The sequence below is a fragment of the Onychomys torridus genome, chromosome 13 (assembly GCF_903995425.1).
Source record: "Onychomys torridus chromosome 13, mOncTor1.1, whole genome shotgun sequence".
NCBI classification, from domain to species: Eukaryota; Metazoa; Chordata; class Mammalia; order Rodentia; family Cricetidae; genus Onychomys; species Onychomys torridus.
In genome coordinates, this window is record NC_050455.1 from 10,198,582 (window position 1) to 10,270,670 (window position 72,089).

A 72,089-nucleotide genomic window follows, 5' to 3' on the forward strand; every position below is an offset into this window, starting at 1 on the left:
GAATCAGGCTTGTGTAGACACACAAAAGGATACACCCACAAATACTTAGAAATCCATCTGAAGCTACTCTGAGAGAAAGAAAACAATATCTTGCCACAAAAGATAATATTTTAGAAGCAGAATTCTCTCCACGACTTTGAAGAAAATATTTAATTTGTATAAACACAACACAGATTCATGTTTTAATCTTCCGCAATACCCAATTCCACCATGGAGTCTCACATGGCGTGCAGAAGGGCTTAAGTTTCAAACATCACCAGGTTCAGTGGCAGTCATAGTCAGTCCTGAGAGGACAATGTATACATGCACAGAAAGAAAAGGAACAATGACAATTTCCTGTCTAAACAACTTGGAAGTTCTGGAGACAAGGAGAATTTGGAGAGCTGTGGTTGGTAAAGCATCCTCATCTATAAATGACTTCACCTTCAATAAGCGAAGTCTTTTTACATCCAGTGACGCCTCTGTATTTATTTGCAAATGTCGCTCTCTTAACCAGAATGTTTATTTCTTCACACACGTCTTTGCTAATGTCCTAAATTTCGGTTCCAATTGATCTAAAAACTCCAGCCCTTCTTCCTCCTGCCGATCACTGCAACAGCCTACAGAGCCGGCCATGGAGCCTTTGCCTTCGTAGTTATACGAACGAACATAGTCTTCGCAATGCTTGTGTTCCTCATCTTGTCCACACAGATACACCTTCTGTGTGGAGAAAGAGCACAATTTATTATGTCTTTTAAAAGACACCTAAACAGACTAGCATAAAAATGATTCTTGGATTTACCTTTTACTGTTTAATTTTTAATCAGAGTGTGTCCTCTAATGGATTCCTACATATAAAAAATGCACATGATTGGTCTATATTATATTCATTTTTGAATTATAGCAAATAAATAAATGGTCAGAGTGAACACATTTATAAGAACTAAAGCTATGCATATATCACAGAAATAACTTATAACTTCTCATTTGAATGAAGATGTATTTAGTGGAAATTTACCTCAAGGCTTCTTCATATATGTGGAGAAAACCAATGTACTCTGGGGTTCTTGCATTTATACTGTTATATAGTTGTAAGAGTCTAATACATTAATGTTATCTATAACATGTGTAACATATACAACATGTTATGTAGCTATAATTATCTAATACACTTATTTGGCTTACATTAGCCTGAGTAATATGAAACAAACAAGGAAAATACTCAGAATCCTGAGATAGAACCTAAGATTAAAGCTCACTAACATATCTGGATGATTTAGATTGGCAAGATTTTGTAATCACCTGTAGCATTCCAGCACACTGGCAAGATGCCAGCAATTCATGATCTGTTCATTATACTATAGCCAATTTTTCACAGATATTTTTCCCATAATATTAGTGAAGAAGACATCAGTCTTTCAATATCCCAAAGACATTCACACAAACTAGTCCTAAAGGCTCATAGATCATATTTTTTTAATTGAACTTTGAATGAGTATTTCACTCTGAGTTTGCCCCTGACATCAGTGTTGATGCTGGTACAAGAGATAGAAAGGTGTGTTTCAGGTGTATGAGGGGTACTTTAGGATATCCTGGTTTATAAATCATGTTGGGATTTCATAGTGGGCACCTGAAGACCTGAGGACTTACTTCACCGAGCCGGGGTTGAGTGAAACTTTGCCAGTCTGTGTATGTGTATCGGCCATTGTCTGTTGCTCCCAGCACAGCTCCCTTGCTGGACTCCAAGGTGTGGTGGCCACCTCCTTTGTTGGACTCCAAAGTGTAGCCTCCTTTGACCATCTCAAAACTTTGCTGTGTTTTGATTCCTTGGCCACCAAGAGTCCCAACAGATGCGCTTGTGTCACAGATGTTGGATGTCTGTGTGGGGAGTCTAATATTTGCCTCCTAAATATAGAGTTAGAAAATGAATCAATGGCATCGAAACCAACTCTTTCATGCCATAGATAAGTCACATGCTATCTATGTCCCTCACATGTAAAATCAGGATAATGTTAAGAACTGTACCATAAGCATATTGAGTCAAACTCTGCCTGCCCCCAAGAATTCATACACTGAGGTCCTCACTCCAGGATCACTGCAGAATCAATCACATTAAGTTTCAAGGAAGCCATATCAGATTAGGTGAGTATCTGATCTTATATAACCAGTGCTCTTACTAAAAGGGAAATTTGGATTATATGACACAGGAGATAAGACCATGAAAATTAGTGTCTACAAGACAAGGGACAAGAAGAGAACAGAGCTCAGAACATCCGTCCACAGGGCCTTTGGAGGACACGTGGTCCCGTCAATATCTTACCTCTGATTTCTACTTTCCATTGTTTGAGTCACTCAGAGTAACTCAAACACATAAGCCAATATAAGTGGACATTGAAAGACAACATGCAGGGCACTTCAATTTCTGCTTGGTGCAGTAAGGGTCAATAAGTAATACAATTTTCTATTACTGTGGAGTGATCAATTATGTTCACTAGATCACCATGGGATTCAGTGGGATTTTATGTATAACTTACCGTCACTTCCTCTCCTGGTCCTTCAGTATTTGATACAATTAAATTTTGCTGGGCTACATCATCTGGGAAACATTTCTTTACTGTTCTCTTAGTAGTAGTCACACAGAAACATGTAAACAGAATACCTAAAAATTGAGAAAGCCAAGCAAAATAATACTGTTTTGCATTCTGGTAGATATTCAAATAATTTGACAAAAACAAAAAAATCTTAAAAATTAAATAATTTGAAAATAGGATTTTTAAAGCCATCTGTACAATTTTTCAGAAACCTTTACTGTCTCATAAGTAACTTCTGAAGGATTAAACATGACCTCTGAAACTTACCCAAACAGTTTTAATCTGCTGTTATTGCTGTTTCATCTATGACTCAGAACCCCACTTACAGACGAGGTACAAGTTTTTTAAAGGGCACATGTCCCAACAATTACATTTATGCCGACAATTACACATATCATCAATATAAAGAACTGCTGTAAATCTTTCTAGACTACCGTAGCTAAGACAAACTGTCCCCAGTGGTCCATATGTTAATGTCTTGGTCCCTACCTCAGAGTGCCATTAAGAGGCAGTGGAATCTTCAAAGGGTGGGCCTTAATGAGAAGAAGTTGCATCATTGGGGACATGCCTTTAAAGGGAAGAGTGGAACCCTAACCTCTTCTTGTTCTCTTTTTGGTTTCTAGCTGCCATTAAGGTAAGTAGCTTTGCTTGGCCATGTGCTGCTGGTCACAGGCACAACACAACAGAGCCTGTTGGTCACAGGCCAAGAGCTCTGAAACTGAAGTAAACCTTTTCTCTGTGTAAGTTGTTCTTTCCAGGATTTTTGTTAAAATGATGGAAAATGAACACATAAGTACTACATAACACTTGAATCAATATACTTTGGATAATAATACTTACACAGTAGCAGTGCAGAGCCTAGGACCATGGAGAGAATGGCCCATTTCCCAAGGACTACATTTGGTTTAGCATCCCTCTCCTCCCTAGCACTCATTCTACATTCTTCTGGAATTGTACAGTCACACACTCTCACTGATAACATATGTTTTGCAGAGAAACCATGTCTGTCTTGTATTTGGATTGGCACAGAATAGTAGTTAATATTGAGATTGTGCCGTTGACGAAGAATGGCACGTTTACCTAAAGGAAAAAGGACAAATAAAGTATATATTAATATGACATTCCAACAGCAACAGTATTCCTACTTGATGTTCCTTCAAGGAATTAATCGGCAATCAAAACTCTAACGATCCATTTTTCTTTCATAAAAATGATTTTGATGCTTCAGAAAACTAAGAAAAGGGTTGACATTACTTTACATTAAAAATAGACTGATCTCCAGGCTGGGAGTGGTGATACATGCCTTTAATCCCAGCACTCAGGAGGCAGAGGCAAGTGAATCTCTGAGTTCAAGGCTAACATGGTTTACATAGTTAGTTCTAGGAGAACCAGGGCTATGTAGAAAGCCACTGTCTCAAAAAAACTTTTAAAAATAAAGAAAGGATGAAAATAGACTGATCTATATATAAAATATTATTCAGATGATTAAAATTGATTTTTTAAAACTTTCTTAAAAGATATTCATAACAAAAGTCTAAGTATAACACACATAATATAGATAGATGATAATTGATACATAGACACATACAGGTATAGGAGATAATTGTTAATTTATAGGTATTAGGTAGATAATTGATTAACAAATAGATGATAGATATATAGATAAATGATAACTATATGTAGATAGGTATATGATAGATGACAGATAGAAGATAGATATTAAAGACTTATTATTTTTCCAAGATCAATAACTTCCTACAGTATGTATGGATTTATTATGACTAACCAAGGTGGAGGCAAAGGCCTTCAGCAATCATGAACCAGGCTTGCTCACACGATTTAGAATAAGCACTCACCATCCTGTGGTTCTAGAGTCCAATGCTTGCTGGCAGAATTATCCAGGAAGAACTGAAAAGGTGGACCATTGTCAGGCCCATCTAGATCGACAGGTTCCAAAACAGCATAATCCTTCTCCTGCTGACAAATGGTTAGGTCTTTGTCAATCTGTGGTGGGTGGTCATTAAAATCTTCCAGAAGAACTACCAGTGTTCCTGTGCAAGATCGGCCAACTAGGATAAATAAAATATAAGTTACTCCCATAACAAAGCAAACTGAGTCACTTAAGTCTTTAAAACATTTATCATTTAATGGTTTTTTTTCCCCTATAAGATTCTCAGTTTGAAGCATCCTGATAAAAACAGAATGAAAGATGCTTGACATTACTTGGAAGTTTGTTAGTCAAAACCAGAGTTGAAAATAAACTCTTAGAAGATTTTTTCCAAGACACCAAAGGTTTATTTTCCAGTTTCTGGAAATGGCAGAATATCATGAAGAGACAGCACCATACATTTATCTAGTTCAACAACTTACTTTAAATTATCTGTTTATAAGTGTCAGTGAGTGGGGATTATCAGTCGCAGAGCTAATAAGTACGAGGGGCAGATAAAAATATAAATTCTTAGCATTTCTAGAAAGAGCCTCTGAAAAGTTGGCAGTTCTCATGACTATGCTTTCCATATCTGTAAGCTCACTATATTACAAATCAGCCCCTGAATGAATAGAGTTCTTTATTATTAGAAAGAGTTCACATTGTTTCTTCTCAAGCTGTGATGTGTCCATTAACTCCCAACATTGTGTGTGTTACTTTTGGAGTCAAATAAAATACTTACTACTTTGATATGATAGCCACTCAATAATAACTTTAAGACTTTCTTAAGAAGCTAAAAGTAAAGAGCAGATATTTTATAAAAAAAAGTTTGAGCTCAATTGTTCCAAGAACACCTCAAAGTTACAAAGTTCTCAGTAGTGAATTTCACAATCTAGACCTGGAGGTTTATGAGCCTCTCAATCTGTAGAGGAATAGCAAATCTAGATATTTGCATTATTTGGGACTCATTGGGAAAAGTACTTGTCACTCTTGCAGAGGACCACAGTTTAGATCACAGCATACATGTCAGGTAACATGGACAAGCAGGTCACTCTTCAGTGACAGGGTTCTAATCAGGAGCACCAGAGGATGAGAAGTTGAAGAAGATAGGAAACCTGGAATCAGAAGTTATTGCGTAGGCTGTTTTATGCTAAGCAAGTTTACTAAGAAGTGCAGTGTCTTATATACAGTTTTTAGGGGGAAAACTGGACAAATTTAGCAGAAATATCATAAAGCAATGCTGTCCAAGGCAAGCATAGACTATCTCACAAGTGTCAGAGAGCAAGCACTCAGAGACCTCAAGACTGGTAACTCAGTCTCTTCAGGTGGAAAAGCCAAGTTTTCAGGAACTGAGAATTTAACTCCTTTGACACCCTGGTTCCAGCCTTACCCTCCATCTTGCCAAGTCTGTCCCTGGGCAAGAACACATATCTAGGTTCCCTTTGTCTTTTCATTAGGGTCTCTGAGAAAGCCTTGGATCAGCATAGCTCTTAACAGTCAGACCTCTCACAACTGCCTGTAACTCTAGTCCCAGGGAATTAAATGCCTTCTTCTAGCTTTCTAAAGACAGTGCATGCATATGCACAAACACATAGATAAATTTTCAAAATCGGCATCAAACATAATGTACCAAATTCTTGTCTTGATGCTTGATAAAGGAAAAGTTTATCAATGGGAAAAAAATGAGCTCATACCAATCTAGACAAAAAAGAATACAAATGAGAAAGAGAGAAGGCATATTTTCAGTGTAACAATGCAGCATATGTGATAATTAGAGTATTAATTCCAGTGTATACAAATGTTTACATTGCATTACTAAGACTCAAGCATGGACTAATGGGAACAATCAAAAAGCTGTCATTGCTGTTCACTTGAATAACTTAAGGAACATGAGTTTGGGGGCCAGGCTTGGAGGGAGCACTGTTGTTCTCATGTTCTAGGAGTAAGGAGTGTAAGACATGTCTTCTAGACTGACAGCAGAGAAATTAGCCTGACAGGCAAGAATGAGGCACATGAGAAATACAAGGAATGAACTGGATTCTGAAAAATCACTAGGACTTTCTAAATTGTCATCTAGAAATACCTTTGAGCATCAAAACAAAATGTTCATTATATATTACTCATGCATACATACATAGAGACTAAAACTCAAAAAAAACAATGTTCTTTATATTGCCATATGATTTTCTCATTTAAAGTGTGTAGCATCCTCATCTTTTCTAGAGCACATCTAAGTTATGTATGACTCTGGGACATTGTTTGCTTGAGCTTTGCTCTTTTGTGCTAACCCCATCATATGTACACTCAATATCTTTTAGCACGAAACAACAAAGTTACTTTCTTATGTTTTTCTCTCTGAAATTTCCCCCTCTCTAAATTATATCCATTCTTCTTTCATCTAGTGCCAGCATTTCTATAATCTTTTCCTCTTTGTGCTGCAATATGAATGCTTCTGAACTATCTCTCCATGCATAAAGACATCTAAACATTCCCTATTGGTAAAATATTCATACCATAGACTTTCTTCTGAGAATACAAAGCAGTAAAACTTTCATTATTAGAAATACCAAATCCTCATCATATGACTCCTAGTTTCCATGGTCTTGTGCTTGGAATTTAATATATAATCAACATCTAAAATTAATTAGTAGAGAGAGAGCCCTGTTCCCATCATAATTCCATGTGTAAGCCATTTAGATTTCATTTTTACTTATAGAAATGGCAAACATTTTGAAGAAAGAATAACAAATCACCCAGAATTATAAAGTATATTATATTAATATGTTTCTCAGCTAATGCTCTCCCCATTATTCTGTAGGGTTTTTGAACTTCCAGCAAAATAACTATATAATAAGCATGTATGTTTGAGTTGTGGAGCAAAGGTAAAGAAAATATGCAGATAGTTTTCTCGGTAACAACATTCACCTTCAGAGGCAGTTCAGGCTTTGAAACCTAGATATCTTTAGCTGGGAAGAGGGTTCTTTAATGCTTCTGGTCCTCTCCCTGAAGAGGATGTGGTATTTTTATCCAAAGGCAGGATGACTGAGAGGTGAGAAAAGCCTAGACTGGGGAGAGTGTGCATGAGTCGGCTTGCCCCCGTCTGCATAAACAGCAAGCAGCTGGCAAATTAATGACTTAAACTTTTGTCTTTCTTTCAGTAGATATAACTCTTGTTTGAAAACCTGAGCAAAAGGGCCAGAGAGATGTACTGCTCTTCCAGAGGATCTGGCTCACAACCGCCTGTAACTCCAGTTCTTTGGGGAGCCAACACCTATAGCTTCTTTGGCCACCTGCACTCACATGCACATATCTACACACACACACACACACACACACACACACACACACACACACACACACTTTAGTATAAAAAATTGTAAAAACATTATAGCCAAAATAAGGACGTAATACCTGGGGAATCATTGTATGTTAATAACTTAAGCAAATTCAAGATGTGTAGAAATAGCCTATGTTACTGTCTTGAAGTATGTTTTACATACTCAGCTTGGGTATCTAAAAACAGCAGAGACCTTCTTGGGTTAATCAGAGAGGCAAAAGAATTAGCTCTGTCTGAAAAGCCCATGATCATTCTCATTCTCCTTTGTCTTACATGGGGAAGTACATAATCAAAGTGTAACTTTTGTTTCCTTATTTCTGTGATAATAGATTTATATAATACATGGCATAGTAGCAAATATTTATTTAACCATGCTTCCAGTAGGGTTCATTTTCAGAGCTTCAAGATCGCTACTTGATGGTTGACTGTACTTGAAGCAGACTCTCTATAGAGTAGATTCTAGAACTAACCTTTTGTTACTGTTGTTGTTTAACTGAAAACAGGTTTTTTTTTTTCATACAGTATATTCTGATTACTATTTCTTCCACAACTCCTCCCAGGTCCTTCCCATTTTCCCACCCTCCCAAATCCATACCCTTTTTTTTCCCTCTCATTAGAAAACAGTGATATAATAATAATAATAATAATAATAATAATAATAATAATAATATAAAATATTACAAACCAAAATAGGACAAAATAAATAGGAAAAAAAATGAGCCAAAGAAAAAGCACAAGAAATACATATAGACTCAGAAACACACACATTTGCCCACACACAAATCTCATAAAAATACAAAACCAGAAACTAGGTATATAATATATAGGCAAAGACCTGTAAGGTAAATGTCCTGGCTAGTTTGTGTGTCAACTTGACACAAGTAGACTCATCAAAGAGGAGGGGGCTTCAATGGAGAAAATGCTGTAAGATCCTGCTGTAAGCAAGCCTGTAGGGCATTTTCTCAATTAGTGATCAATGGGGAGGCTTCAGCTCTTTGTGGGTGGTGCCACCCCTGGGCTGGCAGTCCTGGGTTCTACAAGAAAGCAGGCTGAGCAAGCCATGAGGAGCAAACCAGTAAGCAGTACCTCTCCATGGCCTCTGCATCAGTCCCTCCCTCCAAGTTCCTGGAGGCACCATGCTTTTGATCATGGTGTTTCATCACAGCAATAATGACCCTAACCAAAAAAAAAAAAAAAAAAAACTTCAAAAATACCAATTTGTTTTGTGTTGGCCACCTACTGCTGAGCATGGGGACTACTCTTAAGTGTGGTTTATGTTTGGGTAGGAGCTCCACCTCAACCCCTGGCACCCTGGTACCCCTATACCCAAAGTCTGGAATGTTTGGAAGGAGTCTAGTGGAAGATCCACCTCAGCTCCCTTCCCCATCTCTTTCCCTAAACCCGTCCCCTCAAAGCCCTCCAATCACAGCTCCTCCCCAGAGAGGCTCAGGAGGACTCCCACAGGGGATATAAGCTGTATCCAGAAAACAGACTCACGTGATTCTTCTGGTCTCATCCCCGCCTCCTCTCTGTGGTGGGAATCACCCCAGAGTGCTTTACCCATTAAACCTGGGCTTTTCCTGATTCAGTCTGATTTGGTTTGTTGCGAGGGTGGAGAGGCCTTCAGCAGGCCTAAAGCTTACCAGTTTGTATTGCACCATGAGACTCCATTAAAGAAAGTTGTTTTTTCCTATGTGGGTGATTATAGAACTAATCTTGACAATCACCAACTCCAGCAAAGGCGTGAGCCAACATTGAGTTATTTCTTTAACAGATGCTCAGAATAAACCTATCATGAGCTGGACTGTTTTAGGAGGGTTGAGCCATTTCAGCATGTTCAAGGCATCATAATCTAAATGAAAGAGGAAGCAGCCCAGAAATCCCTCAGCAGAAATGAATAGCCCAGTACTCAAAATTAGACTTTGGTCATTACTCTCAGATGGCTTGCTTGAGGGGTGGATAGAGAACTAAATGGGTGAGCTGAGTTAAATGGGCAGTCACACTGAAAACCTTGTCTACAGTGCAGAAACAATATCAAGTAAACAATGACTGAACTAAAATTTGACCTAGACACAAACACCTCTTACCCCACACTTTCTTAGACGCACTTTCTATACTCACGCTTTATTTTTAGAAAATGTCACTCACCTGCATCCATTGCCACTACTGAAATATTATACTGATTGTTCTTCACGAACTTTGACTCTCTGTCTAATACTTTGAGGGTTTTCAGGTCTCCGGTGCTTTCGTTGATTTCAAACCAATTATCTTCATCTCCTTCCTTCTGGTACCTGGGTTTCAGAAGGCAAACAGCAAATGACCAAAGCGGAGACACACTGGCCATGCCCAAATTTGAAATAAGTTCATGCCCCAGTGAAAATGAAGGAGCTTTTAGGAAAGTGCATTACCTTATGCCTTCCGAACTGCTTGTTTCTGGGTCTGTGGCTTTGTAGCCCAGAAGCTCTTGGCCAGCTGGCAGTCCATCTTTGCTCTGAATGATTTTGACTGGTGGCTGGCACTCGGGGCCTTCATCACTGTCTTTAATTTTCACAGTGACAGTCGTGGTGCACATTGTAGGGGCTTGTCCACTGGCAGCTTTAGTGAACTGGGCTTCATTCAGGACACCGATTTGTAGAATGACTTGGCGATTGACTTCATAGTTCAACGGCTGTTTAATAAATATGCATTGACAGTCAATGTATTGTCACAAAAACACACTAATGATTCCAAGTTTTAATAGGAAGGGATGCCATTCTTAGTTTTAAAATGTTACTCAAAGTTGGTGCTAATGAAAGGGTCAATTATTAGCTTCTTAAATGGTTAAAATGGGCAATTTTTAAGATTCAACCACTTTCTTTCCTACTTTTGTTTTGGAAGATCCTATCTTCACTTTTTATTGTAACTTTAAGCACTAATGGGAATGCAGCATGATTGTTTCTTATCTAAGGAAGACTTCCTGAAACAAGTTAAATTTAAAGGAAAAAAAGAGAAGGAAAGAAGTACAGAAGACCAGCAAAAGAGAAGAGAAAGACTATTCAGTATAATTCTATGAGAATCTTACCAAAAACTAACTTCTTCCGAAAGCTTTTAACTCCCTCTGAGAAATTAAAGAGGAAAGATGCAAGAGGAAGACATGGAAATAGTGAATCAGAGGTCAGCCGGGGAGCATGCACAGCCGGGGAGCATGCACAGCCGGGGAGCATGCACAGCCGGGGAGCGTGCACAGCCGGGGAGCGTGCACAGCCGGGGAGCGTGCACAGCCGGGGAGCGTGCACACTCAGTGCAGTCCACCAAGGCAAGCGTTAGGTTCAACATCTCTCTGCCTTAGTTATCCTCATCTACAGAGGAATGAAGTTTGTGTCTGATATAAGTTTCTTCTAAGACATAGTAAAATAATAGAAAAGTGTCTATATCAACCAGTGTAAATCATTTTAAGATCATACTGCCCTATTGTGATATCCAGGAAGTATTCGTCTTTAATTTATATATTATACATCAACTTCATGTATATAATGTCTTTTTGTCAAAGTCTCCATTGTCTTCTCTTATCCCCTTTCCCCACCACAAAATCCCTTCTTCTTCCCAAGTCCTCCCTGGGCTTAGCCATGGGTGGATGCAGTGGCTGCGTTGCCGAGGGGTGACCCCCTCCCTGTGTGTCCTTTAACCACCTGCGCCTCTGAAAGGGCCTCATAGGAGGTGGTAATTTTTATACCAATGCTGAAGCATGGGTTTGAATCCTTAAACACTATCTTTATGATATTACATACCTTGACCACACACAAAACTCCTTCATTTGTATTTGGATCTGTTGTGATTTTGAAGTTCCCATTTTCATTTCCTTGGAGAATCGTGTATACTGCCTTTGAGTGAGGAGTATTGGGCAAATCTTGGTCTTGTACCATCATTCTTAAAATTTCAACATCAATTCTGTTTTCTTCTACTTCTGTAGTATACTGGGGGGAAATGTCTTTATAAGTATACATCTGCAGCTTTAACAAAGTGGATTTTATTTAAAATTATATTTAAAGAATGTAATATGGAGGTCATAGATGCTCAAAATTTGGAAAAGAATTTATGTTTCATGCCTGGCTACTTCTTTCTTCCTAATTCTCTTTTTAAATCTCTTCCACTCACCAAAAGTGACTCATCTCTTTTTTTTTTAAACATATTTATTTATTAAATTTCTTTTCATTTTACATACCAACCCCAGTTCCCCCTCACTCCCCTTCTCCTGCCTCCTCACCTCCCTCCCACTCTACCCCCATCCACTCCTCAGAGTGGGTATGGCCTCCCATGGTAGTCTACAAAGTCTGGCATACCAAGTTGAAGGAGAGCCTAGCCCCTCCCCATTGTATCAAGGCTGAGCAAGGGATCCCACCACAGGGAATGGGCTCCAAAAAGCCAGTTCATGCACCTGGGATAAGTCCTGGTCCTGATGCCAGGGACCCCACAAACAGATCAAGCCACACAACTGTCACCCACATTCAGTGGGCCTAGTTTGGTCCCATGCAGGTTTCCAGGCTGTCAGTCTAGAGTCAGTGAGCTCCAGCTAGTACCGGTCAGCTGTCTCTGTGGCTTTCCCCATCATGATCTTGACCCCCCTCTTCTTCTTCTTCTTCTTCTTCTTTTTTTTTTGAATGCCGAATGCTGTTTATTGAAAGGGAGGAGTGACTCATCTCTTAACCTTACATTATTGAGGTGATTTTCTGTCTCTCTGACCCTCAGATTTATCTATTCTCTGACCCTATATGACATTTACATTTTGTTTTCCTCTTTAGATATAGCAAACACCAATTAAATTACACTAACATATTAATCTTATAGATAATGAGAACATATATGGTGTTTTTTTGCTTCACAATATTGTGGACTGACCCTGGTGTCTCTAGTATGCAAGGCCAGAGCTCTAAACCTGAGCGATGGCTGCAGCTCAGAACTACCAGTTTTCACAATAATCTTGTTTCTACTGACTTTGATTCACAAGCAAAGATTTTTAAGAAAAAGTTTTCTCTGTTTTATTTGAGAACTTAAATCATAGACATCACTCTTTGAAATTAATGATTATTTAATTAATTAAAATATTAAATCAAAACCACAAATTTAAAAATTAACAATAAAAGACTAAAAAGATAAGTCATAATTTGCAAGAGACGTAGGGTGAATTCATAGTGAGACGAAAAGAATTGGATCTGGATTTAAATCTTACTTCTCCTGATTTATGCTCTTAATGAGTGAGATCTTTGACAGTGAACTGTCCATCACTGTGTTAGGTTTCTTATTCTCACTAAAACTCTGGTGTAGATTGTGAAAAAATGAAAAGTTGCCCATTGAAAGTCAGAAAAACAACCACTCCTTGGAAATTTCATCGTATATTATGCCTCGCATAATTTACTAGCTAAGGCACAACACAAGATGAGCTGGGGATAGGACTTCACTCTGACCCCAGCACAGGATAAAAGGCCAATCCTTCCCTTCTTCAGAACTTTCAGTACACAGGACACTGGAAAGAAAGCCTCTTCTTCAACATATAAATGAATTTAAGTCCAAGGATCCCAAAACTGGAGCAACGTTACTAACCAAGAAAACATTGAACACATGACCCAAATAAGAGGGGAGGAAATCTTCACCGGCCAAGAGCAAGGCCGCTTCCTCCCATCCAAAGCCTGTAGCACCTTGGCTAGCCTTCTTACACAAACCATGTGTTTCTCACTGTACTGTTTTAAAATGATTATTATTTAAAACAAAATGTTCTCAGGGAGCTGCCAAATTCTAGATTTTTTAATATGAAGGAACCTAGATAAACAATACACAGGTCCACTCACGGAAGTTTGGGTGAAATACGGTGAGTTGTCATTCTCGTCCTCCAGTGAGATTGTGATTGTTCCTGTGGTGAAGAGACCGAAGGGCTGCCCCCCCCATGTCTCGAACTTCCATCACTAGCTTGTAAGTGTCACATTTCTGTAAACAAAGGAAGGGAGGGAGGAGGGAGGAAGGAAGGGAAGGAGGGAAGGGGGAGGAAGGAAGGGAGGGAGGAAGGAAGGAAGGGAGGGAGGGAGAGAGGGGGGAGGCAGGAAGGAAGGGAGGGGGGAGGGAGGGAGGAAGGAAGGAAGGAAGAAAAGGAATGTTACTGAAAAACATATTTATTTCCCCTCACAGTTATCATACATACTGCTTGTGCTGTGATTGTATTACAAATATGTTTTAAAAAATTTAATATATCTGTATTCACATAGCTGCCTTCCCATCCCTGAATATTATTTAATAAAAATGTTATACTTACAAATACAAAACAAGAAATTGAGCAAATAGTACAGCTAATTCCAACTGTCACTTTGTCTGGACTTTGAATCACCTAGGAGACACACCCCTGCAAGTGTCTGAAAGGGCATGTCCAGAGGTTTGACTGAGGAAGAAGACACCATCCTGTGTGCTAAGGGACAGAACCATCCTTTGTGCTAAGATCCTAGACTTATATAAGGGGAAATGGAGATAGACAACTGACTGCAGCATTCAGCTCTCTTTGGTTCCTGACTGTGAAGTGTGACCAGCAATCTCACACCATGCCTTCCTGACATGGTGAACTGAACTCTCAGGGCTGAGCACAAATAAAACCTTCCTTCCCTGAGTTACTCTTGTCAAGGATTTTGTCACAACAAAAGAAAAGGAACCAACTACCCAGATGTTTACATGTCAAATTTAAACTTATCCATTCATACTTGACAAAACCAAAGGCAAACCCAGATACTCCTTAGCTGAGAAATGAGTAAATAGACTGGTGTATTCAGATAATGGAAGAATAGGTTGACTGTAAAGTAATGAGCTATTGAGTCATGTCATGAAAAGACACGAGGGAAGAGCAGATTGCTAGGAGAAGGCAGCCAGTCTGGAAAGGCTTCATATTGTATGGCTCAGACCATGACATTCTGAGAAAGGTGAAGATATGAAGAATCTCTCTCCCTCTCCTTCACCCTCTCTCTATATGAATGTATAGATATAGATATAGATGATATATCAGTGATTCCAGGGGTTCAGGAGAGGGGAGTGTAGCTATAGACAATAGACCTGTAGCAGTGGGCCTGTGCAGCATGGGAAATGGAAGCAAATGGGAATCCATTGACTCTCTGCTCTATTTACCAGCAACTCTAAAACTGCTTTAATAAAACACTTATTGATTTCTCTAAATGACATACATTATAATGAAATTACTGTTTCAAAATCAGAAATGAAATAAATTAGAGCAATATTATCAGGAACTCACATCAGCACACTGAGAACACATCAAACCTGTCTTTACCTTGTACTATCTCAGCATCTCTGCAGAGGCAAAAAATGTCTCCAGAGAATCCCTGGGGACAGCCTGGGAAGAATGCTTAGGGAGTAGGCACACTGGCTGTACTATAATCATCCTGGCAGTAATTACTGGCTTAAACACAGTGACTGACAAATTAATGCACTGATCCATTACCTCTCTATCCAGCAAAGGTGAGGTGGTAGTGATCACACCTGTGTCTGGGTGTATGGCAAAGTGCTTTGGGTGATCTGGGATTTGCTGTAGAATTTTGTATCGCAGACGAGTATGTAGGGTTCCTGGTTCATCATTGTCTATGGCAGTCACTTGTCCCACTGAAGTTCCTGTTTAGATAAAGCCAGTACTGTCAAAAATTTAAATCATAATATCATTGACCTATAAACAAAAACACAGGCATCACTGCAATAGATTGTCAACACACACACACACACACACACACACACACACACACACACACACACACACACACCAGTGATGTTTACAGATAATCTGAATATGGTACAAATGTTCATGCAAACTTACCCAAGCACTTCTTATTGGAATTTCAGCTAAGTGTATACTGTGAAAAGCGTGGCTTGTATTTTACACATAAGAAAATGAGACCTTTGGTAACGATGACTCCCAAACTCTTTTTCCCATCAACAATTGGCAGTTAACAGCAGTTCATGAACTGCTTTTAAACTTCTCTCTTGCAGTACAACTTAGTACAATGTTTTTGTATAGCAAAGACTACATTTTATGTTTTAATAAGAGTGTTGAATTATTCATAGATGAAAGCAGTTGTTAATATGTGAGAAAACTGAATGCAATATAGTAGTCCTTTGTTCAGAGGATATTCATAGACTGAACATGAGAGCTTTCCAGTCACTTCTGAGAGAGCAGCATCAAATCTACACATGAACCCAGCAACAGATCTGAGAGAGCAGCATCAAATCTACACATGAACCCAGCAACAGATCTGAGAGAGCAGCATCAAATCTACACATGAACCCAGCAACAGATCTGAGAGAGCAGCATCAAATCTACACATGAACCCAGCAACAGATCTGAGAGAGCAGCATCAAATCTACACATGAACCCAGCAACAGAATGCAGAGAGCCATAATTAAGACATCTTAGAAGTGTTTTAAACACTGGCCAGTTTTCTTACATTCTTCCAGAGGCGTAGGGCACAGTCTTGACTTTGTGTATTCTCTGAATTCAGGATAGATTCCTTCTCCTAGAATTCTCCCAGGGGAATGAAAACTCAGCAATTCTTTCTGCACTATAATATTTCTATGATATCAAAAATTAACCTTAGGGAGAACTGAATCAGATACAGTTTACCAGAATTATAGTCATGATATGAAAAGAAAAAGATATGAACTTACTTCAACTATAAGATCAAATTTAAGAAAACTTGCTCAGACCATTCTGACCCTTAATAGGAAAACCATTTCTAACAAGGATGAGTATAACCCAAAGTACCAAAACAACATGAAGTGAAATTATAAAATTAAACTTTTATTGAGACAGTGTCTCTCTATGTAGCCAAGACTGGCCTTATGAAGTCAGGACTGGCCTTGAGTAGAGACATCACTGACCTCTATTTTCTGAGCGCTGGATTTTAAGGTATGTGCCACCATGCCTTGCAGTATTTAAGCGCAAATGATCTTCTTATTATGTCACTATAAAATCTCAGGCCAGCAAGATGGCACAGTGGGTAAAGGGGCTTGTTGCTGAGCCTGGTGATCTGAGTTCAAGACCTCAAATCCACTGTGCAAGGAGGAAACTCATCCTTGACAGCCTCATGCACACACACACACACACACACACACACAAACACAAATATACAAACACACATACACAGACACACGCATGCACACACACATTCTTGCACATACATAGGCACACACACACATACACAAATAAATTATAAATGTTTTTTAATGTGTACTCACCAGATCGGCAATTTTCAGGCACACTGAAAACTGTCAGTTTGGTTTCAAAATATGGGGCATTGTCATTGTCGTCCTCAACCTTGAACAGCAAGGGCAGAGGGTAGTCCGGGGCATAGCCATCAGCAGTGGTTGCATAGCCATACACCTGGATGGAAGAAAACATCATCAGCTGGTTCTTATGTGACAAATCCTGCACAAAAGGAGGTCCAGAGTAGGGCAAAGAGTGTTGTTTACAAACATCATGCACAGGCATGTGTAGCTAAGAAATGATGCAATGTATAGAACGCATAGTCAGTGTGTGCACACACCATGGAGTGTCAGCCACCTTGCAGAGTTCTTTCTCATTATTCTCCCACCAAAGTCCCATGCACTCCCATTACCAAGAGCTCCAAGTGCTCTCAGAATTAATCATGTGTCTTTGACTTGTTAGAACATAGGTAGACCCATTGCAGTTAAGTTTATAACAACTATCAAAACTTACAAATGTTTCAATTTTAATATACACACCTCCTTATCACAATTATATTTGGGTGATATCTCTACCTGTATTTCCTATCACTAATACGCTTCCAATAAAATGCTAATAAAAACATATTCCTGCCGGGCAGTGGTGGCACACTTCTGTAATCCCAGCACTTGGGAGGCAGAGGCAGGTGGATTTCTGTGAGTTCGAGGCCAGCCTGGTCTACTGAGATAGTCCAGGACAGGCTCCAAAGCTACAGAGAAACCCTGTCTCAAAAAAAAAAAACAAAAAAAAACAACAAAAAAAAACCCCCAAAACAAACAAACAAACAAAACAAAAACCAAAACGAACAAACAAAAAAAACATATTCCTATCCTAAACTACATGACAATAGAATAATCTTAATACCAGCTTCCAGGATTTAATGTTTTTTTTCTCTCTAATTCTACACAGTTATTTTTGTTCTCTCTTTATGTGGTTGGTGCACAGTGGATGTTCAGTAAGTAGTTATTGAATTAAACAGTCTACTATCCTAACTAACACTCCCATCCCCATCACCACCATTGCCATCATCACCATCATCACCATCATCACCATCACCTCCATCACCATCACCACCACCATAACCATTGTGGTGCTATGAATGAGAATGGTTCCCATTGATTCATATATTGAGTGTTTGGTGCCAGTTTGTGAATTGTAAGAAAGGATGAGTATGTGTGATCTTGTTAGAGGGGGTTTGTCACTGGAGTGGGCTTCAAGGTTACAAAAACCCATTCCAAACCTAGTCTAACTCCCTCTGCCTGCAACTTTCAGATCAGATGTGTGCTCTCAGCTATTGCTCCAGTGACACACTTGCCGGCCTGTGGCTACACTCCCTGCCATGATGACTATGGACTAACCCTCTGAAACTGTAAGCAAGCCCCCAACTAAATGCTTTTTATATGTTACCTTGCTCATGTTGTATCTTCCCATCAATATTAACCCTAACTAAGAAACTGTCATCACCACCATAACGATCATGGCATATCACCACCATCACCAACATCATCATACATAACCACCACCATCATCACACTACACCTTTACCGCCATATTTAAAACATTCAAACGTCACACTATCCAGCCTTCCAACATTTCCCCTCTTCTCCCCCTAGGTTATATGAATTTTTTCTCAAAATGCTGGTCTTAAATTTAAGACTAGATGAAAGCATAAAATTATCTATTAGATTACAAATGCCCTCAAATATGAAGCTGGAGAGTCACAGGTATTTCCCTGCAACACCTAACACAGTTACACAGTGCCTTATATTTGACAAGTTTTTAATTAAAAAAAAACTTTCTTTTCTAGTAAGTCATTTTCTCTTTTATAAAGACAAGTTACTCCTAATGCTTAAGCCTTCCATATTAATTATTCTATCTTATCACAGAGGCATCACAGCATCTCCCTACCTTTTGTGTATGGTGACTTCTGCCTGTTTACTCTACCATTGGAGATCATGTTTCCTACATGTAGGAAACACTAGTAGCTTTAAATAATAACATCTCGTCCATTGATATTTTATTGCATATAAGGATGCTTTTACACCCACTTGTTTGGACTCAATGATCTTGCATCATATGCTATATTGGTTTTAGTTTTCACTATTAATGAGTCTAGAAAATTGCTCCAAGGAATCCTAATTGAAATTGTTTCAAACAAGATGGTTAAAACTAGGAAAGCTATTGGTTCACAGTTCACATGTTTCTACTAGTTCAGCTAATTGTCTCCGTACTTTTTTCCAGTCATGGTCTCAATATCTATCTCTTGCTCATATGATCCCTCCTCTCTCTCTCTCTCATCAATTGGACTCCTGGAGCTCTGCCTGGGACTTGGCCATGGATCTCTGCATCTGCTTCCATCAGTCACTGGATGAGGGTTCTATCATGACAGTTAGGGTGTTCAGCCATCCAATCACCAGAGTAGGTCAGCTCAGGCACTCTCTTGACCATTGCCAGTAGTTTATAATAGAGTCATCTTTGTGGATTCCTGGGGACCTCTCTAGCACTCTGCTTCTTCCTATTCCCATGGAGACTTCATTTATCATGGTATTGCTTTCCTTGTTCTCTCACTCTGCTCCTGATCCAGCTAGGACCTCCTGCTCCCCTAAGCTCTCTTCCCCCCCACCCCGACCCTTGCCCTCCATTACCCCTGCTGAGACCCAGGATGCCCATGTAGATCTCATCTATTTCTCCATTGCTGGGCGATCCCTGTGTTTTTCCTAGGGTCCTCTTTACTAGCTAGCCTCCCTGGAGCTGTGAGTTGCAGGCTGGTTATCCTTACTTTACATCTAGTATCCACTTATGAGTGGTAGCTGAGGAGCCCCCATGGTACTTGAGTAGGCCCTCTGGATAAGTGAGACAGTTGTTTAGCTTGAACTGTTTAGGAGACCCCCAGGCAGTGAGACTGGGACCTGTCCCTAGTGAATGAGCCGGCTTTTTAGAACCTAGTGCCTATGCTGAGACACTTTGCTCAGCCTTGGTGCAGGGAGGAGGGCCTGGACCTGCCTCAATTGAATGTACCAGGCTCTGCTGACTCCCCAGGGGAGAACTTACCTTGGAGGAGGTAGGAATGGGGGGTGGGTTGGGAAGGAAGGCTGGGGGTGGGAAGAAGAAGGACAGGGAAATCTGTGGTTGATATGTAAAATGAATAGAAAAATCTCTCAAAAAAAAAAAAAAGAAAGAAAAAAAAAAAAACCTAGGAAAGCATCTAACATTGAAGCCTGGCCTCAATCTCTCAGAGATTCTGTTTATACTTAAATAAATAATTATTAACAACTAGATATAGGTATTCTCTTAATTATTCTTTATAGATGCACTTAAAAACCTCAAGTAATGCTATTATGTACTATCTAGATGCCATTGTTATATAATAAAAGCAATATGATGCATTAACATTAGTATGATGATAATAGTAATATTAGTCATATTTAACTGAATTGAGGATACTATTTCAGTGTCATAGATCTGTTATTTTTTCAGCCTTTCCCTTTTCAATTTTCGTCTGGAGGAATATATTTCCTTCAGCCCTTCTGCGTTTTCCTTTGTTGAAATGTCTATCATCTTGTGAACGTTCAAACAGCTTCATCCAGGATTTGGACCTGAAGTCTGGCCTCACAGAGAGAGTAGCTAGTGTAGACTCAGCAAGGAAGGAGAAGAGCAGGGATGAGACTGAGGAGGCCTGGAAGGGCCATCAGCAACATGCAAAGAGAGACAATGGGCAGAACTGCACGTCTGGGAACAAGATCAGCATCACTACACAGGACACTCCTGGTTGAAAAGGGAAGAAGAGGCCAGGGTTTTGTGGATTTTTTTTAAAGGTGCAAATCTCCAACAGCTAGAGCAGAAAAAGCTTTGCAATTGTCTTTGTGGAATAATTTGAAATGGGTAAAGAAGTCTCCCATCTTATAAAAAAAAAAAAATACCTAGAAAGCTCTCCTCTTATTTGATAAACTGTCAAAAATGCTCTGTCATGAATCCCTAAAAGATTAGGTAAATTTAATGATTTAAAAAAAAAAAAAAAAAAAAGGCTTGCTAAACTGCAATAATGGAATGACCTGGCTGGAAAATCTGAGCTTCCTTCATAGACATTTCTCTTGGTTAAACTCTGTCAGCAAAGAATATGGTTATCCCTTACAGCTGAGAATTGTAAGAATTTAACTAATGTCTGTCATTAATCATCCTCCTAAGCTAAGGGGGATCTCTTATATACCAGTTAAAGATTAGACAGCTAAACAGATGTTTGGATTTGTCTTTAGGTAGAAGAATAAAATAGGTTGGTAGGTAAATTCTAGATGCCTAGGAAGATAAAATGCTATTATTCAGGGGTTAAATCTCTGAGGAATGGGGAGACAAGGGAGTAGCGTCACACTAAGCAAGGTCTAATGGTAGACCCGACTGACTTAGACACACATCTGGAATCCCTTGGGTGACAGAGCCCAGCTCATACAACTAGATCAGACTTTCTGGGCATGGGCCCAAGTATCAGTTTTGTTTATCTTGTTGTTTAGATCTCATGTGCTTTACAACATAAAAACATGGTGACAATAACTGAAGTACTTTATTATAGAGAACTTTGAACCCAAAGAAAATCTGTTATTTCTCCATAGTTTATAGATGAACGTCTGTTCTTGAGATATGTCATTGGATTTCTACTCACCCTCTCACCCTCTTCTTACATGCTCCCCAGATTGTACCCACTGCTATTTTTTCAGCCTAGCACCAATGGAACTTTGAAGTTTATATTGAATATTAGTAATATTCTACATACTAAGTGAATTATTAGATGCTTAATATTTGTAAAAAAAAAACAATGTTTACAATATTAATACATGAGTAACACACACCTAATGTTAAATAAATATTTCAGTGATCTTACCAAAAATTGGTCATACTGCTCACGGTCAATGCTTCGGGTACAATAGATGTCCCCAGTGTCCTTCTCTATGAAGAACAAATTGAAAGGCTCTTTGTCCACTCCTGGTCCACTGATAGAGTAAAAGATGGTGTAATTCTGGGCAGCATCAGACTGGATCTATAACAAGAAGAGACAATTTGGAGACAGAACATCTTGATCACTATCTTCATCTCACCTCTTGTGAGAGTTTACTTTCCATCACTTTCTCTCTTTTGTTCCTTCCTCCAGAAGCTCCCATTTTTTTCAAAATCTTATCTCCATCCTTCCACGTGTGAAGCCAGACTCTGTCCCTTGCTTGATCCCTAATGTCTGTGCAGTTCTGAGGCCCGTGGAGCAGTGTGTCTTCATGTCTGTTCTGTTCCTACACACAGTGCAGGACACCTTTCCGTGATTTCAAATCATTTCACACTGAAAACTGTATAATCACAGGGGAAGCAATACAACTTCTTACATGACTAATTCTACCGACCTCAGATTGTTGCAAGGCTGCCCTATGCTTGCATTTCAGCTGTGTGGCAGCAAGGCAGCTCACTTACTAAACCACAAAAGTGACCAGTTTTTAGGGGATAACTGTTCATTTAAGCCAGCGTTGAGTTGTGCCAAACTGGTGTGTTTGCTCTCTGCCGAGGAGAGCTTGGATATCCGGCATAGGGTTGGAGAATTGACTCAAGAGCACAGGTGCTTGTTACCAAGCCTGGCCACCTGAGTTCAAATCTGGGCACCCAGATCGTGGAAGGAGAAAACCAACTGTTCCTAGCCATCTGTGGACCCATGCATAGGTATTTCTATGGCACATGCCTGCCCTCTACCCCAAATAAATAAATAAAATGTTTAAAAAATAATATTTGGGTGAAGAAAGTCTATAGAGTTTCTCTATGTTCCTCATTATAGTGAATAGATGACACCCAGTAATATTAATAACTTAAATTCCCCATTCAATATATTGTACACTATTTATTTATGTACCTTATTGGGGATAGAATTTAGGACCTTGTGCATGCTTGGCAAACAGATGACCACTGAGCCACTTCTCCAGCCCATTAGAGTTGCACCTTAGCTGTGTGGCTTGGTCCTCTTGTGGGACTCCTAGCAAGTGGGAACAGGGACTCTCTCTGATTCTTTTTCTGGCTTTCGAGACCCTGTTCCTCATACTGGGTTGCCTTGCTCAGCCTTAATACAAGGGGAGGTATTTAGTCTTGCTGCAACTTGATATACCAGGTTTGGCTTGTATCCATGAGAGGCCTGCCCTTTCCTCAACAGAAACTAAGGAGTAAGTAAATGGGGGGAAACAGAAGGGAGGTTGTGGGGGTAGGGCTGGGAGAAGAGGAGGGAGGGGAACTATGGTTGGAATGTAAAATAAACAAATAAATAAATAAATAAAATCTCTAACACATATGAAATTTTAACAAAAAACCATGTGACAGACCTGCTGAACGTGTTGTGGAAATGGACCTAATGAGTTCTCCATCAGCGAACATGGAATAGGAGCCCATCTTCTTTTACTGCGCGTGTGTACTGGATCTTTGGTATGTCTCTTCCTAAAAACCTACATTTGATGAGCAATGAAATACAGCTTTACTTAGCATTATTAAAACTGTGACTTTCTGTGTACTCCATGATGGAGAAAATAAGTAAGAGTGATACATAACAATATCGTGAATAATCCCTACAGAATTTGTACTATGTTTTTTCCAATACACACACACACACACACACACACACACACACACACACACACCTCTTACTATATCGTATTTCCTAGTTCTATCAGTTTCCTGATGTGACTAGTTAGCAATCACAATTTGGCTGGTCATTGATATAAACATCTTTGAGAAGCTAGAGACTTCCTTTGCCCCTACCCCCCACATAATCAATTAACAAATACTTAAGAACTGGCTTCATTTTATGAAGCATGGTGCAGGTGAAATCCATGTAAACCCTGTCTATAAGTATTTATGTTCCACCAGACAAAACGTGAACAGCATTTATTCAAGCAGCTTTCATGCAATTTGGATAAAAAAAATAATGCTTTATAAGCATGAATCATATTTTTAAATGCAAGGAAAAGTAGTCTTTGCAATCAAAAGAGGTTTAGTTCAGAAATCTGTTTATAAATTTAATCAGTAGTTTTTATGAGACTCAGTCATTATGCTGAGTTTACTTAACATGAGATGCAAAGTGTGGCATGTCCAGGACTCATTACCCTTACCTACAAGGTGGTGGGTTGAAGACACCCATACCCCTCTTGGCCAGGCCACACGTCCATTCTAAAGACAGGGGCGCTATGGAGTTTTCTACTATGCGAATGGGTCCCCTGATGATGCCACAAGCCTCACTGGAAGGAAGCCCCAGGGTGGAGTGGCCCTGCTTGCCCTGCTTCATTGTTCTCTGAGACCCACCCCAGCCTTTTTCTTGTTCTTCAGGTTGGCTGCTCTTCCCACCACACCTCCAAGTTTATCTGAAACCTGTGATATTCCGAAGTAGCTCACTGGCCATGGTCTTCTTCCCCAATACTAACTGGGTAAATGGTTGATACGCCACTCTTTTTTAACATTCCAGTCCTCACTTATGAGAAGGTTGAGTGCAAAAGACAAAGGAATCAAGGAAGGCTTTAGGCTTGTGGATGCAATGGGAACCCTTTTAGGACATCCTGCCCTAACCTGCTTTACCTTTTTTTCTCTTGCTGACAACTCAATTTCTATTTCCTTTTGCTCCTGCCTCTGACTGTCTGAGAGGAAGATGGAGAACCTCTTCTTCTCAGAAGACAAAATCAGGTCATGTGTTGTATAAATTGTGCCGTCTTCTAGAATTCTGAAGGCTGGGTCACTGGACAGGATCAGGCTGGGTGATTTGAGGCACTCCTCCAGATTCACTGCAGGGAGGGCATTTCACAGCAATGTCAGGTTAAACCAGAAAGGGAACGAGTCTTACAAGGAATGACAACTGTCAATTGACATGAGGGGAGCAGAAAGAGGGTAGGACACTGAACACCTGCTGTTCTAAAACGTGGGGACTGTGAAAATTAAACTAGTTGGGTTTTGGTCCCCCTCTGCCTTTCCCTTCCCTCCCTCCCTCCTTCCTTCCCTCCCTCCCTCCCTCCCTCTCCCCTCTGCCTTTTCCTTTCCTCCCTCCCTCCCTCCCTCCCTCTTTCCTTCCTTTTGTCTTTTCTTTTGTCCTTCTCCCCCTCTCCCTCCCCTCCTTCCTTCCCTCCCTCCCTCCCTCTCCCCTCTGCCTTTTCCTTTCCTCCCTCTTCCCCTCCCTCCCTCCCTCCTTCTCTCCCTCCCTCCCTCCCTCTCCCCTCTGCCTTTTCCTTCCCTCCCTCCCTCCCTCCCTTCCTTCCTCTTTCCTTCTTGGCAGTCAGTGCTGAAGATACAACCCAGAACCTCATTCAGGAAAGTCAAGCCTCTACCGACTGAGCTGCAATCTTCCCCTCCCATTACTTTCATCACGAATTAATTTAAGAAGTAAACTATTCTGCAGGTTTATTGGTTTTGGTTTGCTTCTACTTTCCCTAGTATCCAAGGGTTTGTGTACACAGGTCCTTGACTTGCAGTGGTTCAACTTCATGGAAGTGTGAAAGTGATATACATGCAACTGACTTTGAGCCTGGGGCTTTAATACTGACCTTTTTTCAAGCTAGGAATATATGGTAAAAGCCTCCCTCCTAATGCTAGACAGGGTTATGAACTGCTCGTAGTGATCCTTGAATAGGGAGATGGTAAGGGACCAAGGTGGAAACTGTACAATGGACCATGTTGCTAAGATATGACGTTTGGTAGGTTAGGTATACTGAATGCATCTTCCCCTTACTTTTAACTTATAATAGGTTTAAGAGGATGTGGTGAATCCATCATAAATCAAGAGCTATCTGGAGGGAGGGAGGTTAATATGTATGTATTTATATGTTTATAGATAACATATATAAACATGTATATACATCTACATGTATAAATACATATAATGCACTATATACATATATACATATAATGCACTATGAAGCAGAAATTTATATGATATGTTTACATATAATTATAAATATATAAATTTCTGTTTCATAATACATGTTTGACTTACATAGTTTTAAACTGCATTTATTATAAGATGGTGTTAGTAGATTTTGAGATTAAGTTAAAATTTATTTGGCAATAAGATAAAAGTTAAGTTGTAATAGGTGAGAAACCTAGTCTGTTCTTCCCACTAATGATGCAAATAATCTTCATGTAAAATCTATTTGAGGTTTGAAAATCTCGGTGCTTAATGCATATTGATGATTGTGGTAGTAAAATCCACTGACATTATATTTGACTTTTACAAGTTATTCTGTGAAATAGAGCATATAAGTTCTCAATAAATATGTATTCATTGCTACCCACCACAAGCGCAGATTTTATATGGAGCATTTCAGCTTTGAGATTTGTTTCATGTCTTATCAGCCAAGAAACTTGACCCTGGGATTCTGGCAGCAGCAGAATTGACATGATTTAAGATACACTGCTAGTGCTGATGCTTGGCTTTGTTTAAACTAAAATAATTTTCTTCCTTCCCTAAGGTTTGCTAATTTTCTAGCAAGAAAGATTAAACAAATTTGATAATTTGACCACCTTCCACCATGAATAGAAAGGGAGCTACTTTCTAGTGTAGGGCAAGGTTTAAAACTAAGTAGCAATTACATAACTTTCATCCCAAAGTTTCCAAGAGCAGCCCCCCGAACTAATTGCAGTAAGTTACAATTCCCAGGACAGAGTCTCACCTTTGCCTACAGGTGTTTCAGCCTTAAGATGAGAGGGAATTTGAAGAGAAATTTTTTGACAGGCATCGCAAAATAATACCAGAACCTAAAAAACAAAACAAAACAAAAAAAAAAAACAAAAAAAAAAAAACAAATTCAAACATCATATTTTTCTTTACATTGCAATTTGGTCTGGTTGATAAAATTACTACCAATTTTAGAAACAAATGAAACTTTTTAATCCTCTACTTTTTCAGATTCATTTAGAAAGTGATTGGCACAGTCTTTGGGAACTCTAGTATCAATTTAAAAGTTAAGTGAACAGTTCTTAGGACTACAACATTATTATACACTTGCAGCAAAATGTATTATGATCCATTGAATTTATTGTATTGTCTCCAAGACTCTCCACAAACTTCACAGACCTTTGGCCTGGAAAAGTACTGAATTCTAGAATTCTATAAGCATTTATGTACTAACTCTCTCCAACCTTTTTTTTTTTTTTTTTTTTTAAACTACTTGAGGTTACTATTGAGGAAGTGAGAAATATTTAAAGTGTTTTTGAGGTTCATAAAAATAATACTTAGAACCAACCCACTGTCATTAAATCACTTTTTGGACTGTCTTAGAATAGATAAATAAATCTTCAAAGTATGTTTTCAAACCACCTAGCTAAATGTTTTAAACTAACAGAATTTTCTGAATTTCAATTATATTCAAGGCACAGCAATTGTTATAAAAATCTAGGAAGTCCAAAGCAGACAGAAAACTATTTTTAAAAAAGTAAAAGTTAGCAGGGCAATGGTGGTGCATGCCTTTAATCCCAGCACTCGGGAGGCAGAGCCAGGTGGATCTCTGTGACTTCCAGGCCAGCCTGGGCTACCAAATGAGTTCCAGAAAAGGCACAAAGCTACACAGAGAAATTCTGTCTCGAAAAACAAAACAAAACAAAACAAAGTAAAAGTTATGAGCTCATAGAATTCTATTAATTCAAAACAATTTTATTTCTTTTGTATCACGTTATATTTATTTGATTTTTTTCTCTATTTATTAAAAATAATCCTATGCTTATTTTTTAAAAAAGGACCACAACAAGATTTCTCAGAATCACACAGGTTAGTTTGTGGTCAGTTTTTCTCAAAGACCAAGTTCTAAAGTCATGGGATATGCTATTTGTGTGAGAATGAGCAAAATGGTTAATGTTCATATTAAGGACGTTGTATCCTTCTAACTCAACTCAGATGTATCATAGCGGCTTAAAACAGACTGTAAATTTGTTTTACAAATCTGTTAGGCATAGAATGTGGCAAGCTGCCATTTTATAGGTCACATTTGCATACAGCTGCAATTTAAATAACCACTTATGAAAACAAGGGGCATTCTTACTCATTTGTCTTTTTAGAAATATCTCATCCCTAATGCCGAGAATCGCACTAGTCTGTGCCTAAAGCCTTGCTGAAGATGAAGTTCAGGCAGGTAATTGTCTACATGCATAGTGTGGGAAAAGCCCATCATAATTAGAAATAGATGCATATACATATATATATGCATATACCTGTGTATGCATAAATGTGTATACATATATTTTATAGAATACATCCAGATTTCCAAAACTATCCTCATTTCAGTTCCTCCCTTTCTTAAGACCCTCGCCTCAGGAATTCACCTTCGGTAGACAGAAACATTGGAAGTTTCCAGGACGTCAGTAGTCCCTCTGCCTCCAAGTGAAAATTGGGGTCTAAATGACTTGGAAGGAGTTGTGACCTTTCCAGTCAGTATAGGATTCAAGGATGAAAAGGCAAAGGATGAATCAAGGGATAAAGGGCTGTGTGGGGACCAGAACCAAAAGCAAGAAGAAACTGAGTTTAGCCACATTTTACTTAACAGATACTAACTCCAGGTGGTCTCTGCGTGCTCTTCTCCCAGATAGTCACAAAATGAGAAGTAGACCATCAATCCTGCACTATTAATATGAAGAAAATGTTTGTGCTCATTCATGAAAACCCCAAAATTCTGAAAAGATAATTTACAACTGAAGAATTTTTGGTAAAATAAAAACTAAATTAAAAAGCAGGGGTCACAATGCAGAATTTCCAAATGGAGATCTGAGAAACTTTCCCCATCAAAGGCACATATAGCATCCTGAAAACAGTTCACAGTGGTCACAACCCAAGGTGGATGGCAACTTCCTGGCAATTCCAGTGACAGCCCCACTCCTCCTGCTGAGTTAAGCTGCAGCCTCACGTGGCCAGGTCTACCCTTCTTTAAAGGCTTCCTGAGTGAACTAAGAACATCTTGAGTAAGTCATAGCTTCACCCAGAATCCTTTTCTCTTTTTTCTGCTCAGTGGACTAGGATGTTAAATGCATGAGCTTTGAAAATGCCTACTATCTAAAGCAAATCTCAGAAACTTCTGGGCCAAATTCCAAAAAGTTATTTCACCACTCCTTAGGGGGGGAAAAAAACCACCATAGAAAGCTGAATGAGGGATTCCCTTGAAAGACATTGCCACGCAGGCACTGGAGCTTGGAGAGTAAGCAATCCCTCCCCGTTCTGGATCGATCACAAGCCCCTCAGCTCTTCTCTAAATTGCTCTCAAATCAGCTTTTCTTTTCCTCCCTCTATCCTTGCTGCCTTCCTTCCTGCCAAGACTCACTTTCAAGCCCCAGCTGGCCCAAGGAAGCAGGTGAAAGCATGCCTAGTTCCCTAATCCTTTGGATGTTACTCACCAGGAGAGAGAAAAGGAGCTGCTTAGAGAAGGTGCTCCCTGGGGCAGCGAGGGCCACAGCCATCAGAAGAGGTCCCAATGGCCAGGGACGGTGGGCAGCTAATGGGGTGGCCTGGAGCGCACAGGGAGGCTAAGCAGATGCTGCCACTTGTCAAGAGGCTCTGCAGCCAAGTTGGCACAGTTGAGGAGGCTTTGGAAGAGAGTCAGGAGACAAGTGATAAGAAACAGGAGGAGGAGCGACAGATGGCCTCCTTCCCTGGCCAGTCTTCTTCCTTCCAGTCCAACTCCCTGTGAATGTAGAGAGGTTTCCTACAAGTCGGGAGAGGAAGGCACAAAACACCCCATGCCCAGCCACTGGCTCCTCCTCAAAGCAGCTTTCAAAATTTCTCCTGCCACTTAACACATAGTCAGAAGCAGAAGACAACACCCTCCATCCTCAGCCCTCCTCCCTTTACCCCCAGGTAGAGGCTGTGATTCCTCCTGGTTATTATGTCCTCCCACAGCCTCCCCTCCTTCCTGGCCTTATTAACCTGCCTTGCCCCCCGGGTGCAAACAGGAATTTTGCATAAACCCCATGCAAAAAAAAAAAAGAAAGAAAGAAAAAGGTGATGCCTGGTTTGATGCATTGGCAAACCAGAGGACGTATGCTTGTGCAATCACTTCCATCTGGAGTTATCTCCCCATCAAAGCATTCAGGTATAGCCAGTGCCATAAAGCACTACAGCTTTGCCAGAGAGATGACATTCCAGCTGATGCCACGGGTACATTGTGTTTACCCCCTATTATTTTCTGTCTCCTAGGAGTCAGTCCTCTAGACATCACAAGGAATATCCCAAAGTATACCAACCTCATAAAAACAAAATAATAATAATAATAATAATAATAATAATAATAATAATAATAATAAAGCAACAAGGATGTAGTTTTGTTATTGTTTTCTTTTTCTTACACTGGATGTATTGTTACCCCCTCCCCCTGCAGGACAACTACAACCTACTAGACTAATCACATTAAAAATCATTCCATTTACCCTAATTGTGTATTACAAGTAATACAGAAGCTGACCTAGACTACTGGTGTAATGATGCCATAGTACACGGGCTTTGTAAACAACAATGACTCTCTCAATGGAGACTTTAACCTCTTTTCTTTTGTTTTAATTCAAGTTGTTCCATATCAGTTGCGCCCTATGACATTGATAGAAGTTGGGGGAAGATGAAAAATATTGCCAGGTATTAAGTGTTAGATACATGAATGAAACTAAATTCTAATTTTCTGAATTATTGTGATGAATCAAGAGCCATAGCAGACATTTAAGTCAGTGTTCCCAATAGACCAACAAAAGCTTCTTTTAGCAAATGACAGAACCTTGGGAAAGTAAACCTTATCCCTGCGTTCATGAACAAATGTGTGAAAGTGGGCTGGAGATAAAGTGTAGACCATGGGTTCAGTCCCCAGAACCACATGAACCAGATACAGTGGTGCAAGCCTGTAAGCTCAGCACTCAGGAGGTGGAGGTGGGGAGTCAGACATCCATGGTCATCTCTGGCTGTTTGGAAGTTGAAGGGCAGCCTGGGATACAGGAGACTTTGTCTCAAAACACAAAGTGAAAAAGCAGACAGTGGAACCTGTCTGCCTGTCACTAAAGTACTACTTCTTATTTTATCTCTTAATTTGTGAGGCTACCTAAAGGTGCGCCAACAGATGTACTCATGGAACAACTACTGAAAGATTCACATGCCAGGCTTTGGGCTCTGTGAAGAGGGACGCCATTCAAGGAGAAAAAGAACACTGGAAAGTTCATGAATCCAAAAGTAAGTACATACTTTGGAGACCGCATAAACGTTTGAAGGATAAGAAAAGAACACTAGAGCAAATATTAAAGATCTTAGCACTTGAGAGCAAAGTAAATAACAAATCCTCAGTGCATAGTTCAGAGACTAAGGAGAAGAATTAATTGTGTTATATACATATTGCATAATCTCTCATTTACCACAAATTTACAGTCATAAAGAGGAAGCCTGACATGTAAGGCCTCACATGGTGCATGTGTTTCTTTAATCATTAGCTTAAGGTACATCAAAAAGGCATCTCTATACTAAATAGTGTGTTTTAAGGAGATACGGCAACACATTTCAGAGAAATTGATTATATGTGGCCAGTTTATAGGAAGAGGTAATCAAGACAAAAATTCATGACCTTAAAACAGTTACTTTTTAAAACAACACTAAGGTGTCCTCATTTATTCTAAAAGACTAGACGTGTAGGAACACTGTACTGATAAAGTTATAAGAAACTACATTGGACAAAATGCACATAAATGGAAGGAACCAAATTCTGGAGTAAAGAAAAAAATGGGCTGCAATCTTATGGGGAAAATGTATAAACAAAAGAAAAAAGAAGTCTTAGCAGTTGAAAGCAACATCCTGAGTCTTTTGAGCTTAGTATACTACAAAAACAAACAAAAACCCCAAAACAAACAAATAAAAAAATTCATTTTCTGCCATTTCCTCTGATTAGTATTTTCTCTGATGACACTTTCAAAGTTGAATATTTAAAACCTATTTTTAATTATAACCTTCCTGTCAATTGTTCATTTTCTGTATTAAGCAGCACATTATTAAATGCTGACTTTGAACATGAGAATATGTTCTCACTGCCTAGAGAGAAAAGCCTTTGCATTCCACTGAACTTGGAAACTATCTGGGTAAAAGGATATTAAATTGAGAAGTAAATTATTTGTGAAAAATTACTAGGAATGATTTCTTAAGGGTTCTTACAGAGATTACTAGTTAATTTTACATAAACTGACCACTCCCAATTATTATCAAAACTGTTGTCAAGCCTAAGAAAAGAAACATCAGCACCCATCTAAGGGCAATTTAGGGCTCTCTCAATTTAGCACACACACTTAATTCAAGGTGGCTTAAGAGAAACATGACCTCCTTAATGAAAATGCATCACAACTGATTTAACTGAGCATTTAAGTCATTCCTAACATTTACTCATTATAAGAACCATATTTATACATCGAGCTATTTCTTGAGCTAGAGGTACTTTATGTTTGTAATGTTTTAAATTAACCCCTGTAAGTTAATCATTTTCAGAATTTGATGTTGGAGTATTTGATAGGCTAAGACACTCATAATTCTAAATTATGCACTCTCTTGGTGAATTTCAATTAAAAATGACACTTAAAATCTTTAATAGTCATAGTTATTATAGTCATTAGAAAGGAATATTTTCCTCCACAGTTCTATTTCTATTCTCATTAATAAGGTATATGAGGTCCTTACATTTACAGATACAATAATAATATGCACAATGTAATGTATAGAATAGATATATGATGGAAAAAGAAAAACATGTAGTAATCTGGGAATATTTTTAGAAGAAGCTCTATTAAGAGCACACTTCTCCACTTTACAGTTGTGTTAACTACAGTTTCTTTTGTGCAAATGGATTAAGAGCGATTACTATTAAACAAAAGAAACTACACTCATTAAAGCATACACCCTCTATGAAACAGCCTCAATTAGCCACTGGCCTCCAATTATCATTATGCTACGATTCTTCTGCAATCCATTGGTGGTAGACAGCCCTCCTGCATTGGCATAGATCAGAGAACATGAGTCTAAAAACTGCTGAGGTTGGGAACGCCCATATTCCATTCTCAGAGTCCGGATTCAGGTTGGAATGAGCTCAATATGTTGCAAGTCACCAGATAGAGCTAGTCCACAGTGTGTCTAGAACTGATAAATAATCATTTATTGTGTCTAAAATGCTACTAGAAAATGTGGAGAAACTATGCGTGAGGGTGAGTACAGTATTGGCAAATAGAAAAGGAGACTATGTATGACAGAATACAAGGAGTATGTAGTCACATGCATATACAGGCACAGAATTGCAGTGTTTCAGAAGTTCAAAGTAGACTGGGATACTCAGGAGACCAGACTATCATCCCTTGTTAAAGAAATGAAAACCAAGTGTAGCATGCAAGTGTAAAATAAGGCCCTTGAGTTCAGATGAACCTAAAGGACACCAGAACAAGGAGAGGCAGTGGCAAGGGAGACTGTTCTCTGAGTAAAATGTTTAACACACAGAGTCAGAACATAAGTTCCTCAGCACCCATATTAAAAAAAAAAAAAAAGGAAAAAAGCCAGGCATGATGGTATGTGCCTGAAATGCTAACAGTGCAGATGTAGGGAAACAGAAGGAGGATCCCTAGGGCTTGCTGGTTAGCTAGTTTCAACAAATAGATGAGCTGAAGTTCAATGAAAGACCCTAATCTCGCCAAATAAGATGGAAATTAGTTGAGGATAATACCTAGCATCAATCTCTGTCCTCCACAGGTAAGTACACATAAGACACACATGCACACACGCAAACACACACACACACACACACACACACACACACACACACACACACACACACACACACACACACACACACACACACGCATGCAAAGAGAAACAAATCAATCTTGTCTTCCTCACTGTAAATGTTAAGAAAGATAAAAGTATGTCCTTTAATGGAGACTGACATCTAGTTTGGAATGCATCTACATTGCATGAGGAATGGAGAACTCTAGAAAGAGCGGAAGCTGGGAAGATGTATGAACAGGGAAGGGGTCAAAATGGGCTGAAGAGAAAACTGGTCAATGCAGGACCAACTTTTCTTGACCACAGATAGCATCTCTGCTCTATGTCTCTGGAGCCGCTCTAGTCTTTTCGGATGTAGACACAGCTTCTAGTCAGAGTGTAATGACAGAAACAGATGAGGAAAAGGCTGAAACTCGGTGTGGGGTGGGGAACTTTAATACACAAAGCCCATGTGAAGGGAGATGGTAGCCCAGCATGGTAGGGAAGGAAAACGATGCTATTCCACTCACTCCATCACAGGAAGAAACTCATGAGATCACTTCAGAGATATGAAGCCCTTAGAGGAAGCCAGAAGAGGAGCCTGCAGTGCAGTCTGGCACCAGTCAGTGTTTTCAGACATTAGTTAAAACACAGAAGCAGAAAGACACCCAAGAATTTACACCACATGAATCAAAACATCCTGAGTAGGGACTTTTCTCTAATTGTCTCTTACATGTTGATTGTTAAACATTAACCAACATAACATTGATGATTCATTTCATGCGCTTTGCAATAATCTTCTATCTTCAACAGTGACCTTACACACACACACACACACACACACACACACACACACACACACACACCACACAAATATCACACCTAACACTCTCACTCTTCTCTTTCTAACAGAATTAACAGAATAAACACATGCATTGAGTGCAAGTAAAAAAGTCAGTGGATCAGAGATGGTATAGATAGCTAAGTGCAAAGCAGCTGTTAGCACAAAGCAAAGACTAGAGTGAGAAAGAAAAACAGAGAATGAGACCCCACATTCTGTCATCCTAAGACACGTTACTGAGCTGTTTTGCTTAACTTGGTGTTATTCATTTGCTTTTGTCTGTTGGCTAAGTGTGAAATGCCTTCTACAGCTAGACCAGTCACTACATATTTACTATCTTAAAAGAGAAATATATGTTCCTAGACTTGCATGTTGATTCTAGAGTGCAAATGTTTGTGAATAGATTTATGAATTAGGATACCATACATGTGAGTCAGAGAACGGGAACCAGCTTTCAGCATAGATAGACTTCTTTAGGATAATCTGAAAAGGACTCACACCATGCAAGTAGTCAGAGCGCCTCTCTTCTAGATTAGGGGCCTTACTGGACTAGAAAGAGGGAAAGGAGAGGCCCTCTGTGGGTAGGATGGTGGCTAGAGTCTTCTTTTCAAGACAAGGTTGGTTTTGTTCTGTCAGTGGTGTCTCTAAAGAGTTTAGGATGTGGTGCGGAGCATTGTGTTGTTCTCAAGTATGTAGGAAGGGTTACAGAGCTTTGCGCACTTGGAACCTGGTGTCTGGTTTAAGATGGCAACACAGTTCTTCTACCAATATGCAGATATTTAGACTATGACAAGGTGGAAGAAGTTTCACTTCCCTGCCAGACTCACCTGCACTCAGCAGCTGCAGTTGAATCTCAATTTGACAGAAAACTGTATAAAAAGAAGCATCCTTGAGCAGAGTTCCCTTGGGTGGATGCCTTGAAGAGGCTAGTCAGCAGAATGGACCTCCCTGCCCTTCCCAGTTACCTCCCAAATGGGAACAAGGATGAGGTGACCCAGAGGCAAGACTCAAAGAATAAGAAGCAAACTCACTTGATTGCCTGCCACTCTGTATACGGTGCCCTCAGACTCCAAGAATGCCATGCTCATTTGAATGGAAGATGCTGATTCAGAATGAATGAGGAAGTGTCCAAAGATGAAAAAGAAAGCAATGGTACTCCCACAAAATACACCTTGTAGGTGGCTTTATTGTGGAAAGTGATTGAGTACACACAAATTTTACCACAACTTAAGTCATTATTTGTATGTCCTGTGTAGACAGGACTCTATGTGGACAAAACATGCATGCACATCACTAATTTACTTAGAATGTTCTTAAGGGAACCAATGGACAAACTATGAATATGCAAGAGCACACGTAGATAAAGCAGAAAAATGAAAATTTAATTGAGTTTGAGAAAGTTTTGTCGTTCAGAACAAAGCAGACCAGGCCATTTTGTTCCTTTTGTATGGGATAGCCTCAGCCAGTGTTTCCCAGAGACAGAATCAGAGAGGTTTGGGTTGTTGAAAGTATAGATTTCCTTGATCCGTCACAGACTTACTGAGTCAGATTCTTAAAACAGTAGGCAAAGAATGTGAATTCTTTTGTATGTAATGTGTGTGTTCATCTTTGTGTGTGTGTGTGTGTGTGTGTGTGTGTGTGTGTGTGTGTGCAAGTGTGCATGCGTGTGTGTGCTCCTGCATGTAGAGGCCAGAATGTCTTCTTTAATCACTTTTCCACCTTATGATTTTATACAGTCTCTCACTGAACCTGGAGCTGCTTCCACCAGGCTAGCTGTCCAGCAAGACCTAAGGATCTTTGTGTCTCCACCTCCTTAGCACTGGAATTACAGGCATGTTTTGTAGTGCCCAGATTCTTATGCCATAGGTCTAAACTCAGGTCAATGTGCTTGTGTGGCACCAAGGTAGTGTCCATGAGTAACCTGCGTCAGATATAAATATTTCAATTAGTTGTAGAGACCTTCCAAAGTTATTAATTAAAAAACTCATTTAGGTACCTATTTCTTCCCAATTGAAACATACCATCCTGGAGGAAGCTGAGAAACTAAAAAGACTTGGGAAGTTAACAAAACCTATAAGGCATGGTTTATAGTCAAGTCAAGGTAGTTGAAGACTTTGACATGGAAGAACTCCATCAAGGGAGGGTTCTGATGGACTGGGAGGATGCTAAATCTAAGAAGGGGATGGAGAAACAGGATGGAATTAAGTGATTGGCAAATGGAAGCTATGCTACATAAGGAGAACTTCTCTTAAGATGACTGAGAAACACAGAGAGATGGAGGAAGGAAAAAATTAAAACAAGTTTGGCAGAGACACCACAGAAATATAAACCTGAGGAGCATCTGGATAGGAATAAAGAAATCATGTGTCCTAAACAAGTTTCAAGAAGCTGTTAACAGAGTCTAGGGATAAAGCTCAGAGCTGAGTGCTCACCTGCCATGCAGGAAGTCTGGGATTGAATCCCAACACCAGAAAGTACCACTACATGCCTCTAATCCCAGGACTCGGGAGGTGAACACAGGAGGATCAGAAGTGCAAGCTCAAAGCTGACCTAGGCTACATAAGACCTTTACTCCAGAAAAAGAAGCCATGCTAGCCACTGCGCTTGTCCAGATTGCTGGCTCCAATGGAGAAGTGGACACCAGCTAGCAAACTGGAAAAGTAATGCATTGACATAATTTCAGGCATGTCACAGTAGGAAAGCTGATAAGCTAGGTTCATAAAACTGGAGGTGGCCAGGGAGATTTCACCCTAAGAAAGTAGAAAGGATGATCTGCCACCAAGACCACTTGTCCACTAGCAACATCACACAGGACATTTGACACTGCCACCCCAAATCCAGGCTCATAGCTTGGAGTTCCAATAGCAATTTGTTCAAAACTATTGACTGACTACTGGTCCAGGATGCCAGAAGGTGGGAAGAGAAGCTCTCTGCATTTTGCTCTGCCTCCCACAAGGCCTCTCAAGGAGTATGTCTTCTACATGAAGAAGACCAGCTGTTTTTTATGCAGCCGTCAGAATCAAAGCCATGTTCTAAGCACTTTACAAGCACTAGTTTAATCAACATAGCCACCCCACGTGAAGAATTCCTTCTAATTTAATATAGATTAATGAAAACGTCAAGAAAGAAACGACTTGTTAGAGTTAACACTGACGGAAGGATCAGAGCAGAAGTTCAAACTGAAGCAGCCAGCTTGGGGAGGTCTTTAGAGGCAAGATTGTCACAATTGGCACATGTAAGTAAGAACAGGATAGATGCTTTGATGCAGTACTGCTAGGAGACCAGAGGAGGCAGGGAACAGAACAGCTATTGAATTCTTAAACTTGGATAACAGGACATGGGGAAGACTGATGTAGAAGCGATGGGCCTGTATAGAAGCAAGACAACGAAGATGGTTTGGGGTCCTCAAAGTCTTGATTTCAGATTTTCTCAGAATAATAGCTTCACTTCTAATAAGATAATGTAGAAGGCAGTGAATATGGTGAGTCTTTGCCACAACTACTGTGTGAAAAAACAGAAGTTCCTCTACATAGGGACCATAAAAAGCAGAAGCTCCAATACTTTCTGTATGAGTAATTATGTCTAGAATTACTCAATAACCCAATTGAAATGAAGAGATGGTAAATGGATATTTGAGGTTTCTTGGTTATATTCAGAAACCAAGGGTCAAAGGTAAAGAGTTGGTGAACTAGACTAAAATCATCACCCTTACCACAAATACCACCCTAATTATAATGGCTATCATTTATTATTTGACTTCTATGCATCAAACACATTGTTAAATTCTTTACATGTATTATCTCAATTCATGCTCATAACAAGTTCATGAAATGGGTCCTGTTATTATCACATTTTATAGGAAGTAAATTTAGACCCATAGACTTGAAATAACTTCTAGTCAGAGAGCTGGTAAGTGGTGAAATGAATCTGATCCTCCTGATACCAGCTAGGGCTCAACTGGGATGAAATGTTGAGATCAGGGTTGGGGAGATGATTCAGTGAGTAAGAGCACTTGCCAAGCATGAGGACTTGAGTGTGAATCCCCAGAATCCATGTTAAAACAAAATTATGTTTGTCTGCAACCTCAGCATTTGAGAGGAAAGACAGGCAGATCCAATGTGTTATCATGTGGTAATGGAGATCAAAACACTAGACAGTAGCTATCAACTGACCTACACCCCCAAGGCAGTTTTCTAGTCTCAGGGACATCTACAATTCTCCCCAAACTGAGCTATAGAACACAGTAATTTGGTTCAAAGTTTCTAACTCCATGGATGCTTGCACAAACAATTGACTTAGACATTTCCATCTTCCAATTCAAGAACAAGCTATGACACCAACCAATAATTTTACCAAAACTAGTAAATGTGCATAATCTTCTGTATATGGATACTGTGCATTTTTTATTTTGGTCATTTTATGTTCATTCTATTTTGTAGTAAGTATTTGCAAACTAAATACATTTGAATTTGTCCCTATGTGAAGGAAGTCAGTGGGGTGAATGGAAGATGACTTTTAGCCATAGTGTTATATCATATTTTGTTCTGATGGGAAGCTTTGTCTCCTAGAAGGAAGATTCCTTTTTTTTGTTTGTTTGTTTGTTTGTTTTTTTGTTTCATACAAAAGCACCTAGATACCATTATGTATGTATTATACATATATATACATATGTGTGTGTGTGTGTGTGTGTGTGTGTGTGTGTGTGTGTGTGTGTTACTGTGTTCCACAGCTTAGACTAGGAAGAACAGTAAAGATGTCTCTTAGACCAGAACACTTCCCTGGGAATGTATATCAGTCAACAGAGTACTTGCCTAGAATTTTGATCCCCACCACCACATATATGATGTGTGTGTGTGTGTGTGTGTGTGTGTGTGTGTGTGTGTGTGTGTGTGACAGGGAGGTGTTGAGTTGGAAATATTTTTATTTTTCAGTATATTGATTTTTAAGAATTTCTTTTCCTTTTCCTTTATTTTGCAGTCATTTTGAATTGAGTTTTCTTCCTGAAAACTGATGACATTTGCTTGGGACAAAGGTCTACCATAAAACAGAAAAATATGATGCAGTGTTAATGTTGACCCATCAAGATTAAGTACTTATGATTAACAATACCTTGAGAATATTGTTAAGAATTTTGTAAAGAAGACAAAAACAATATCGAGATCAACTAAGCTTGTGTGCAGAAATAAGACCTAGAGTCATCTGAGTATAAATATTTGAATAAAATAAATCATAAAGCTATGTTTAATGAAGTTCCCTTTGTGAAAAGCATTCTCTTGTTTGCTGATTTGACGTTCAGCAAAGTGATGATTTAAATGTCAGTTGCAAATAAAAGGTTTCTTTTTCTGTGTTCTTTTTCAATTCCTTCCAATTTTCTGTCTTCTCTTTCGCTTGAGGTCTTTTTCATCTCCCACAATACTGTTAAGCGACAGTGAAATGAAAACTGTCTCACTTGTCTTTATTTTAATCTTAATGCCCATGCTTCACCTTTAAGTATTTCCTTACTGGACATGCTCTAAATGGAGTTGTTTTTCAATGACATCATGACCCACTAACAGGCAAAAGCCTGGAAAAGAGCAAACCATGGGCTTCATGAGGATGATAGCCTTGGTCACTGATCATATTCCCTTAACAGGCTCCCTGTATACACAAAGGATGTATATTGATCTGGTTTCGACTTGAAGCCCTTTCCACTCAAGGTTCAACTTTCCTGCCCTCAAACACAAATAGGTCATTGTCTTCTCCCCACCCCCAAGTCAGCAAAGGCTTATGGTGCCAAGAGTGTCATGGGCATCTGACATCTGGGATTGCTTCTTCTCACACTGATTATGCCGTCCTGGGTCTTCTCACTTGTGAGATCTTGAACTAAAGAATTAGTGTGACTTTGTCTTTGTTTTCTTATCCATCTCAAGGCATAATAATAGTCTCCACCTGGTGTTCTTTGTGGAACATAGGATAATATGTGCAAATTATATGGTTACTGTGTGACTTAAAGTACATGGGCACTACATGTGGTTGGCTAAGCAGGGAAGAAGGGAGGTGGCCTTCCCATCTGCAGGACCACCAGAAAGCAGCTTTCCATTCTGCTTCCAATCTTTCCTTAACCCATCAGATATTAGCACCTGGAATTCCAGAGTCAGTCTGCAGTCTCTCTCTCTCTCTCTCTCTCTCTCTCTCTCTCTCTCTCTCTCTCTCTGTGTGTGTGTGTGTGTGTGTGTGTGTGTGTGTGTGTGTGTGTGTATGTGTGTGTATAATGATTCTTTGACGCTGTAGTGGTTTTAATGAGAAATTTCCATTGGCTCATGTGTTTGAATACTATACTTGATCTTCATTTGGTGGTCTGTTTGGGGAGGTCATGGAACTTTTAGAGTTTTGTTGGTGGTTGAATCACTGGGGTTGGGATTTGGGAGTTTAGCCCCATTTCCAGGCTTCTGTTTCCTGTCTGTAGCTGAGATGTGGTCTCTAGCCTTTCTCCTCCTGCAACTGCCTGCCCGCCCGGCCACTGCACCATGATAGACTCTTATTTCTCTGAATCTCTAAACCAAACTAAACACTTTCGTCTACAAGTTGCTTTGGTCACTGAATGTTATTACACAAACAGTAAAGGAACAAATGCAGGCACTTTCATACATGTATTTAGTGTGTTTCTATCATTTCACCCCATTATGCGCTTTCTCTTTCCCCCCACATCCTGCTGAAGTCCTACTTCTCAACAAGTTCCCCTCTTACTTATTTTGTTCTTATGTTTGTTCGTTTGCTTGATTGTTTTATGACCTACTGAGTTCAATTAAAGTTTCTTATAGGAGCATGGGTAGGGGCTTATTTACTTGAGCAAGGACAACTTACTAGTAGCTACAATACTGAATAAAGTGATTCTTCTTCCCCTGGCAACAATATATGGGGAAGGAATGGCCTAACAATGGCTCCCCACAGAGAGTGGGGCATTATGAACCACTGCCCCATCCATGATGGACTGTTGACTGGCCCCATCTTATTCAAGCCTTGTGCTGACAACAACAGTTGCTGTGAGTTCATGAGTTCACCAGCCATATCATATCCACAGACAGCATTTCCCAACATTCCTCCTCAACCTCCAGCTCTTCAAATCTTTCCACTCCCTCTGCTGTGAAACCCTCTGAGTTTTGGAGGGGTGACATAGATGCCCTGTTTAAAGCTGAGCACTCAACACTCACATATTCTCAGCACTGTGGCCATCTCAGCATTAACCATCTCCCACTACAAACAGAAACTTCTCTGACCAAGGCTGACATCAGCACTAATTTACAGTTATAAACACAAATATTTATGAGGCAGTTTGACAACATGTCCATTTAACAAAACAATAGTAGTACGCTCCCCTGGGGCCTACACTCCCTTGAGCCAAGGGCTTTTGATGGGGTTTACAGCACTGGACACAAATTCCCTAGTGTGAGCAGGCCTCAAATCCATCAGAAAGGTTGGCTGAGCATGTGCCATTCATCCCACTCTTGCACCAGTGAGCACCTCCAGCCTGGCAGGTAGGTATTGCCAACACGGGGTCTACCACTGGTTAAGGTCATTGATGACTTTTCCCCATGAGCCTGCATAGCATCCCCCAGTAGTATGAGAGCTACACAGCCGGGAGGAAGCTTCTGGTTCAGTGCCATGTTTATTTCTCTGTGTCCCACAACAACAGTGTGTGCTATCTTCAACAACGGGGTCTCACCATCTGGGTGGGGTGAGATACGGTTATAGCTAATGGAAAGAGGTGAGCAGGTTACCCATACTTAGTTTCCTTGTCTATTTCTACCCTTGTTTCTTCAAATCCTCCTTCTACGTCACCAATAAGCTTATCAAGGCCTTTCCCTAAACAAAGGTATTCACTCTTAATGCAAAGTTTTATTTGAAAAATGCAAAGATAATCTCAGTGCCAAGGAGAAAAGGCACTGGCACCACCGCAGAGGCCCCGAGGAGACAATCAGATAAGTATGAAGTTATTTACCTTTGGAACTGATAAAGTGTTGTTAATGATAAGATAGTGCATTTCTCTTTAGACGTTTTAGGAAGTATGCTGGGTGGGGTGGCTCAGCCTGTGATCCCAGCAAGCAAGAGACAAAGGCAAGAGGCACATCTCAAGTTCAAAGCTAGTTTTGGTCTTCATAATGAGTTCCAAGCCAGCCAGAGCTATGTAACAAGACCTTGTCTGAATGAATGAAACACAGTGTTATTAGGAGTAGCTGGAAAATTGTGTGCATAAGAATCTTCTGAATTCACTTTTCTATGTGGATAAATAAGGCTCAGCTTCACTTACAAATAACATGTTTGTGCTGTCACACTTCTCTCAAGATTTCTTTAACTTCATTATGCAATTTTATTATTTTTTTATTTTTGAGACTGTATTTTAATTACATTTCTCCTTTCCCTTTCCTCCCCTCAAGCCCTCCCATAAACCCCTCCCTGCTCTCTTTCAAATTCATTTTTTCATCAATTGTTATTGCATGCACATATATATTTGTGTATGCATATATATTCCTAAATGCAGCCTGTTGAGCCCCTAAAACACCACTTGTATATATATTTTCAGTGCTGACCATTTGGCACTAGACAACCAATTTTCCTCAGTTGCCTATGATTCCTTGTGTAGGTTTGAGGCCCTGTGGGCTTTTCCTTGGGTTTGATGGTGGCTTCTTCATTCAGCTCACATTTGGGTGGTCATGTCAATGTTTTTACAAGTGTAGCTTCTGATGTTACTAGGAGACACAATATTACAGGAAAGCCCCTGATTGTCTGGCTCTTACAGGCTTTCTGCCTCTCTTCCACAGTGTGCCCATGGGAGTGTTTTGTAGGTGTGTCCTTTGGGACTGGTGTGTTGATAGGCTGAGATTTTTCTGTAGTACATTTATATCTTTATCTCTCTGTAAAGAAGCTAATAGTTCCTAAAGATTAAAGAAGAAAATACTCTTCATTTTCCTAAATCCAAGAGTAAAATTCCTTACATCAAGTAGTTTAGGCCAGAGAAATGCCCCAGTGGTCTAAACACAACAGATAATATGTAACATTTACATGGTTTTAACAGGTTCTTTCTGTGCCCCAGATGTTTGGCACCTGTTAATTTATCCACCCCTCACAACTTGGGGAACTGTGAGGAGTAGATATATTAGCAGACTTAGGATAGATGCTGTTATTACCCATCTTAAAGACAATAAACCTAGGGCATAAAGTGACTCTTAGAGGATACACAGCCAGTCAATGATATAGGAGGCATTTGAATCCAGGCAGTGTGACTTAGTCACTGGACTAAACTTCCTTCTCTCAAATGAGAGAGGAAATATATTCCAAGAATATTCTAAAGTAATTGAAGTTTCACTCTGGGAAATGGACTTTTGTAGGATCACAATAGACAGCATTCTGAAGAGACAAGGAGAAGTAGGGTCTAACCTGAAGGGTGAAGCTAGGGTGTACGTGGCTGAGCTGGAGAAATGAGGCAGGATAACAAGCAAATAAAACTTCCCAGCCTTTGTTTCACAGGTTTCCCAACACCATAGACAGAGTGATGAGAAACAGCCTACACTGCTACCTTATGGCGCTGCATTTGACTCCCTAGCCCAGGTTCTAGTGTGTGATGATTTGGAGCAATTCTCTGAGTAGCATCTAGATTAAACACATTGGGAAACAACCAGTTACTCTCAGTAAACCAGAAATTCTGGATCTCAAGCCAGACAAAAAGAGCCATCCTCAGATGGGAAAGTGCCAGATCAAGGAAACTTCAGTTTGGTGAGCAGCAGCATTGATGCAAGCTGAAGCTTTTGCAACCAACCCTTCTTCAGGAAGTTCAGCTGTGGCTCCCGAGAGGTGGCAGTTCTCCTTGGACTCTATGTATCAGGTCGCAGTCATTTCTCGCGACCCCCCACACCAACCAGCTGAGGACCTAACTAAACCCAGACCCTTGTGCTTGCTAGGCAAATGCTCTACCACTGAGCTAAATCCCCAACACATCTGGTTACACTCATAAACAAGGGCTTGTGGACCATTTCCCCTTTGATGTGGAAAATAGGCTGGAAAACCCAGTCTCATTTCCTACTGATAAGAACAAAAGTTACCCATAAAAAGCATCAGTATAACTAACCACACCCCCACTGAACTCATATGCAGAGTTTAACAGCATAAAAAGTCCTTTTGTCTGCTGTTATATTGCCTTCTATTAGTATTTCAAGGTTATCTAAAGTGTCTTTCTCAACATAAGAAATATTAATGCAAACATCTCACAATGCAGCCTTCTGACCAAGTAATTAACTTAAAATACACTTTGCAGTTTGAAATACTTTTCTCACACCAAACCATAAAAAAAATTCATGGCATAAATATCTGTTGCTAAGTTAAGTGGTATGTTATGATTCTGTAACTTATCATGTCAACAAACCCCTTCAGAGCATCCAGAACACAATGGAATCTGAGAAATGGTTCTCAAATCTCTAAGCTGATAAGAATTAAAGAAAATAGACTACTTAAAATAATCAATTCATTCTGTCCCTTTGCATTCTATAATTGAAATATATAAAAATTACATGTATAATAAAGCCAACACTGAATTCCTTGTTCTTCTGTTTAACACATGAGAACATTAGAATTTCTTCTAGGCTTATGAATTTTAAAGGGCTCCAGCACATTAATATTATGAAATCTGGGGTCCTTGGGAAATGCTGACAAATTTAGAGTCTTCTGTGTGGTGTCGGCCTCATCCAGCGTGTGTCTTTGAACAAGCCTCTGCCTGTGTCAGTGATTACTCCATGTCAGAACCTGATTCATGCTGTCTTTGCGGATAGAACAAGTTTCAGTTTCTCCTTAAGTCATCTTCACAAAAAAGTAATCCTCACTCTGGATTGAGAAATCATTGACTGATATAGTACAATGAGCATCATTACGAGAAACCTGAGCCAATGGAGGTTTGAAGTCATTCTCCTCTCGATGTTAATGTTGACTCTAGTATCACTCATAGACAGGATCTCAGGGTCTATTTGTTATAATGGTACTTTACACTATCAAGTCATCTCTCGCCAGGGACCTCAAAGGGATTCTACAGTCATTTTGCCTTTTCCGGAGATATGAAGGCATAGCAATCTCAGGGGACTCAAGAGAGTTTAAATAACACTCCTGGCCTATGAGAGACTAAGGGAATGTCCCATCAAAGGGAGCCCCACCCTATAAGCAGAGGCAGTATGACTGAACTACATCTTTACTTCTGATCTAGGGCTGTTGGAGAAATGATTTCTTTCTTGGAATTCTGTGCAGAACCCCAGTGAGTTTGTCATCCCTTAGGAAAATCGAAATTTTTTTTCCGCAGAAATTGTAAGATGACATTTCCCCCGCACTACAGAGACACAGGCTCTGAGAGTGGGGACTGGGATACAATGACGCTCCAGTCTCTAAGTGAGTCTGCTCTTAGCAAGAACTCCATGGTGCCCTTAAATGATGGTGACCAGAAGTCCAGGTTTACACAGATAGCGTTAGTATATACTTTTTGTTGACACATAATTATGATATTGGCCTTGACATTCCCAAAAGTATTCTAGATTGGGTACAAGTTTACAGATTAATGTAACTGCACAGTTCCACATCTAAAGACTCATCTTTAAAAGAGAAGAACTAGCAAACAACAGTATATGGTGGGCAATGGCCAGCTGTGCTTACCCTGTCCAAGAATCCAGTAAGAATGCAAAAAATGGTACCCACTGCACAACTTTCTGAAGTGGTTCAGTGCAGTGATACATGAGGATAGATCCATCTCTGCACCCCACAAGAAGCCTGAGAAATGTTCCAGAACTTAAAATCTCTATCCATTCATTTCTTCCCCTTTGATCACACTGAAAGAAAATTTTAGAATGAATTGCTCTAAATAATGTAGGACTATCAAAGTTTCATGCTCACCTTCCCGAGTTCTCAACAGCATGAAGGCTTTCCAACAATTTCAGAGTGCTTCAAAAACCCCAGTTCTCCTCCTCCCTACTCTCCTGGTTGAATGAACATCCTTGCATCTGCAGACAGCAGGCACTTAACCAGAGAGGGCCAATACTTTCTGTTCAGATTCATCTCAGTTAAACACAATGAATATTCTAACTAAACAGCCTACAAGGGAATGAGGAGCCTCAAAAGACAGACTTCCCTGCCACTCTTCAGGCTAAATACTGCCAAATTAATCATTTAATCAGTATATTTAATCTTAATGTTTTAATTTAATTTTTATTATAATATTTTTATTCATTCTTGGAAAATTTTGTACATGCATACAATGTATTTTCATCATTTCACAATCTGCCCCCTAACTCCTCTTGGACCCACTTGCTACCCTCTAGACCCCTCTCAACTTCATGTCCTCTTTTTTTTTCCTAATATCCCAGTAAGTTCATTTAGTACTGCATGTATTTGAATGGATATGGGGCCATCCACTGAAGAACAGTCCATCTACAAGGTCACACCCTTAAAGAAAACTGGCTCTCCTTTCCTGGCAGCCATAGACTGTGAAAAGCGCCTCGGTTAGGGCGAGACTCATGAGCCCCTTCCTCATCAGCCTATTCTTACATAGGAATTTCCACTTCAAGGAGCACCCAGGACCAGGAATCTTCATTTTGTTCTGCCTGATACATCATTCATTTCAGTACTTCAAAATTCCTATGTTTCTCATGAAAGTCAATCTGGTCTACCTTTTCCTTTTCTAAACTTCTAGTCAAAATCAGTGAAAAGTATAAATAAATCTTGTGTTTGCTGATGAGGCTGTGTGTGTTAACATAAAGCTACCATTCCCCATGTTCATTTTAGCCATCCCACAATCCCTCTGTCAAATGCCAAGCATAGCATACTGTGTGTGCTCAGTATTTGGTGACTACAAATGCAAACACATTCCTGTAGATTTTCCCATGCCAGTCACAAGCAGAAATTGGCACTCTGGTCAGCAGCAGCTCTGGCCACACAACATATTATTCATGTCTTCATATGATGCAAGAAACAGGACCTCAGCAAACTCAAAGAAAAATGGATTGGGTCTACAAAATGACTCAAACTTTTGGATTACAGACACAGGAACTGAAAAAGACTGTGTCAACCAGACTAATCCAAATAAAAACACACTGTGTGTCAGCATCACCATGCTCATCCCAAGTTTCACTTGACCAATCACCAAAACCTACAAATGTGCTATAACTGCTGCCAACACCTGAGGCTTATGTGGACATTTTTACTGTCTGAAAGGTAGAAAACATTTGTTCTGTGTGATAGGGATGCAATTCAGTTGTTAGAGTGCTTATCAGGGATACAAAGCCCTGCCTTCCTTTCCCAGCAGAGGATAAAGCAGTACACCACATACCTGTAATCCCAGCCTTCAAGAAGCAGAGGCAAGAGGATTTAAAGTTCAAGGTCACCCTTGGCTACATAATGAGTATGAGACCAGCCTGGACTACATGAGACTCTATCTCAGAAAGAAAATGCTTAACATGGCTACATCAAAGATAATTATATCCCCAATTACTGGCATTTTGAATGTCAAGTACAGTATTCATTTACTCGATTGAGTTGTACAAAATGACAACCACAAACTACAGAATGGTGACATCGCTGGGACCTGCTCTCTCATTTCTCCTCTTGGCTGAATCCAACTGTCAAAGATGCTTTTGATGCTGTGTGACCATCCTCTTGTCTTTTCAAACTATCCAGCAACAGAAACTTCTGGGGGAACTGCCAATAACAAAATTGCCAGAGCCATCTCTCCCTCTTCCCAGCATTATGTGAGAAAAGTAGAGATTGTGGGTTTTCCCTAGGTAGGATGTGAAACACAGGGCATTTTGAATGTTTATTTATACACAAGTTATAGAAACACAGTCCATACTGCTAGAGTTGAAAATAGAAACTTACATCACAGAACATAGAACTAGGAAAGAGAAAAGAGTCCCATGGGAAAACAGAATAAGGACTCCACCATTGACTGGAGCTACTGTGCCTCTTTGTCCCAGTCACTCCTACAACAGAACAATCTGTGCCTTCACCAGTAGAGAAATGAATATTCTTAAACTGTTATTTAAATCAATCTTATGAAGACTTTGGATTGTTTTGAGCCACTCACAACTTGATGAGGATGTTATAATTAAAATACCATCTTAAAAGCATGGAGGTAAAAAGAAGGAGAACTGGTCAGCAAGGGGAGGGCAGTGCTGGTCAAGGAGATGAAGAGGGTTAAGGAGAGAACATACACGCCATCATTAGTGAATGTTCCTGGGGTCCAAGGTTTTCTCCTCTGGTCTAACTGGGATGTCACAAAGTGACCCAGGGGCTGATGAGTTGGCTCAATAGGTAAGAGTGCTTCCTGTGTAAGCATGAGAACCAGAGTTTGGCTCCCAACACCTAAGTAAAAAGCCTGGTGCACTCAAGAACCAGAGGCAGGTGGATCTCTGTGGGTTCAAGACCAGCCTGGTCTACAGAATGAGTTCCAGGACAGCAGAGCTATACACAGCAAACTATGTCTCAATAAACAAAAACAAACAAACAAACAAAAAATCCTGGTGCGACTACATGTTCCTGTAGCCACAGTGATGGTGGCAGGGACAGAAACAGGAGGGTCCCTGGGACCTGAAGGACACCATTCTAGTAGTAGTTTCAGTGGGAAACCCTGCCTCAAAAGCATAAAGTGGAGAGTCAGACAGCAGAACACCCGACACACTACTCTAGCCTCCATGTGCAGACTCATGTGCACCATACATGCATGCAACATACACATATACCACACTCACACATCTAAGTGACACAGTCAGAAATATCTTTCTTGGTGTTTTTATTATGGAGCTCACCGAACTAATGAGCTAAGACACAATTACGATGAGAAAAGAAATGGTCTTGGATTGTTGGGGTTAACAAAATCCTACATGAAATGTTCCCTCTACAATTCAATCTTGGCCTGTGATTCTGCCTGGCACAAGGCAATTGGTAGCATTTGATCAAACCCAAATGCTGTGGTCTCTGTCCTTTTACATTATTCCTGGATACAAAACAACATGAGATCCTTATAACTATAAAAATAAGAGTGGCCTTCAATGGTTTCTGTTGGGTATTCATTCAGAACTTAAAACACTAGGTCACCATTTTTAATGTTCTAGCAGCCATTTTGTACAGGGTACCAGCTGTAAAGACTTACACAAGTCAATGGCCAAGACAGGTATGGCAGCATAACCTATGGTCATGGCACTTGGGAGGCAGAGGCATGAGGATCACTAGGTAGATGTCAATCTGGACTACATAATGAGGCCCTGCCCCCCAAAAAAATATTTTCATGATTCATGCCTTTTAATATCAGAAGTTCATGTCTTTCTTACATATTCAATAATGAAGTTATGAAAACAGAAAACCTGGAAAAAAGCAGCATGAAATTCAAACTGTTTCCCCAGTATAGCTGTGATTTTGTTCTCTGTGTAACTGGACATACTAGCTATTTCAGCTGGATACTTTGGTCTATTTCCTATCCAACCATCTGGAAAGCAAACAAGTGTATGCTTCAACACCTAGTTTTCTCAAACACTAGTCTAAACACACACATCAAAAGCATTTAGAGAACTTGTTTAATACTTTAGTGGTTGGTCCAACCAGGATATCTGTGTTAGTGGTTTGTTTTGTTAATTTCTTTTTAAATTTCTAAATGATTTCCATGGACAGTCATGACAGGAGAGCATGACGTTGACCCAAATTCCTAATCTTTCAACAAATTTAACTGATAATAAGCATCTCATGCAACCCTAAAATAACTGTTATTAAAAATCAGAAAATAAGTAGAGAGGTTCAAGTTTTGTTTTTACTGTTGCATAATGGATGAAAACTCCATCCTAGATGGTAGGAATGGTCTTCATGTTCATCTATAAATAAGACTTTGAGATGAATTTCAAAGTTCCTTTGAAGTAATACTTGGTGGCACATACCTGTAATCCCATCCCAACACTCTGAAGGTAGATGTATGAGGATCAATTCAAAGTCATCCTTTGCCACATAGCAATTTTAAGGCCAGCATGGGCTACATTGAAACCCTGTCTCAATAGATAGATAGATAGATAGATAGATAGATAGATAGACAAACATTTTCTTAATTCTGTGGGTGCACCTTATGTGATCCTAAAAATGTGATGTGAAAAAGAAATATAGGGGCTGAAGAGATGGCTCAGAAGTTAAGAGCACTAGCTGATCTTCCAGAGAACCTGGGCTCAATTCCCCGCACCCATATGGCAGCTCACAAGTGTCTGTAACTCCAGTTCCAGGGGATCCAGCACCTTCACACAGACATGCAGGCAGGCAAAACACCAATGCACATAAAATAAATAAATAAATCTTTAACAAAAATTAAATACAAGCAAATACTTTTATAATTTTCATCAAAAGCAAATAGGCTGTATAAAATATATATTGCTGAAATTTTTTCTGATGAATTAAAAAGCCACAAATAAAAGTGCTTAGTTTTCTCAACTGAATCAGCCTTTCCTCAAGCATGATTTAACTCCTGCTCTTGTCAGTGCTTTTACAGTTTCCTTGTCAATCCTCAGAGAGCATGGTGACATGTCCAAAAGGTAGTTTACAAAGTGCTGAGGTCTGGCAAAGTGTGGGGAACAGGGTGGGTGGAGTGAGCCTTTTTTCCTAGTGAGATGTCCCACCTGTCTGATGAGGACGCTGTGACTCATTGTATTTGGCACATGTTCAATTGAAACACATCTTGCTTTTCTCCCATTGGTCTGTCACATACTATCCTGGGAAAAGATAAAATTTACCAGCTGTAAATGAGGATATCCCTTCTCAGGAGCCTCATTCTGGAAGCACATTATAAGCCCATAGACCAGTGTGTCTCAACCTGGGGGTCATGGCCGTTTGCGGGGGTGGGGGGGGGGTTGGGAGGGGTTCAAACTTTCACAGAGGTTGCCTAAGATCATTTGCATATCAGGTATTTACATTAAAATTCATATCAGTATCAAAATTAGAGTTATGAAGTAGCAACAAAAATAATTTTATGTTTGGGGGTCACCACAATATGAAGAACTATGTTAAAGGGTAGCAGCATTAGGAAGGTTGAGAACCACTGGTTTAGACTCATACTGGTTAGACTGTCTTCACATGACAAATCACTTATCAAACTTTTGAAATTGTCTTTGTTTTACTGTCTCCTGTCATTTGAATGATCTGTAGAAATACTATACTCCCATTTCTATTCTATTTAATATCATTATACAGATATTGAACCCATAATGGAAAAAAAAAAAGAGGCTAAGAGCCTTATTTAGGATAAATGGCTTCATATAAGTAAACTCCACAAGTATTGTTGACATTATGATACTTGAGTGAAAATCAGTTACCTGCATGCAGGCCATTTGGGAACAATTAGATTACTAGCTGCAAATCCAACTTTTAACCTCAGCAATAAGCTGACAATCACAGTAGCAAGAAAAATGTTCTGATAATGTTCCTTCCCACCCATGGATCCTGCTGTGCAGATCATGATTTCTTCTCATGACTTCAGATCAACCTCAGGACGACCACTCCCTCTGTCCTTTACGTTTTCCTCTTAAGATGCAGCTGTTTTCCTGTCCTGAAGCATCCAGAAATCTTACAGCAACTTTTGACTTGTATAAAGCAGATAAAACTTGATTTTTCTTCCCAGATTCCTGCTGACTTCTGAGCTTCTCTTAGCAATGCCTGACTTCATTATGAAGCTTGCAAAGGGGTGCAGCTCCAGAGCTCCCATGTCACAGAAACAGAACACCTTTACCTAATAAAAAATATTCTTTGAGAATATTTAGATCCACCTTACTGCATGGAACCAATAATCCTGCCCCAATAAAAACATGCATATTTATATTGAAAAAAATCAAGTTGAAAAAAGAAATGCTTATAAAAAAACTTTCAAAATCAAAACTTTTGCACTGAATGATAGCTAAAATGTCTGACATTTCATAAATTACAAGATTTGGGTGTGATGTGAATATTTATGTGGGAAATCCTTTCTGTGGTTCTAGCCTGCAGTTAGTGCTCATTTTCTAGAGAGGAAAGCTGTGTTCAAGCTGTCCTAGTTACTTGGAAGTCTCTTCCAGGTGCCCTGCTGGCAGTGGTTTCTGGGCACCCATCCATGTGAAATTCTCAACTCTGCCACCCAGCCCCACACTTATTCCTTGTCAAGACTTGTCCCATTAGCCCTCTAAGTTCAGACCAAACCCAGGCGAAAGTCTTGATTGCGGCCTAGGATAATCAGGAAAAACTTGATCAGCATTTGCAACTTAGCTGAGTGGTGGTTTCATCATAGTTAAGTGTGGGATTTCACATGCATGCCTAGCTTCCTGGAGGTTGCTATCCATACCCAAACCCTTCATGTTCATTCTACACCACATGCTTCAAGCTTGACTCTGTCTGTCAGCTTCAGGAAGTCAAGTTGACAGCTCTGCTCACAGTATCCCTGATCCATGATTTCACAGAGAAACTTTTCTTTGTTGAATCTAGTGAAGACACCTCCCAGTATAAGGCTGGCCATGATTGAAATGCAAAACAGAAAGCAAGCAAAGCTCTGTTGAAATGATTACATTCGTGACTCTCACTGCTGAAGAAATGCCTGGGCCTTCTCCCTTTAGGGGTTCAGAGTGTGAAGAATAAGCAGTAAGTGGCTCTCAAGGGAAGAGAGGTCCCTAGACAGACACACAGAGACATACAAGTATACATTTTTAAACATAAAACTGGAAACAGAAATGTGAATTTTATATCATCTGTATTGCAGAGTTATTTTGTTCCGGGTCTTGTTTTAAGCTTTCAGAGTTCTCCAGTTGGTGAAGAGTCTGGTCATTAATTATCTTCCTGAGCTGCATATGAAAAAAAATTTAAAACTCAGCAAGGGTGGGGGGAGTTGCATCCTTGGGAGAGCAATACCTAGCTTCTCCCACTAAATGGCAAGATCAAAGGACCCAGTGATCAATATTGAGTCTATTTTTAAGTTGGTAGAAGTACAATTGGGGAAGTACATGTGTGTGTTTGTTTACTTTTAGCTGAAAAATAAAAACTACATACAGTTATCACCTCCAGCATAATGTCCCACATATCTACGTGTTGTAGAATGGCCAATCCATGCTATCTAAGTCCATGGCCTCATATCTTCATTATTTGGTGTAGTGTGAAGACTAGGTCTTCACAATCAATTCTCTTAACAATTTGGAAATAGTCCATTTGCTATTATTCTCAGTAGTGAATGTGGTGTAAAACAACTCCTTTGAAATTCTTCATCCCAACTGAGATTGTGTATCCTCTAACCAATGCTTGCCACACCCAAGCGCAGCCTCTGGGGGACCAGCACATTACTTAGTTTTTGTGAAATTCTATTTCCCTTACACTATGAAAGAGTGAGATCCTGCAGCATGCATCCCTCCTGCCCCTTACTGCACTCATTTTGTTTCATTTCATCTGGAAAGAGGAGTCAAAGGTGAAGGCTATGGGAAAAGATAATACAGCTTTCACACATCCAATCAATGTGGGTGTCCCTCAAATGAAAATGTGCTTCTGAGGCTGGAGAGATGCTCAGTGGTTAAGAGTACTTGCTCTTAAGGAGGATCTGAGTTTAATTCCCAGCACCCACATGGCAATCATCTGTAACTCCAGTTCCAAGGGATTTCACACTGTCTCCTGATCGGCGAGGACATCAGGCACACACCTGATGATACACATACATACACACAGGTAAACACTCATATACATGAAAATAGGCTAAGATATCTAAAAAAGATGTTTTTTTTTTTTTTTTTTAAAGAAAATGCATTTCCAACTATTATTTTTAGCCTTCAGTTAATGCTTCTTTCTCTAAAGGGAAAAGCAGAAACCAACTAAAGCTTCTGAACCCAGGGCCCAGATAGTTCAGAGTCCTACATCAAATAATTTACTAATATGATTTTAGATGTGAATCCAAGTTATTTGTTTATTTAATAACATATATTTTAAAGACAAGCCTATTCAGCAATTAATAATGAAGAAGATATGTGGCTACAATTTATGGCAAGTTGTCTATGCAGATGAAATATAATCTGACTGCTTTCTGTTCCCACTGCCAGACCTTTGCTGCCATTATGGATGCTGTCTCTCTAGGACCATAGACCAAAAAATAACCCTGTTCTTCCTTTAAAAAAAGAAGAGATTTATATTGACGCACTGGTTCAAAGTGCATTTCCTATGGTTTAATGCTGAATTAAACAGTTTATACATATTATGATATTTGATCTTCAGAAGACACATTTGGATTCATAGTTCTATGAATATTTCATATGAGGAACACTACATACAACAACCCTTGAACAACTGTTCAAGCCTAGATATTTTGCTCTTAGATGGACCCCTTCCTAACACTGCCATTTCTACTGCAGACAGGCACCTTCCTTATTTGGGTAAGGCAGGCAGCCTCCTCCTACATGGAAGGGTCAGCAGGGCCTCCAGAGGCAGGTTTCAGCTAACATGAGCGCAATTACTCTATCCTTGACATACTGGTGCCGGAAGTGTTGCTTGGGGCTGTCTGATTGCACAGACTCCCTTCGAGTCTACAACAGCTGTTCCAACACGAGGCATGTCACTGCCATTGCTTGTGAAATGGGAAATCAGCAGAAGAGAAATAAATATGCAAGTGCCTTCAACACAGTCCCTCGATACCAGCATACTGTGTCATATCTGATATGCCAATAGTCTCCAAGTTGTTTGAAATGAAACCAAGCACTGGCCTCAGGCATTACATATGCATTTCAGATATGCAAGCCAAACAAAGAGTTCATTTCATTTATACTTAAGAGCTAGCCACAGTCTCTCTTGCTTCAGTGTAATTCCTTTTATTTCTTAGATTGCATTGTTTTTAAAAGAGAAGTCCCTAATGAAACTGGTTACTTCTAGAATGCTACTCTCATAAGCTATGATCAGGAGCCATCTACTGCCACATTTGATATTGCTCATAATTCATTAGTTGTCACAAACATTCGGAACTTGCAAAAATAATTATCATTCCAAAATCAGAAATGTAGAAGTAATTATATGCATGTTTTTAATGTTAGGACTAATTACAATTTGCTGGAAAGCTCTGCTCATAAATTCCATCTTCTTCCCGAGACATTGGCTTTCCACATAACCAAGTACACTTGAGGGGATCTTCACTCATCCAACAAGTATTTATGTGGAGAGTCTGCTCTGCTGCGTGGGAGACCTGTGTTGGCTCCTGGGGATTTGATGGCACCAGGAGAGCTACAATCCCTGCCCTCAGGAATGTAGAATAACATGGAATATCACGGTGAGCTGTCTTCTAAAGGTGGACACACAGGTAAACAAGCAGAGTGTATGAGAACGACCTTGGCAGGGAACAAAGAGCACACATTGGGAGAATGCCCTAGGGACTTCAGAGCCCCACTTTGCTGAGTGGGGAAGGCAGGCTGGTGGAAATGACCTTCAGGGAATGGATGCAGATGAAGTGGCTGAGAAGATGCAAGGTGGTTCCAAACCAGCACACAGCAGGAGTAAAGGTCTACAGGACAGGGGTGATGATGCATGGAAGAAACTAAGAAAAACTCCATCTGCCTTGATAGGGACTTTGAGGTGGGAACACAGAACTCGGGAAGAGCGGAGCTGCACAGAGCTCGGCCAGACGCTAACAAACTGAGCTAGGACAGTGGGTCCCAGGTGGCAGGATAATAGAGACGAGGAAGACATTTAGAGGCCACCGGTGCAATGGCCAACCTTTTGGTGCATCTGGCCCATGTTGCTGTGTACAAAGTTCCCAGTCAAGGATTTCACAACTGAGTTAAGAAAAAAAAAATCATAAACAATGTTTTGAATAAGTTCACAGATTTATGTTGGACTTTGTGCACAGCTACCCTGATCAGTTTGAAGGCAGCAGGCTGAGGATTGGAAACGCTGACAGTTCACAAAACTTCTAGGCATCTTTCCACACTGGGTGTCTTATTCTGATGATAAGCATACTGATGGCCACAGCCGTTTCACAGGGAGAAAGGAGCAGGACATTTGGTGACAATTGTTTGCTTTTCACAACTCCCACTGACCTCAGCAAGAGTTTTCCTCCCCTTCAGAAGCCCTCACTGCACACACTCCCCCAAGTGTTGCTCATTTTTCCTGTGGCACATTTCTCTGCTCAGGACTGGAGAGTATTTTGGGAACTTCACAGATACATTGTCAAGGGGGTCTATAAATTGCTCTCAAGCCACAGTGACGATCTCTGACTGGGCTTTGATTGTATTTCACACCGTTCACCCTGTTTAATTTTTTTAAGCTTTATATAGTTTTGATACGTTCTCTGCCCCATCAACATGTGAGTGTCTTGTATCAGTTAAGTCACATTTGAAAAAAAAAAAATCACACCATTCCATGGAGATGAAGTATGTGAACTTTTCATTCTGTTTCGTGGAACAACGTGTTGGGCTGAGCACACACTGTCAGTCTTACCCACTGCGTCACCACGCCTCACATAGACAGGACACCAGGAGAGGTACATGAACACACTTGGCTGCCTGGGACCTCAGAATCCTGGTAAGCCACGGCATCTCTGTATCCTCTTCACTTCCTCTGTGAACTCACAGTGATGCTCCGACCTCAACAGCTTTGGAAGGAAGTGAGAGATAATGTTGGGAACAAATAGCCTAGCACTTCAGAAGTAATAGTAGCTGTGAATTATCATCATCATCATCATCATCATCATCATCATCATTATTATCTAGGGTGATGGCTACCTTATACACTGCATCTAGTTCCTGTGCTACCTCTTTGGTGGAGAGCCAGCTAAGCTCTGAAGAGGGTAAGCAATTTCCTAAAGCCCCACAGCCAAGAGGCAGGGCTGGGGTTTGAACCCATCTCTTGTTCACACCAAAGCCATGCTGTTGGCAGCCTCATTGTTCCCTTCCTCCTGATTCTTACCTACCAAACACAGCAAACAATAGGATCCGACAATATCCCTATCAAAAGACGCATTATTTAAATCTGAAAAGGCTAAACCCATATTTACATATGCACAGCACATTCCATTTCATTAACAGCACATCCTTGTGATATAATTAATTCCAGAAACAACCCTGTCCTGCCCTGATGGTTTCGGTGATGTGTAATGCTGCTTGTACTTACTTAAGTGAAACAGATGTTACTGTGCACCACTCAGCAGCGTGGGGCTGTCCAGCTACCTTCAGCAATGAGTAACTGAGTGACTAAAGCCAGCACTGAAAGAAGCAGGGCCCTTTTAGTGTAGCAACTACGTAAAGGAAGACACATACCATTTCTACCAACTGCAAATGATTTATTGGCTGAACTCCACCCAACCAGGCCCAACAATTTCCCATTTGTCCCTTCCCAGTCCTGCCCGGCCCATGTCCCCACCCTCTGGCCACCTGCCCTTCCCAGGATCCACCCTCTTTCTAAGGTGAAAGGCCTTCAGCTCACAGCTCACATGCCACACCCTGTCTACTGTGATGGGTTGCTTAGCAGCTGGTGTGCCCCTGCCCGTCTTTAAGGAGTTCCTCCTTCACTGTCTTCCCCTGCTCCTCTATAGTAACACCCACCCTGTTCTTCAACCTGTCAGCTTGCATTTCCTTCTACATTTTGTGTGTCCCTTCAGAATTTCTTCCAATCGAGCAAAACAGGTGAAATAAGCAGATATCCAGAAACCTCTCTCAAACACAGGTCACCTGGTAGTAATCTCCCCTGAATGGACTGCTAGATTCTCCATCAGGCCAACTCCCTGGAGCACAAGAAAACGCCCCATGTAAATAGTCCATTATGCCTATTCTATTGTGGGTCATAGTTAACCACTGATGGGTAATTAGAAGAGTGGTCATAACAACTTTGATTTCCATTCATGGGCCTGGAAGCCTGTGTCACAGGCGCCTCCCATGCATTAGCTCTCAGTCCTCATCACAACCCTCCTTGTGGGTATGTGTGCTAACCTCTATGTGTGAATGTATTAAGTGACGCAGGGAAAAAATAAAGCATTGGTTTGCTATTATATGGACTTAAGCGCCAAATACAGATTTTGAATGCAACCTCTTTAAATTTAAAGCTTGCCAGTGCCTCTTGGTGCTACCAAACTCCTCCCAATTCCCACCACTGTATATTCTGTATGCCACAGGCTAAATACTTTATGGCCATTGAAATTTATCCTTTGCCATCACGCTCTTCAGATGATTCCTTGCTAGAGTTCTATAGGAAAATTCTAAACATACGAGCTGTTCTTTGTCTGACTGGTTTTCCTCTCCTACTTGAGACACCGTAGTTGAAGTTTTCAATGTCTTCCTCTAACGCATCACAAGAACCTCCTCCTGGGTCTTACTGTTTCTCTTGTCATCTTCAAATCCACCTTCATACCACTCTTCACATCACTTCATAGTTTCAACGTTATCTTTCCACTTTGTTGGCTGAGTCACAGAAACAAGTTACTCTAATATTAGAAAGGAAAATCCTTTTGGGGGCAAGGCATAGCTCAGCTGGTTAAGCTGCTTGCTGTCATGCCCGACAGCCTGTGATGGATTTCTAAGGCCAACATGATGGATGGACAACCACAAGGGACTCTCACGTTACGCTCTGACCTCCACAAGTACACTGTGGCACATGTGCACCCTGCACACTCACACGAAACAAATAAATAAATGTTATCTTAAAAACCTTTATAAAATGAGACCTGCTTTCTATGTTGTCATATTCACTTAAGTGGTAATCCCTTAGGATAATGTAAAGCTTGGAGAACAGCAGAGGTTTGGAGAACAAAATAGTCAACAATAATACATTTAGGATTAAACTGAAATGGTTAGGAGGACTGATTGCAGAAGCAGAGGCGCTGGGCTCCTTGCAAATGGAGAGAACTTCTGAGGGGGAGGAAAGCACTGAGTAGCAGAAGGAAGGCTCAGAAGAACCCCTGCTCCCAGGAGACACTGCACAGGTAGGAATGGCATACTCTAATGCAAACAGGTCGTGGTGGAGAAAGTAAGAGGTCTTACCGGAGGATGCCCTGGGCTCTGGCTCTGAGTGAACTGGTGTCCACAACACAAGCGTTAAAAAAAGAAAAAGAAAGAAAGAAAGAAAGAAAGAAAGAAAGAAAGAAAGAAAGAAAGAAAGAAAGGGAGAAGAAAGAAAGAAAGAAAGGGAGAAGAAAGAAAGAAAGAAAGAAAGAAAGAAAGAAAGAAAGAAAGAAAGAAAGAAAGAAAGAAAGAAAGAAAGAAGGCAAGAGTTTCTTTTTCTGTTTGGATATACAACTCAACCCCAATTTATCAGCTCTTCCTTTCTTTTGTTCATGTTTGGTTTTGCCTCTGTTTTGAGACAGAGTCTCACAACAAGGTCCATGCTGGCCTTGGACTTATCCTCTGCATCCTGAGTACTGGGGATTACAGACATGTGCCACCATACCTTCCTCGGTTCATCTTTGATCTTGAAATAATGGGCTTTTGTTTCCCAAGATGATGTGATGCACAGTGAAGTTAGCAAGCACTTTTATTTTTAATTTTAAGAATTCAATAATTGTCTCGTATTTTTAGAAAGTATATATTTTAATTGTAAACATTAAATCCTAGATTGCTCATGAAAAGAGAATGGTGCCATGTTCCCAGCAATAGAAAATGCATCAACACATTTAGAATACCACTTGTACTTATTTCTATGACTCCCTATGTCTTAAAGTTCCTCGCCAGCTCTGGCACCTCCAGCCCCTTACTGGCAACATTAACAATTATTAATTGGTAGGAGGTAGCACGCCAGCTCCGGATCTTGCCCCAACCTCCACACTTTAAGTTGAAATTACACACTTCTACTCCTGGTTGGTGAACTTAAGTCAGGCTATTAAATGGACAGCAGAGGAAGTCCGTTTATGACCAAGGTAGCCTGAAATGAATGTAGGATAATGCTGACTCTGAAAATTCACTTGTTTCATCCATTCCAATTGTGTGTGTACATTGTTCAAATAACCGAGGAAGTATGTCAAAGGACTTTCACAATAAAGCAGATTATAATTATAAATTGCCTTCATTATTCCTTGGAAAGCTAGGTAATGTAAATGGAACAGCTAAGCCATATAATTATGAAAATTATCCCACAGAGGGACAGTCCCTAGGATTGTACTTAGTTAAGGACAGTGTGTGTCCAGTACATCGTTAATGAGCTTTAGCATACCCACAAGCATTCTTGGAGAACAAACAACCTGATAATTCATAAGATGGTGAAGGAACGTGGACAGTAGTTATCTGTGAGGAAGAAAGAAAGGATTAATTTAAACAAACAAAACGTGTAGTTAAGAAATGAACAATTACCTTTTAGTGAAAGTTAGAATGCACATTGTTTGCAACCTGGCTAGGACCAGAAGAATGAGATGTTCCAAGTTGTAATTTGGTGTTGTCTGTAAGGAAGGGCTGTCTGAGAGAGGACATTCCTGTGGTTTCTTGTGCTTTCCCCCTGGATGCATTCAAACATTCAAAAGAAGAATGCGGCAAGGCAAGTCCACCAGAGATGACTAGAGAGTCTGTATTGCCCACCAGCGCTGCACAGGAAGCTTGCCCAAATCATGTAGCCCCGACCGAGCCTCGCTATTCTTTGTCTTTTATGCACAAAAACCATATCCTGATTGACATCTTTCACTTAGCAACAACAGTTAGTGAGAAGCAAAACTACAAGAGCCAAAAGCAATGTTAGCAACTTTAGAGACTTTCTGGATCCTGGAACTTTATACTGGGTCTTTGCTCCTGTTTGGGCAGGTGTTGGGGCCTGTGTGCTCCATTCTAAGCTCAGAGACATTTGTTGTGCTAAGGCCTGGTAGTCTCTTACATAAACAACCTTGAATTGTATTTATCATGGATCTGATAAATATCCCTAACTGTAAAAATCACATCAATCCCAAATTCTGAGTACAGCATTAAAGTTATATTTTTAACTTAAAAAAATTTACACATAATAAGAATCACTCTTTGGGATACTGAAATGCATCATCACATTATCCACTATAAAAATAATCATAGAGAGCAAGTGTTCTGGATCTCTAGATTTCTTCATACTGCCCTCCCATCCCTATCCCCATGAGTCACTGATTGGGCCTTCAGCTCTGTACTTTTCTTTTATAAAATGTGACACATGGAGGATGTATATGGTCTGGGGGTGGCATCTTTCACTTAGCAAATCTTTTGGAAACTTAAACATGTTGTTTTTATCTATCCATTCTGATGTTTTAAAATTTGTATTTATTTTAAAATTATGCATATGTTAGTATATGCACCTGTGTGTGTAGGTTCCTTCAGAAACCAGAAGAAGGTATTGAATCCCCTGGAGCTAGAGTTACAGGTGGTTAAGGCTGCCTAATGTGGGTGCTGGAAAGTGAACTGGGGTACTATAACCACTGAGCCATCTCTCTAAGCCTGATTCTATTCCTTCTTATTGCCTATTAGTGTCCATTGTGTGCCATGTTTCTTTCTATCACTCATCACATTTTACAGCTATGAATAAAAATACTATGAATATTTGCATATCTTTTGTATAAATATAATTTTTATTTCTCTTGGATGATTACTCAGAATGAGGCTGCCTGGATTGTATCATAGGGAGCTCCACTTCACTCTACAGGGATGGTGAAACTGTCTTCCAAAATAGTTGTGGCCACTTTGAATTCTCACTGATTGTAAGTGAGAAATCTGGCTTCAGTGTGATTAATGTCTCTTGACCTGTCTTCACACTGAATAATTCTTCCTTCAGCTGTATCACGTCTTTTGCTAAGCATCAAAAATGTATGCACATTTTTGTAACGTCTTTCAGTTCTGTTTTCAGTGGACACTGCACCACAGCTTTCATCTCTGCTGAAATAGCCGGTGTGTTCTTTTTTGTGGTTTATCTTTTCCTCTACAGCCTTAGAGTATTAGTCAGTCTTTTCCTGACAATTCCATCATCATTACCATCTGAAGTTGTACCCATCACTGCTTGGTTTTGATACTTTGTTCTTGCTCTTGCTGATTAACACAGTTTGTGGGGTTTTTGTTTGTTTGTTTGTTTGTTTTTTGTTTTTGCAGTTCTTTATGAGTTTGTTATTGAATCTTCTATACAATGTATTTTCATCATTTTCACCCTTCTCTCCCAACCCCTTCCTGATTCATCCCTTCTTCCCTGTCTTACAAAACTTGTGTTCTCCTCTTCCTCCTCCTCTTCCTCCCCCCTCCTCTTCTACACCCATCAAGTCCCACTTGAGCTACCCACATACTTTTGGATACGTGGCCTTCTCCTGCCTCTAACTGGCAGTGGACAGTTGCTAGGACAGGGAGACTCAGTTATCTTGAACAGTATGGCCAATGGCAGCTCAGTTTGTGGTTTTTAAAGTCAGATATCTGTGTAGGAATAGAGACTGAGGAAACTATCTCTAAGCTTACATAAAGACATTCCTTTCCATATACTAGATCTGCAGTTTTAATGGTTGGGACAAGTAGTAGAAAGGAGTTGAATTGCGTTTCTAGTCCCTATGGTTACAGTGTAAATGTCTACAGAGATAGCCTGTCTCACAGTGGGGCCTGATCTTGAGAAGATTTCCTCATAATCTGCTTCACCTTCAGCATGGGTTTGACCCTCTCTCATGGGGATTCTGGATGAGCCTCAGTTGCATGCACACACTGAGACCACTATCTTGAGGATGTGCCCCTTTCTTAGCATGTGCCTTCATTTTCAAGGGTTGAGTCATTCATTCCAGGAAGAGTTAAGCTAAGTTTGTGGTTTTTGGTTGCTATGGTTACACTAGGTGGACAAGAGCATTTACATCTCCCACTGACCAGCTATAATTCTTCACTCCATGCATATTCCTGCCCCTCCTCCAAGGCCAGGAAGCTTTTCTGTTCCACAGAAAACTTTAGCATTCCCTAAAACAACCCCAGCCAGGGCCTGTACATGTCAGTTGGTGGTTTAAGACTCTTGCAGAATAAGGATGAGAAATAAGGTGCTCAGGGCTTCCAGCCTATCCTGCAGGACCTATCCCATTCTTGGGGTACACACCACAAAAGAATGTTATATCAGAGTTCTCATCAATCTATTTTGGTGAAATCACTGGAAAAAAATGTATATGTGTAAACATCTCTTGTATCTACTCTCCCTAGGAGCTCCACCCTCTCAGCAGCTCATATTCAACTTCTGCCAATTCCTTAACCAAATTCCTTAACTAGTTCTTACTGGTGCCTGTGGTGAACCAGTCTGCCTCCATCTTGGCCTTAAAATCCATCTTATAATAAAGAGAAACTAGGTTCGTTTCTGTTTATGATTAAACCTCTGATTCTCAAGGATTGGGCCATGCCCCACCTTAACTACAAATGGTTCTGTGCTGCCTGTTCCAGGAAACAGCAACCATGTCTTTGTTTCAAAAAGTTGTTACAACCATCTTGCAAGCCAATCTTTGTTTCAAGAAGTTGTTACAATCCCCTGTTATGTCTACCTTATGATCACCTTGCAATCATGTCTTTGTTTCAGGAGGTTGTTATAACTAACTTGTTATGCTTATGTTCTGCTCCTGTAACCTCACTTATTTTGTCCACAAAATCCCCCATTTAGAAATCACCTTACCCTGAGCTAAGGCTCACATCCAATACGGATCTCTTTAACCTCACTCTCAGGGTAAAACAGCCCATGTACACTAATAAAAATGTTTGTTTTAATTAATTGCTTGCTTTAATTAATTTGGCCATGAAGATTTGGATTGGTGGTCTTTCTCCTCGAATTTTTGATACTAAGAACTGATTGCATCCACATTCCCTACTCCCTTTAAGCAAGTGCCCCATCCTTCTCTCACTGCATGTATTTCTCTCTTAATACTTCAGTTTATCTGCTGTGTGAATTCTTTCTAGTGAGTTCAGGGAAAAGTGTTGGATTTGCTGTTTGGCTGTTCAATGAACTTCTAAGGATAAAGAGTGATGTTCTTTCTAACTCAGCATCACAGGGGAAAAAAAAAAGAAAATTCTCCATGTTTTTCTGAGACATCACTTAGATTTCGTGTTCCATATTGGCCCTTCAATACATCAGCTGCCAAAAGATTTATGAAAATGTACATCATACTTCATTTATGTGGCCAAAATTGTCTCACTGGTCACATCCAGTTTATCAATATGGAGTTCTGGTTGCTACATAAATTATTCTATCCAATTTCTTACTTGACAGTCTGACTTTAAGCTGTATTTTAATGTTTTTCATTCCAGTGGTTCCATCTTTCAGTTAGAGATATTAAGGTAAATGATCTATATAATCTTTTCTAGTTACTGGGGATGGCTGTTATTAAATTAAGATCATAAGAAGGGGATTATTTACTTGAGTGAGGAGAACTTGGCTGTAGTTACATCACTGAGGAACACAGCATAACATTTTTGAGAGTCATCTACATGGTCAAGTGGTTCTGTGAAGGCAATACAGACCCCATCATAGGAAAGAGCCACCATCTTAGACCACCTACTGTACTCAGTTCCAGGAAGGATCTCAGGAACGTGCCATGACAACTCAAACAGATACAGAGCAGTATCCTCCTGCAGACATTCTGTCTGTGGCTTATGGCCCTTGAAGATAACTAGATAATCCTGCTGAGCAGTCCAGATAATCCTGTTCAGTGGATTGTGGTTCCCTGCCAAAAGTCTAACCCAATGGTTTCAAATGTGGTTTCGCACCCAAAGTTTAGACCAATAACTTCAAAAAATTATCTTGCCCCATATCCCTTCTACCCAATCACAAATTGCCAAAGCATGTAATTCCCAGCTTGTGGTTTTTCCCTGTAAAAACTCTTTACATCTGTGCTAGCAGCCTCTGCCACATTTTCCTCCATCTGCCTGGTGGTGGCCCAGGTTGAACCTGACAATAAAAAGACCAAGCCTACATACATTTTTACACACATTGTAAACCATTTAGAGGTTTATTCCATCTGAATCTGTCTTATTGTGGGCCTATTGCTTTAAACTGCAGCATTTTCTGTGCACTTCAGCTTTCCAACATGGCAGAACTATATTTACAGCCAGCTCTGGGAACCATGCCCCCATAGTCTCTAGGAAGCAGTGGGTCTATGCTTCCATCCAGCAGCATGTAGCCCAAAAACCTTTCCTTCCTTCCTTCCTTCCTTCCTTCCTTCCTTCCTTCCTTTCTTTCTTTTTTTTTTTTTTATTAGCAAAGGCTAAATCTACCATGCAGCATACTGCACAGCTTGGAGACACCTTTGTGTAATGTGGGTAGGTCAAGCCTGCACACCATGAACCCAGCATAGAGTAGCTCTAGCCCACATATTGTGGCATCTTGCCACCCACATGATAAATGAAGAAGGAAACTGTTTTGAGCCCCATTTATAATTACTTATTAAATATTCTCAGGTTTCTGGTAGAAACTCGAGCCATTGAGCACCATTTGTAGCTGGAGTTTTCTCCAGTCCCACCCAGGCCCACAGCCTCTGAGACTCAAATAAACACACAGAGGCTTATATTACTTATAAAGTGTATGGCTGTGGCAGGCTTCTTGCTATCTAGTTATTACATCTTAAATTGACCCATTTCTATAAATCTGCACCTTGCCACGTGGCTCTGTACCTTGCCATGTGGCTCGTGGCTTACCAATGTCTTTACATGTTGCTTCTTATGGTGGCAGCTAGCAGCATCTCCTGACTCAGCCTTCCACTTCCCAGAATTTCCTTCTCTGCTTATCCCGCCTATACTCCCTGCCTGCTTACTGGCCAATCAGCATTTTATTTATTACCCAATCAGAGCAACACATTCACAGCTTACAGAACAATATTCACAGCAGTTCTTTAAATATATGCACTGTAATTCCTTGGATTATTCAACACACATGCAGTTTCTAAGCTGATATTTATTTACTAAATGCTATCCCAGCCAGAGACAATTTTCACAGAAAGAGCTTTTTATACTAAGTGTGGTTCATATTTTATTACTTGTTTACTTTTTCCTGTTCTACATTTTCATAGAAAACAGAAAATTTAGATTCTATAACAAGGCTAGGTTATGATTTCCTTTTTGTCTGTTTCTTCAAATTGCCCCTTTTGCTACTTGTTCTAGTTGTTGCAAGAAGCACACCTGAGTTTCTCTAAGGAATCTCTGATACCTGTGGTACATGGCTGCTGAACTTTTTTAAAATCTGATTTTCTATCTACAAGTTTTTGTTTTTGTTTTTTCAACTTAGTCATCTGTAGGTGATTGAGCAACAGCATGCTCTAGATCAGAGTTTACTTAAGGAACACATTTGATTTGGGCAGTTCTCCTGACATGGTGGCTTTTCCTTGCTGTTGGACCTCTCTGGTCTCTAACACACGCACACACGTGCATGCACGCACGTACGAAGTTCCCAGCTAAGGATGTTTACAGTGCCAACCACATTCCTTGATTGGGTTGTAAGCTCCCTGATAAATAGCAGGTTGTCTGGTTGTTGGCCCCAACCTGGACTGCAACTCTACTCTCAGAGAACTTTTGCCTTTTCCCATTTGCTGCTGGCTGAGATTGTCCCAACTCCCAGTCCAAATGAAGCCACCTGCCTCTAGGAGCAGAGTCAGCTGCTACACAGCCTGGAATGCTTTAAAACAGTTCCGTTGGTTGTTTGGTTATGAGGGGGAAGAATTTGCCATCCTCCTGGGCCAGCATAAGTGGAGACTCCCACCTCAGGAACTCAGAATGAATGCTCTTCAACAGGATCTAGCTCTCACTAAAGCTAGCTGGGTATTCAGAACTATTCCTCTTTCTTTTCTGAAAACCATAGTACTATCAGTATTGCTGGTATGAACACTGGTGTGTCTGCCATAGTTTTAACTTTGCTCTTCCGATGAACGATCAAATGGCAACATGGCATGCAACATCTTAGATATACAGATACACAGTAGCACTGTCTCTTTCAAGGAAGGCAACAGAGTGGGAGAGAATCCCGCAACACTCTGTTAGCTTTAAGAAAGAGCATTTCCTCTTTTGTGTCATCACTCACCGTATTTTCCTGTCCTAGTTCATGAATTGTGTGCCTCCTGGAAGGCGGCCCTCAGCTCTCTTCTACTCCCCATGCCCACAGAGACACACATGGTAGTTACCCCATCTCTCGTCTTTAGGGTAATGAGGCCAGATTCCCAACCATCTTTCTGTCTTTACATGAGTACCCAGTAAACAGTTAACCCAACACATGACAAGCAAAACTCTTGCTTTCAGATAAAGGCCAAACTAACTCTTCTTTTAATCTTTGCATTCATTAAGTTTTTCTTACACAGAGCCTGGATTGTTGTTGGTAGAATAAAAATCTGAGTTTGCCCATGAGCTAGTCTGGCTGGCGTCCACCTTTCTGGTCTTTTCTACACTAGGAGTTGAGCTCTTCTTTTAAATCACACATCTTTCAATCTCTAGGCTGAGTTTTTAACTTATTTTTAAAAAATTAAGCAGAAACCATATCTATCAATGTTGCTCCCATTACATTTGCAAGAGAAACTACATTCCTACTTTTTCAAAGGAGCGTGGGAAATGTAAAGAAAAACATACTCAACTTAATCAGTGTTTTTACAGAAGTCAGGAGAAAGGAGTTAGGTAGAAAGGTGGCCCTGGCTTACACAAAGTTTGGTACTAGCTATCAGTTATTTAAATGTAGGTTTCCAAGGGAAGTAATCCAAAATCTGAGTGTTGTTTTATCCCGTTTCAAAGTGCAGGGCTCTTGTTTGAAACACTGGCTTCCTCATCAGATCAATATGTTGTCTTCTTCTGACCTCTGCCCCACCTCCCAAATAAACAGGCACAGGACGAGTGTGGCAGAAACTACAAATCAGAACAGAGAGCATGTGTAGCACACTAGGGAGAATGACGTGAAGCTATGACCCCACTGTTGCAGGAGATGTGAGTCCATCTGCTCCTCACCCTTCTGAGAAGAGCACCTTTGTCATGGTCTCTGTCACTCCCTCGTCTTGCCTTCTAGGTACACGATGGAGAGTTGACATTTTTCTAGGACTGCTTGTGTCTGAAGATTTTGCTTTTTCAGGCTATGAGGATTGCTAGATCAGCAGCATAGATCTTGAAAACAGAAAGTTTGTCTCATCATTGATGGTATATTTATTTTTAATGTTCTTCTTAGACATGCCTATTTTCTAACTTCTATACTTCACCCATGCTTCTTCACGCACTCTTTCTGGAAATTTCTAGCCACTGCACCTAGTTCAGTGAACAAGTTATTTGCCTTGCATACCATCACATGTTGTCAGTTGTTTTCTGCCTTTGGATGAGTGATCGTCTTTCCAGGCTACCATATTTTGTCCTTGTTGTTAGTTGATTTTCAGACCAAAATTACATCAGTTGTTTTTGTGATATCCATACCACTTCTGATACCATTTTCCCAATTGGTGAAACTATTAAGGTGACTCCACATAGTTAAAAGGGAGGTTTATTTTGTGGGATAACTTACAAATGAAGGAATAGGTAGATTGTAGAGTCTGACAAAGGTATGGCACAGTTCTGCAGTGTTCTCTGGAGAAATTGCTCCATCTATCTCCAACGTCCAGGGTCTGGGCACCAAGAGATCCTTCTCATTTGGATCCTGGGTCTTCAGCGTTCTCTCTCTGCCCCGCCTTTAAGGTGTGACCGTTACTGAAGCCTCAATGGGGGTTGGAACTTCCAGGCTAATGCTGCAATGGCTACCCAATACATTTTCCTAACATTATACCAAAGGCTACCATATAAAGAAGCTGTCAGGACTGGAGAGATGACTCAGCAGTTAAGGGCACTGGATGCTCTTCCAGGGGACCAGAGTTCAATTACCAGCACCCACACGATGGTTTGCAATTACCTGTAACTCCATTTCCAGTGGATCTAATGCCTTCTTCTGACCTCTGTAGGCATCAGGCAGACACACACACACATACACACACTCACACACACACACACACACACACACACACACACACACACACACACACACACAGGCAAAACACTCATATACATAAATAAAATATATCTGAAGAAGAAGGTGAAAGAGGAGAAGGAGAGGAGGAGGAGGAGGAGGAGGAGGAGGAGGAGGAGGAGAAAATAAACAAGTCATTTATCTTTTCTGATGTATTTGGAGTCACAGAAAAACCTGTCCAGGTTCTGGGTGACACTGGTCCAGCTGTCTGCTGACACTGGTCCAGCTGTCTGCTGGTTATTTCCATGTTTTGTTTTGCTGCACTCAGACTCTAGGTCAAAGCTCACCTGTGAACACATTTATGCTGCACTTGAAGATGAACAAACCCAAGAAAAGATACTTTCTTTCCATTTTTGCCCTCAGTTTTGCAGAGCATCTCTATCTTAATCCGTTTGGCAAGAATCTGGTCATACAGACACAGCCAAGAAGTCTCTACCATGCTGTGCAAAACCACAAGTTCTAAAAGAATCTTTTGTTCTTTCCCCCATTTGTGTGTGTGTTGGGGGGGGTACACACGGGTCTGTCTTACTTGTGTATGGGTTCATGGGGGCTGCATATAAGGACTAGAGTTTGAATTCCATTGTCCTCCTTTGTAGACAAATTTCTAAATGGTCTTATTAAATGAAAAACACAGAGCCGAATATAGGGGTGAAAGTCTTAGAGTACAGGGAAACAGGGAAAGCCTCCAACCAACTTTAACTCACTAACTCTGCAGCTTCCTGATGTGAGCCACTTCCTGTCTACCCACACCTTTATTGCCTTGCTATTCTGCCCTCTCATTGGCTCTTAGCCCACCTACCTCACTTTCTTGTCACTGCCTGTCTGTACAGACCTCCAGGTCTCTATGGTACTGGGATTAAAGGTGTGTGTCACCACGCTTGGCTCTATTCCCTAGTGTGGTCTTGAACACATAGAGACCCTACCTGATACGTTGTCCGATTAAGGGCTTGTGCTGCCTGACATTGTTTACTTAAAATGGCTGGCCTTTTCTCCCTGATCTCCAGGCAAGCTTTATTAAAGCACAAATAAAGTATCACTAAATTCCTTGATTACTTTCCAGCATCTATTTGAGGCAGAGTCTCTCTCTTGAACCTAGAGCTCAGCAATTCAACTAGTCTAGATGGACAGCTTGCTCAAGTCACACCCTGTTTCTGTCTGCCCTTGATGGGATTGCCACACAGACCAGGCATTCACATGGATGATAGTGATATAAACCCAGTCCCTGAGCTAGGGGGACAGGAACCTTTGTGTGCTTTTTAACAGAAAAATCTATAATTCCTTTTCTATCAGACTCTGTGGAAACCTTAATGCTTTTAAATCTGTAACTCTCTGTCTTGTTGTTATTGGGGTTTTTGTTATTGTTGTTGTTGTTTTGTTTTTCGAGACAGGGTTTTCTCTGTGTAGCCTTGGCTGTCCAAGAACTCTCTCTGTAGACCAGAGTGGTCTCTAACTCACAGAGATCCACCTGCCTCTGCCTTCCAAGTGCTGGGATTAAAGACATGCTGTAGATGTATCCTGCTTGTTAAATAAGAAACACAGAGCCAGTTGCAGAGTTAAAAACCACGAGGTCAGAGCCAAAGCGGAAAACCTTACCCTTCACTGCTTCTGCGGTTCCTCCTCTCCGCAAGAGACCTACTTCTCTGCGTCCTGTCTATTTAAAAACTTTCTGTTCTCCTCCCTCATTGGTTGTAAACCCAGCCACATGACCTCCTCGTCACTGCCTGTTTGTACAGACCTCCAGGTCTTCTATGGTTGGTATTGAAATTAAAGGCGTGTGTCTGCTATGCTGGCTATGTCCTTGAACACACAGAGATCCGCCTAGCTCTGCCTCCCAAGTGCTGGGATTAAGGGCGTGCCCCACTACTGCTCTGGCTTGCTCTGACCTCAAGGCAACTTTATTGACATACAAATAAAATCACATTTCAATACAAATAAAATATCACTATAACATGCAGCACCACAACCAGCTGAATTCTCTATTTTTTAATATCAACTAAAATTTTCTATCTCTCCTCAACAATTGATCCTTGTATCCTTAGTGCCAAAAATGAAACCATTAGAATGCTTTTATTACTCTACTATAGGCAGAGTTTTTCTGTGTCCCAGTTGTTGCTCCCAAATAACCACAGGAGACTTAATATTAATTTTACATGATTGGCCAATAGCTTAGGCTTGTCTCCAGTTAGCTCTTACAACTTAAATTAACCCGTTTCTATTCATCTATGTGCTGCCCCGAGGCTTGTTTACCTCATTTATGAACTTTTCATGTTGCTTTATCTGCATCTGGCTCATAACTCCTCTGACTCCACCCATCTTCTGCCCAACATTCTCTCTGCCCCTAAAAGACTGCCAGCTATAGACCAATCAGCTTTTTATTAACAACGAGAGCAAAACATGTTCACAGTGTACAGAAGGATTATTATACAGCTCTCAACTTTCTTCCCCATCATACTTCATCCACAATTGTGGCATTTTCCTAAAGTAGATCATAAAATTAATATGGTTTAAAAAAAAAAAAACCCTCTGGTGGAAATGCAAG

General features: G+C 40.2%; 1 protein-coding gene across 1 annotated transcript; it reads right to left on the minus strand.

Annotated features, from left to right (window-relative positions):
• Positions 1-501: 501 nt before the first annotated feature.
• Dsc1 (desmocollin 1) lies at positions 502-29,522 on the minus strand. Its single transcript, XM_036205265.1, is given in 17 exon segments — positions 502-699; positions 1,630-1,884; positions 2,514-2,638; positions 3,411-3,650; positions 4,427-4,639; positions 9,983-10,125; positions 10,243-10,502; positions 11,602-11,787; positions 13,657-13,749; positions 13,751-13,792; positions 15,300-15,466; positions 17,084-17,228; positions 21,964-22,119; positions 23,429-23,548; positions 24,672-24,874; positions 26,753-26,837; positions 29,460-29,522. Coding segments are annotated over 17 exon segments (2,694 nt in total).
• Positions 29,523-72,089: the final 42,567 nt, after the last annotated feature.